Raw genomic sequence first — 72,089 nt, 5'->3', positions numbered from 1 at the left:
ATGAAAATATCCCTCAGGGTTATTATTTCAGTTTGGTCATTAAATGGAGAATTATTAAAGAGATCAGCACACTTTGATAATGTAAAGATACAGAATAAACAAAAGCTATAACCCTTTCTCCACGAAGTTTCCAACTCAGAGACTGAGGTAACATACCCATACATATTTTACAAATTGGAGTATGAGGCTCTCTCTATAAGAAGAGCTCATTGTGTGGTACAACCAATAAGTGCAAAAAGAGTTAGAAAGAGGAGAAATCTGCGTAGGGAGGGAAGAGATGGGTCTCGCCCTTGCCATAAGGAATTGTAGACTTCAGATGGCTGGAGGAATGGCACTGTCAAAGAGGTAAAGGGAAATGAGCCTGGCATATTGAGAGAAATAAAAACCAAAGAGGAGAATGAATTGGAGCTTATGAACTGAATTCACTAAAACTTACTGTAGTCTCATGAGAGGCCTTCAGCTTTTTGTGATTAAGTACAAAGTGAAAGAGTAGCCCAGGAACCATCAGAATACCTGAGATCTTCTGTATCATTGTTGACTTTCCAAGATTCCCGCACAACCAAATAACACATATGAAACTAAATGATGATTGTGGGAAGATGGCAGAGTAGTGAGCTCCAAGACTCAGTCCTCAGGCAGGAACGTCTGAAACAACTATTTTGAAACTCTGTGCGGGACACTGATTACGTGCTTCGACTTGGCGGGCCTGGGCCAGGGGATCGGCCACCCCTGGGGAGGGTAGTGGGTACGGGTGAACAGCGCCCTCCACAGCCCCCCAGGCCTGGGAAAGTGAGGCCGGAGGCAGGCCCCATTTCCTCACCCAAAATACCACTGTTAGGGGAGGCTTGCCGGAGGGAACCGCCTTTTCCCCACCCCCTTATCTTGCCCGGACACTCCCCGTTGCCAGTGCAACTCCCATCACCACCAGTGCGCATACATTGTTGCCAGACACCGTTGCCAGAGCAACTCCCGCCCCTTTTCAAACAACCTCCGTGCTCTCTTAGAACCAATCCTAACCTCCGCACCCTCTCAGAACCAATCCTAGCCTTTATCCCCTCAGTATTGACTTGTAACAACCCCCGCCCTCTATGCCAGCCTATATAACCTGTGCTCACCCCTAATAAACGCTCTTGGCTTCTTCACCCTCAAAGAACCGTGTCCTGCCTGTTCCTTCTCGCCGCCCTCCACACCTTGCACGCCTCCGCCGGGGACCGGGCCCAGTCCCCCGCCTCGCCCTCGCCTCCGGGAAAGAGCCCCCGCCGCCGGTACCCTCCGAGCAACGCCGAGAGCCGTGGGTTCAGCAACCGGCCGCCCCCCCCCCCCCCAGACAAATCAACTGCGACCGCAACTGGCGCCCAACGTGGGGCACCTGCACTTGGAAGTCCTCTCCACGCAGCGGTCCAGTGACGCCACTCGCTCGCCCGGACGCCTCTCCAGCTCTCCTTCTCCTCGCCTGCAAGGTAAGGGCCGCCTCTCCCTCGCCGCTCCCGGAGCCGCCTCTCCCTCGCCGCTCCGCGTCAGGAGCCGCCTCTCCCTCGCCACTCCGCATCAGGAGCCGCTTCTCCCTCGCCGCTCCGCGTCAGGGGCCGCCTCTCCCTCGCCGCTCCGGAGCCGCTCCTCCCTTCCCCAATTATCCCGGCTGCCTCTCGTCCTTTTCTTCTATAACCCCCATTCCTCCTAACGCTCTCCCTCTTTCCCTCCATTACTTTGCTGTAGTCCTTTGTGGGTTTCTTTCTTTGTTTGGCGCCGTGTACCTCTTTGCAACCGCCCCCCCAGACTGCTCCAAAATGGCGAACTTCCTCCTTCTTCTTCTACTGAGGGGAGGAAGTGCTCTAGTGATGACGTCAGCCCTAAGCCGGGCTGGAAACCTCATGCGCTTTACCCCGCCCTTCCGCAGGGCGGAGTTAGTCCGCCATCTTATGCCTTAGGCCCCGCCCTTTCACAGGGCGGAGCTAGTCAGCCATCTTATGCCTTAAGCCCTGCCCTTTCACAGGGCGGAGCTAGTCCGCCATCTTATGCCTTAGACCCCGCCCTTTCACAGGGCGGAGTTAGTCCGCCATCTTATGCCTTAGACCCCGCCCTTTCACAGGGCGGAGCTAGTCCGCCATCTTGTGTCTTAGCCACGCCTACCGCGCCGCCATCTTGCGACGCTTGGGGCCTCCCACTTCCGCTTCCCCCTTCGACAAGCTCCCCCTCGGAGCCGCTGCCGGCAGCTGCCGCCGCCCCTCCCACCCCGCCGACTAACAACCCCTGGCTGCCTTCTACGCCTCAAGGCAACCCTTAGGACAGCGCTGCCCCTACCCCCACTCCCGTGCCAGGCCCTCTACTTTGAGTGCACCCTGCTAAAAGCCGGCTTAGGAAAATTTGCCCCGCAGTGCGGCTCTGGATCAGCCTAGCTTCAGATCTAGTCACCCTGGCTGTTCATGTATTTGGAGCGCCGCCGGAAAAAATTGTTTGGCCCCTGGACGCAGGCCAAACCCGCCTGCTTATACGTGATAACCCGGACATGCAAATCCTCTTGGAAGGATTTCAGGGGGAATTCAGCTGCCATTATCCTAGCCATCGACTGTTACAGGGGCTCGCCAAGCTTCCCTTCCGCAGCCCCTTCCATCCTTTCCCTTCCTCTGTACCCATCCCGGGTGCCACTACCGTCTTCACTGACGCCTCCAAAACCCGTTTCGCCTTCCTCTCTTATTCCCAAGACCACCCGGAACCCCGCCTATTCAGTTATGTTAACCTTCATTCAGTCCAAGTGGGGGAAATTCTGGCGGTATCATATGCAATAAAAGCCCACTGCAACCACCCAGTAAACCTTTTCACAGATAGCCTCTACACGTATCAGGTCTGCCGAGTCCTCGCGTTTTCCACCTTTTTCCCGGGAGACTCGGCCATTGATAAAGCACTTTCTAACCTCAGAAGCATCCTGGAGCATCGACAGGATCCTTGGTTCATTAGCCACATTCGTAGTCATTCAGGCCTTCCGGGGCCCCTGGCTAATGGCAATAGTATAGTAGACCAAGCGGTCTCAGCTCAGACTACCCAAGCTATGCTAACCCACACGGCAGCCCCTCCGGGGGACGCTGTTAATCAGGCCAAGTTATTGCATTCCAGGTTTCACTTTTCGGCTACCTCGTTACATCATCTATGTGACCTCCCCCTAGATACCTGTAAACATCTTGTCCGCAATTGTGCAACTTGTGCGCCCTTTGCGCCGCTTGGCCCCCTGCAACCTCAGGGAGTCAACCCACGAGGCCTAAAACCCAATTCTAGATGGCAAATGGACGTAACTCACGTTCCGTCCTTTGGACGCCTCAAATATGTGCATGTAATAATTGACACCTTCTCGGCCATGTGTTATGCAGTCCCCCTTGCCGGGGAAGCGGCCAAACACTGTATCAAGGCCCTAAGACAAGGAATTCTCTTCATGGGAGTCCCCTGGGACCTAAAAACGGACAATGGGCCTGCTTATCGCAGTGCCTCCTTTGCGGCCTTTCTTCAGTTATATAACATCACCCATCATTTCGGCATCCCCTATAATCCACAGGGGCAAGCCATTGTGGAAGCAGTCCATCGCCGCTTAAAAACACAAATTGAAAAAGAAAGGGCAATGCTCCCCCAGGCAACTCCAGGGGACCTTATCATAGCAGCCCTTATTCACCTTAATCTACTCACATTCAATAAAGAAGGGCTTTCGCCCCTACATAAACATTGGGGGCCCTCGTATAGGCCCACCCAGGCCCCGATGGTTTACTGGAAGGACCCAGAGAATAATGCCTGGAAGGGTCCCTCCCCACTCCTCGCCCAGGGGCGCGGGTTTGCTTGTGTTTTCCCAGATGATGCAGCACAACCAATCTGGATCCCAGGAAGGGCAATCCGGCCCGCCACCAGCAACCACGCGTCTAACGAGACGAGAACGCCGTCGTCTCCGCAACCTGGTCTACCAGATGACAACAGTACACCTGGGCCTGGACTCCAGTCCGAGTGAATTCCTCCAACTCCAATCTTACCTCCTCTTGTTGGCTTTGCCTCTCCACTTCCTCCCCCCTGTATGAGCCAGTTGCCTCCAACCTCTCTTTTTCAGAAAACACAGAGGACAGCCCCTTGGAATGCAATTGGAATACCTCTGCCGTCCCCCTAACCTTTCATTCAGTCTCCTTTACAGGAAAGTGCATCCGTCCTCGCTCAAGCAACTCTCCCAGCCTCACAGCTTGTGCCAACTACTCATCTCCCAGCAGCTCTGCCAAATTTCTTATTCCTCACAACTCCTCCCAATGGCTGTGCTCCTCTACAGGACTTACCCCCTGCCTTAATGTGCAAACCCTCAATACCACTAATGAAACTTGCCTCCTAATTGTCCTTATCCCTAGGGTCTTATACCACAGCGAGGAAGACTTCTTCCTCAGCCTGGAAAGAACTGCAGATCCCGCCCTTCTGCAAAAGCGAGAGCCCATCACCGCCCTCACGATTGCCTCCCTCCTAGGTCTTGCAGGCGCTGGCACCGGAATCGCTGCATTAGCCAGTCAAGGCTCCGCCCTAACTCACCTCCGAGCGGCGGTTGACGAGGACATTCGTCACCTACAGAACGCTATTTCCCATCTTAAAAATTCTGTCAATTCCCTCTCTGAGGTAGTGCTCCAAAACCGCCGAGGTCTCGACCTTCTCCTCCTCAAAGAAGGAGGCCTCTGCGCCGCCCTAGGAGAAGAGTGCTGTGTATATGCCAATTCCACAGGTCTCGCCGAGGACAGCCTAAACAAGGTCCGAGAGGGACTAGAACGACGTAGAAGAGACCGTGAAGCCACCAGCTATTGGTCCCACATCTTTACCCCCCTCCTCCCTTACCTCCTCCCCCTCCTCGGCCCCCTACTAATGATCATTCTAGCTCTCACTCTAGGACCCTGCATTATCCGCAGAATCGTCCAACTTGTAAGAAAACAAACGGATGCTATTTTTTCCTCGTTCGTGCAAATCCAGTACCAGCGACTCGCCACCTCTGATGCTCCCTACTCCAAGATGACAACCAACCCTCCGCAACCTCACCGCCACCGGTCAACCCGCCGACCGCGAGGCCCTTCTCAATCGCCTGAACCTCATACCAACCTCGAGCTCCAGTTAAACCTCCCACCTTCGCCTATCCCGCTAGCAGCGAGGCCCTTGTCGAGCGCCCGGGCGCCACACCAACGCTGAGCTCCAGCCTTGCTGAGCCACCGTCAACCCTTTTTCCCCTCCCCAACCTTCCCCTTCCCTCATCCTTTAGCGGACCTCTCCGGTAAGCTTCTTCCTTTAATTAGAAAAAAGGGGGAAATGCGGGACACTGATTACGTGCTTCGACTTGGCGGGCCTGGGCCAGGGGATCGGCCACCCCTGGGGAGGGTAGTGGGTACGGGTGAACAGCGCCCTCCACAGCCCCCCAGGCCTGGGAAAGTGAGGCCGGAGGCAGGCCCCATTTCCTCACCCAAAATACCACTGTTAGGGGAGGCTTGCCGGAGGGAACCGCCTTTTCCCCACCCCCTTATCTTGCCCGGACACTCCCCGTTGCCAGTGCAACTCCCATCACCACCAGTGCGCATACATTGTTGCCAGACACCGTTGCCAGAGCAACTCCCGCCCCTTTTCAAACAACCTCCGTGCTCTCTTAGAACCAATCCTAACCTCCGCACCCTCTCAGAACCAATCCTAGCCTTTATCCCCTCAGTATTGACTTGTAACAACCCCCGCCCTCTATGCCAGCCTATATAACCTGTGCTCACCCCTAATAAACGCTCTTGGCTTCTTCACCCTCAAAGAACCGTGTCCTGCCTGTTCCTTCTCGCCGCCCTCCACACCTTGCACGCCTCCGCCGGGGACCGGGCCCAGTCCCCCGCCTCGCCCTCGCCTCCGGGAAAGAGCCCCCGCCGCCGGTACCCTCCGAGCAACGCCGAGAGCCGAGGGTTCAGCAACCGGCCGCCCCCCCCCCAGACAAATCAACTGCGACCGCAACTCTGGAGGTCCAACGAACACTGTATAGCACCTAGGAAAAAAGCAGGTGGAAGAGGCTGATAAGTTACCGTAAAGAACAATAAATTCCTGTCTTCATGCAACAGCTAGAGGTGCCTATCCCCCACTCTCAAGGCGGGCGGGCTGCTATGGGGTCCAGCCCCTGGCTAGCTTGCTGTTGACAGAAAGAGACATAAAAATCCTCTTCTCCAGGACCATGGAAAAGCATGGTCAATCACTGATTAGGGTTTTGATTAGTGACTTCAGATTGCTGGGAGCCTGGCTCTGAGGGTGGCCATTGTTTCAACCCACCCTAGAATAAGATAGTGTTTTTTGGAAGACAGTATGCTTCCTTGGGGCTATGGGGATAGTTGGTTGAAGGGCTGCATTTGCTGGGCAAACCAAGAAAGCTTTGTTTTGGGGAGATATGGAAGAAGCTCTGGGCACCCTTCCTGATCTCCTCCCCAGGGAACTTTGGAGCTGGTGTGCACCCCTTTTGTGGGTCCCTGGCGGTGTTTGGGCTGGGAAACACTGTTTTGGGAAAGTCCTCTTCAGTGTTCCCCTCCTGCCAGAATTTGCTCTCCAGGCAAAAGTAGCTTGTGACAATGAAAGGAGTACACAAAACTATAGAGGCAGATGGTCTGAGGCAAAGAATTTCCAGCGTCAAACACCCAAGAGAGGGAGGTCTGTCTCCTGGGAAGCAGAGGGGACAATCAAACTGTAAGCAGGGGATCTCCCAAGCAACTAACAAGCTTGGACAAGACAGAGGCCCAGAAGAACAAGGAAAACCCTGCACACTGCTTTCGCCTTGGGCAGACCTTCTTGATAGGAGGACGGAAGCTCAAGAAAATCTCTCTTTTATCACCAGCTGGCTACAAAATTAAGAAACAGACATCAGGAAATAAATCCCAGAGTTAACATTTAAAAATATTAAAATGTACAGTGTGCAAAAAAAGAGTACAAGACACATCCAAAGGAAGAAGATAAAAATCTAGAAAATACCAATAAAGAAGACCAGAATATGAACATACTGAACAAAACCTTTTAAAAAAATATTTTTAAAATGCTCAAGGGGATGAAGGAAAATCCAGAGAAAGAATTAAAGGATATCAAGAAAACTATGAATGAACAATATGAGAATCTTAGCAAAGAGATAGAAATTTTAATCAGAAACCAAACAGAAATACTGGAATAGAATACTACAATAACTGAAATGAAAAATTCCCAGGTGGTTTAAGATCAGATTGGAACTGGCAGAAGAAAGAATCAGTGAACTTGAAGACAAGACACTTGAAAGGAGTCAGGCTGAGGAGGAGAAAGAAAAAAAGAATTATAAAAAGCAAAAATAGCCTAAGACACCGCTCAGACACCATCAAGATGAATAGATATCTCTCCTAATAAGATACACAAATGGCCAGAAAAGCACATGAAAAGATGCTCAACATCATTAGTCATTAGGGAAAGGCAAATCAACACCACAATGAGATACCATTTCATACCCATTAGGATGACTGCTATTATGTGTGTATGTGTGTGTGTGTGTGTGTGTGTGTGTGTGTGTGTGTGTGTGTTGGAGAAGATGTGGAGAAATAGGAATGTAATTCATTCTTTGCTGGTAGTGATGTAAAATTGTGCAGCCACTGTGGAAGACACTTTGGTGGTTCCTCAGAAAGCCAAGTAGAGAACTACCAAATGACCCAGTAATCCCACTGCTAGATATATACCCAAAAGAATTGAAAGCAGGGACTTAAACAGATATTTGTACACCGATGTTCATAGCAGCATTATTCACACTTGCCAAAAGATGGGAGCAACCCAAGTGTGCTTGTTGAATTTATCATGTACCCCAGAAAAAGCTATGATCTTTAATGCAATCTTGTGGGGGTAGACCTATTGTGGGTGGGATCTTTTGATTAGGTTGTTTCCATGGAGATGTGACCCACCCAACTATGGGTGAGACCTTTTGATTAGATTGTTTCCATGGAGGTGTGACCCTGCCCATTCAGGGTATGACTTGATTAGTTTATTGGAGTCCTTAAAAGAGCTCATGGAGAGAAGGAACTCAGAGAAGCTTAGAGAGACCTTTTGGAGAGAAGCTAAGACATGTAATCCAGAGTTTGCCCCTGGGAGAAGCTAAGAACCAACACAGACCCAGACACTTGGAGATGCAGACAGAAAGATGTTTGGAGATGCTAAACTAATAGATGAAGCCCAGAGTTTGCCCCAGAGAACCTGAGAGGACCCCCAGATACTTAGAGAGAAATCTCTGGGAAAACAAGCAAGGATGCATAAGGCTGAGAGAAAGAAGACATTTTGGAGAAAGCCATTTTGAAACCAGGAACCAGGATCAAAGAACAAGCAGATGCCAGCCATATGCCTTCCCAGCTGACTGAGGTGTCTTGGATGCCATTGGCCTTTCTTCAGTAAAGATATCCTCTTGTTGATGCCTTAGTTTGGACACTTTAATGGCCTTAGAACTGTAAATTTGTAACCTAATAAATCTTCTTTATAAAAGCCAATCCATTTCTGGTATTTTGCATAATGACAGCTTTAGCAAACTGAAACACCAAGTGTCTGTCAACTGATGAATGGATAAATAAAATGTAGTATATACATACAATGGAATGTCATACAGCTGTAAAAAAGAATGAAGTCCTAATACATGCGACAACATGGATGAACCTTGAAGACATCACGTTGAGTGAATTAAGCCAGACACAAAAAGATAAATATTGTATCATCTCACTGTTTTGAAACAATTAGAATAAGCAAACTCCGAGAGTCAGGATCTAGAATATAGGTTGCCAGGGGATGGGTTGGGGCTAGAGAATGAGAAATTAAGACTTACAATATAGAGGTTTCCTATTTGGAATGATGGGAATGTTTTGGTAATGGATGGTAGTGATTGTAGCACAACATTGTGACCATATTTAACAGCACTGAGATACATATCTGAAAGTGATTAAAAGGGGAAAATTAGATTGTATTTACTGTAACAGAATAACATTTTTTTAAAAATCCATGGAGCTACATTACACAGTGAACCCTAAGGTAAACCATGGACTATAGTTAATAGCAGAATTATAAAAATATGCTATCATCAATTGTGACAAATGTTCCACACCAATGCAAGGTGTTAATAATAGGGTGGTATATGGGAATCCTTTATTTTATGCATGATTGTTCTGTAAATCCACAATTTCTCTAATAGAGAAAACAAAACTAAATGAAACAAAAGAGCTAAGCAAATTTTTTTCATACTTTTTACATAACTCTAATCAGTTGCATGTTGGGGCTTTATTTAGTCTCTTTCTCATTGGACTATGAACTCTTCAAGGGCTTGGACTGTGTGATATTTATTTTATAACCTCAGAGCAACATACTTGTTTTTAAAAGACTGAGCCCTTGCCTTCAGTTTGCTCTAGCATGGAAGCAGGAAAGCAAACAGATATTAGAGTACAGTTCGATGGAGGTATATACAAGCTGCATAGTAAGCATATTTGTTGTAACCGGACAAGCATCCGAAAAAAAATAAAATTGGTTTTCAACACTTTCATAGTATTTACCCAGTGTCAGACACCATACTAAACAATTACATGTATTATAACTCACTTAATCTACACAACCCTATGAGGTAAGTACTACAATTATTTTCTTAACAACTTTTAGCTTTCCAATCCGTGAACACAGAATATCTTTCCATTTATTTAGGTCTTCTTTGATTTCTTTTAGCAATATTTTGTAGTTTCTGTGTACAGGTCCTTTACATCCTTGGTTAAGTTTATTCCTAGGTATTTGATTCTTTTAGTTGCTATTGTGAATGGAATTTTTTTATTGAATACCTCCTTGAATAGCTCATTACTAGTGTTTAGAAACCCTACTAATTTTACCGTGTTGATCTTGTATCCTGCCACTTTGCTGAGCTCATTAGCTCTAGTATCTTTGTCGTAGTTTTTTCAGGGCTTTCTAAATATAGGACAGTGTGGACAATTATTTTCATTCTACAGAAGAATATGGAGATCCCAAGATGTCAAGTAACTTACTCTGGATCACGGAGATAATAAATTTTGAATGAATCGCAAAGAAACTATATGGTTGACTAATTAACTCCATGTCTCAGAAACAACATAAGCCCAAGGAATTGGGTTAATGTTCTTTGCTCTTTGAACACCAAGTGGATAGTTTCTGTCAAGCTGGAAATTCCTGCTCCAGATGCTTTCTGATGACTTGTGTTATGCGTGGCATCTTATTTCTAGGAATAGCCTCCTAGGAGAGTCTGCTGTTTTAATGACCAGGTAAGCCTGCTTTCCTCATTGAATTGCACCATTTACCACTTTGAAGTCTTCTAGAATTGTTAGTTCTACTTTACGAGGGCTCTGTAGGGGAAAGAACACACTCAAACAGCAAAATTGCTCCCCTGCCCCCAACTGAGTTTTGATTTTTTTTCCTTGTCAAGGTCAATAGGGCTATGGATTGTCTAGAGCTAGGATGATGGGATGGGGCCCTGGTCCCCTCTCTCTGCCATTACTTGTCTTTTCTCCAGCTGTGATCTCAGCTGTGGGATAACCTGTTTGAAACTCAGGTGTTATTCAATGGATTGTTTAAAGACATTTTGTATACAGTAGTTAATGATGCTGGTACTGGCTAAAAAAAAATATCCTCTGTAATATGAACCCTTTGATTCCATTCTATTTTCCTTTCTAGGAATGAGGACTTTGGAGCTTCCAAGCTTGTTCCTTTTAAAAACCACCCATCCTCTCCAGATAGCTTGTTTGTGCTTAGTTCAGTCTTCCCCCCAAAAAAGTTGGGTGCTTTTTGGTGCAGACTGGGTGTGGAGGGGCTAGAAATCCCCTGCTGAGGACAGTGATAGGCATTGAAAGCAGATATGTCCCCTTGCTCATGGGCCTTAGCTTGGCAATTCCCTTCAAAAGGAAATGTGCAGGACGAAGTGGTGAGGAGTGGGTGCCACCGGGGGCCAGAAGAGGGCAAGGCCAGTCTATTCTTTCATGCTGTTCAGCATTCGCATCCATGCATTCCACAAGTGCTGACTGGACCCATTATGTGTCAGGCCTTGGCGTTTACAATGGTGAATAAGACAGATATGATTCCTGCCTCCTAGAGCTGTGGAGAAGATAGAAAAACAAAGAACAGACACATAAAATAATTCCAAATTATGATAAACTCTGATAGGAAATAAAGAGTGGGCTATTACAGAGAATAACCAGAGTGGCAGGTGAGATAGGACATTTATTTTGAATGGAATGATGAGAGAAGGCTTCTCTAAGGAGGTAAAGGATTTGACCTGAAGAAAACAGAAGCGAAGGGAGAATTCCAGGCAGAGGAATAGCATATGCAAAAGCTCTAAAGCTGAGGTCAGCCCAGGCAAACTGAAATACACTGGCTTGCATTTAGAGGCCTCCAGCTTCCCTGCCTGGACTGATTTTCCTAGAAGCATCCTCCCTGCCCTAGACCCAGTGCCTTCCAGTGCTTCCCTTGGCTTCATCCAAACATGCACCTTGGCAAAAGCTTGAGAACCAATTCTGGGGCTAACTTTGCTGGGATTTATAATTCATCTGGCATTTCTGCCTTCAGCTACAGCTCCGAGACAGAGTAAGCAGGTCCTCATCAAGAAAGGATGACACTTTGGAACTTAAAGTCCCACCTCTCTTATTTTAGGGTGAGAAGGCCTCGATAAAGACCATGTTTACAAAGTAGATAGGTTCTCTGAGCCAAATTGCCTGGCTTCAAATCCTGGCTCGGCCATTCCCAAGCTGTGAGTTTGGGCAAGTTACTTAACCACTCTGAGCCTCAGTTTCCTCATCTGTAAAATGGAGCTAAAAAAAGCATCTATTTCATATGATTGTTTTGAGGATTTGATGAGCTAATATTGATTAAATGCTTAGAGCAATACCTGGCATGTAAACATTCAACCATTTCTGTTGTTGTTATTGTGATTATTAGGGAGATGTCGTACTTAAGCTCGCATAATGGTGGAAATGGTATTAGGCATTACCCAGGTAGTATGCTCCCTTGATTATTGGGTATAGTCAAAGTATACCCTTGATTATTGATTTCAGTTCAGAAACCAGTTTTATACCAGGTGCTGTCTTGGATACTTTGCATACAGCATTTCCTTTGATCCTCATAATTCTAAGAAGCAGGTATTATTATCCCCATTTTATAGATGCAGAAACTGAGGTTTAGAGATTAACTGACTTACCCAAGCTAATAAGATTCCTAGATCCACCCCTGAGATTCTGATTCACTCAGCCTGGGGTAAGGCCCAATAATCTGCATTACTGGTAACTTCTTCCCCCTCCCCTCAATGCACACACACCCTAATTCTAATGAGGGTGGACCCTTTTCGGCACTTTAGAAAAAACTCTGGCCCCGATGATCTCAAGGCTCAGTCTACTCCAAAGTCAGTGAAGATGAGAAACTTCATTCGCACCAACTACATAGTTTAGTGAGGAAGGCGCTTCGTTGCCGTTGTTAATGTTTTTTGTAAGTGCATTAATTCAGGCCACATCATTGGTGCCCTGATACAGTCATTCTCTAACACACACACACTGGGGCTGAAAAGTGTCCCCCAAGTGTTTAGTATTTTTCAATCCTGCTCTACAATTTATCTGCAATTCCAAAATAAAATAAAATGAAAATTCTCTGAAAGCACAAAGTCTTTTCTTAAGTTTGGGGCAATCCATTGGGCAGTCAAAACTGACCTGGACTGAAGTGAGGTTATTTACAGATGTTGTTTTAAGCCACTTGCTATGAATATGTATACACTTCACTGCAGAAATATCAATATGCTTGATTATGGGGTTGTATCAGTTATCTATTGGTAGGTAACAAACTACCCTAAAACTCAGTGGCTTAAAACTATAAATGTTTATTATCTCACCATTGCTGGGGGTCAGGAATTCAGAAGTGGCTTGACTGGGTAGTTTTGGCTCAGGGTCTCTCTGGAATCATCTGAAACTTTGATTGGGGCAGAGGCATCGGCTATCAAGACAGCTCAATCACGAGACTTGGCAGGATGAAGCAGGATGCCTCTGAAGTTTCACATGGTAATGTCTGCTCTAGTCTACTTGTTAGAAGCAAGTCACCAAGTTCAGCCCACACTCACCAGGGGTTAGGCTCTACCTCTTGAAGGGAGGAGTATCAAAAAATATGTGGACATATTCTAAAACCACCACAGGGATGCTGCCCACACCTCATTAGGGGTGCATTGTTGAATAGGAAGCAGTATTACCCTCCTAAATCTGAATATTCTGAATCCTGATGTACATTTGGCACCAAAAACTTGGGAAAAATGGTTGTGTTTCTGTACTGTCATGAAAAGCCAGTAGGTTTTTATTACTTTAAATAAGCTAGAGAGACATAGAACGATTTAGAATATTTTCAAGCTGGAAGGAATCTCATGGATTATTTAGTAACTAGATTCTAGCCCAATCTCCTTCACTCTACATATGAGTAACTTGAGACCCAGAAAGGAAAACAGAGATATTTACTAAGGGCATCCATACTATGTTTAAGGGGCTGTGCTAAGTGCTTGATATAATTATTTTATTAAATCTCTCAGCATTCCTATAACCATCCTTGATTTAATGATGAGGAAAATAAGGATCGGAGAAGTGAAGTAACGTATCCCAGATCACACAGCTTGTTTGTCTTGGAGACAAGAGTTAAAATCCCTATCTCTCAAGTTCCAGCCATTGCTCTATATAATACCCCTTCTCATGAAACATGGGATGCGACAGTAGAACTGCCCAGGGCCTAGGCACCATATCCCTGATGGATCAATGTGAAGGATCTTTTGTCTACACATTCAGGGTTCCTTTTAAACTGTAGATCTCACCTGAATCCCCAGGTAATCTCCAAACTGAGAGTCTCCAGTAACCAGGCAGGAACCCCAAAAGTTGTTGAAGGCAGTGACCTCACTGACCGTTGTCTTGCCCTCAATCTGAGTATCTGAACTTCAAGTTGTGCAGGTACTGCTGTGTTGTGACATGGTGGGTACCCCACCTTGGGATGCCTTCACAGGGCACCTTGGGCTTTTTGCAGATACATGTCATGTTTACTCTCTCACCTAAGAGGAGTTCAAGAATACGATCTCATTCCCAGGGACCAGGGCTGGAGATAGCTTTCCCAAGGCTGTCAGCTTTAAGCTCCATCAGGCCATGTCATCAATTAGGATCTAAGTTTTAAAAGTCATAATAACAGTGGTTGTAGTAATGATGTCAGTTAGGACTCTTTGGGTGACACATGTCAGAAAACCGAATCCAAACTGGCTTACCCTAAAGGGGAATTAACCAAAAAGTCCAGATGCAGCATTGACTTTAGGTAGGGCATGATGCAGAAAATCAAATATTGCAGAAGGACTTGATTTGTCTATCATCTCTCAACTCTACTTACTCAGGATTGACTCCATTCACCGATAGCCTGACTTGGTCCCTGAACCAATCATAATCACCAAAGGAATTCAGTGTCCTCATTGGCCGGGCCTGGGTCACATGATACTCCTGGATGGGCAAGGGGGATGGAGGAGGCTACAGACCACCAAATGAAAACAGGAGGCTGTTTCTGGAAATACAATGAAGGATGTTGCCAACAAATGTCAACAACATACATTTGAGTGCTAACTATGTGCCAAGCACTGTGCCAAGCACTTGTGATCTTATTTAATCTTTATAAACAATCCTACGAGATATGCATTTTTATTATCCCATATAACTGATGAAGAAACTGAGGCTCAGAGAGGTTAAGCAACATGCTCAAGGTCACACAGCTAGGAAGTGAAGTAGCTGAGTTTGAACCCAGTTCTGTCTAATTCAAGAACCACTCATGTTCCGTTTTATGAAGCTGCTGTGACATCAGTTTTTTCTGTTTCATTTAGGCTGGAAACATAAGGGTCCTTTTCAACATCTCCTCTTTCATCTTCTACATCCAATTAGTTATCAAATCCAGTTGATCCTACTTCCACCATGTCTGAGCTAGCTGTTCCCATCTTCAGGTCCTATTGCCATTGCCTAGGTAAGGACTTGATCCCTTCCTGGACTATTACAATAGCTTATTCTTAACTCAGAAACCATACTCCAGTACCTTGAGGGCTAGTTTAACTTAAAAATTCATATTTAAAAGTTAGAGTCACATGAAAGTATATATTATCTGGCATTCTTTGAAAAAATAGAAAAATCTGAGCCCACAGACAACATGCACAATGGCTCAAATTGAACAGCAGTTGCCTATGGTGCCAAGTTATCCACGGTGCAGTCAGCCAAGTCCCTGTGGTTTCTTTCAACCTGATCTCCTCACTCATTGAAGTTCCTTGCCTGCCCCCTGCAGGCATGTGGTTTGCAAGCCCAGTACCTAGTCTTTCCCTATTTCAACCCATCCATCCTGTGGCCACCAGAGTTATCTTCCTAAACCATGATATGATTATTCCACTTTCACATTTGAAAATATTTAATAGTTCCTCATTGTCTATAGATACACTACAAGTTTGGCCCCAATCTACTTTTCCAGGCTTATCTCTTGCTGAACAAGCCCCCACACCCTCTGCTCCAACCACACCCATCTGGAATGTTCCCATCACTCCCTCTCCAACAGGTGTTTGCTCACGCTGTGTTCTCTGGCCTCCAATGTCCATTCTTGGTCCACTCTCCATCTCCTCACATCTACTCTTTGAGGGACAACAAACTTTTCAATGACCGGGTCAATTCCTGTCTCTTTCAATGAGTTGCTACATCCCCTCCGTCAGTGTTACACCACCAGCACATTTTTTTGAACCTCTATTGTGAATGACGGTAATCATAATGATAAACAGTTATTTATCATAATAAAGAGACAATGAATAGTTAATATTTATGGAACACTATTATGTGTCAGGTACTACTCTGAGGGTCTTACCCTGACAACAGTATTTTGAGTAGATTTTATTATAACCATCATTCCATTGAGGAATCTGAGGCACAGAGAGGTGAAGAAACTTGCTCAGGTACGCACGGTGGAAGCAGTAGAATAGGACTGGAATCCAGGCAGTCAGGCTCCAGAGCCGTGTACATAACCACTACCTCGTATATGTATTCAGCACACATCTGTAAGAACCTGCTGTATTCTAGGCACCATAGGAGAGATTGCAAATGTAAAGAGGAATGTAAAGATGAACAAGCTCTCTTCCCTCAAGGGACTCACAAGCTAATGGGAGGAGAGAGATGTGGTATAAATAAAAGGAAAAAGTATTACAGGTGCCATGATAGAAGAGTAGGAGGTGAATGGAAACAATGATGTGTCCACAAGAATTTGGAACTGTGCATAAAGGAAGTCATGGCCATTTGGAAAAGCAAGGAAAAACTTTGTAGAGAATGTGAGGTTTGAACTGAGTCTTAAAAAGTGAGTTGATGTCTATTAGGCACATATAGTAGGGGAGGGGGAGGGTTTCATTGGGGGTGGGGAAGGCAATTCAGGCAAGGAAAGCAAGTTTGGGAAACGATAAGCTAGTTCAGATTGGCAGGCATTACATGATACTTGGGATCTATGGCGGTGGAGCCAAGGTCATGGAGCAAACCAAGGCTCCCAAGGCAGGCCAGGGAGGAGTAATGGCCCTGTAGACCATTCTGAGGAGCTCAGACTCGATCCTGCAGGAAATGGGCACCTGTGAAGAAGATTCTTGTAATAGTCCAGGTGAGAGTTAACCAGGAGCTCAGTATGTGACCCTCACCACATGCTCAGGAGCAGTATCTATGTTGTTTTGTCTGTGAATCTCATTCATTCATTTAAAGATTCCTTCAATGAATGCACTTGGGTTTCCATTTTTTTCCCCAGGCCATTATGTGCTGGTGCTGATGACACAGCAGTGAACCAGACAGGAATGGCTCTTGCCCTCCTGATATGTATGGTCTAGCCAGGGAGGCAGACAATTAACTAATAATGACAAGATTGATGAATTACAATTGTAAGAGGTGCTATAAAAGGACAAGGGCAGGGTGCCAACTCCTGCCATGGCAAACACGTTGCCCTGCATTCAGACAGTCCTGGATTCAAATCCTGATTCCTCCGCCATTCAAGTGAGAGGCCTTGAGTAAGTTTCTCGGGCTCTTCAAGCCCTCATTGCCTCACCTGAAAAATGCGGATAGCAGCAGTGCTCACCCACAGGATGGATAAGGAGGATTAAGTTAATGCTTTAGGTAAAAGTGCCTACTAGTGTCTCACAGGCAGCAGAAGCCCAAGAAGGGTCAGTTGACTCTTCCACGTGGTGGTGTGCACAATAAATTCTCACTGGATGGAATTTTGATGCTGACCTTGAACCCATCAGTGTCTTGACAACATGACCGAAGACATTGGGAGATTCCGATTTGTTATATATAAAGCGACCAATAGATCTGTGAAGAAGCCCTTTAGGAAATGTTCCTCTGCATTGAGGAAGGCACTGCCCTCACCAGCCCCACTAGGTTTCTGCCGGGCAGGTGGGAAACAGCCCAGGGTTTTGGAATTTCCTGGGAGTTCATCCTCCAAGGGAATAACGATACCTGGCATACTACAAAATATCCTTTTCTGACCCTCAGAGGTCAGTGTTCTTTGTCTTTATCTTACAAGGTTCAGGCCCAGTCACACACTCTCTTATAGATTAATGACTTCGTTCAGTGGGTCTTGGCTGCCTTGCCTGCCTAGCACGTGCCAAATCACTGTGCTGGGTATCGGTATTATATTATAGAAAAGAATCAGACCCAGCCTCTGACTCAAAGGTTTCCTGGACTCGTGAGGAGTTAGAGATAAATGAATCAGTACCATCTGTGTTTTAGGGGCTAGAATCAAAGTTGCACAGGCCATCGGGTCAATGCACAGAGGTAAACCAAGGCCCTTGCCTGGGAATGCATTCCCAGTCTGTGTGAGTCAAAGGTCAGACTTTGGTGTCCAGCCCTTGACCTACCGCTTGATGATAATAACTGTCACTTCCTGAACACTGCTTACGTTCCTGGCACGAAGTGCGAGATAATAAGGTTGCTTAATTTAATCTTCGTGACAATTAATTCTATGAGGGGTACATTAAATAAGTTGGTACGTGTATAGCATTTAGGAGATTACCTGACTCATGGTAAATGATTCATAAATGAGTCATCATTACCCCCATTCTACAGTGAATGAAATTGAAATTAGGTGATGCAAACTCAATAATTCGTAGTATTTCTCAGGCAAATAACATGCCTTAGGCAAATTCCTCCAGAGGCTCCAAAGCCAACTGTACAGCATGTTATTTCAGCATTTTGGGTTTCCATTGCTGGCAGAGTAGACAGATAAAAAGTGGTGGAAGCGCACAATAGAATGCTACGTAGCAGTTAGAAGCAACAGATCGGCAACATATGTAGTTCCAATTGACCCTTTCTGAAGCAAGGCTTCTCAGCTCCAGCAGATGGCTGCCCCATGGGAATGCAGACTGTGGCAGATAGAGTAGAAGGACTTGCTCAGCAACTGTCCTTCCTTCCTTCTGGCTCCTCCCTGAACTGCAGAGGCTGTAAAGGTTAAAATCTACCTTTCTTCACCTCCTGGCTGTGATTAGAGTCCGCCGATCAGACATACTCTGATTGCCCTGCCTGTTCTGTTCCCACCTCTGATGCTGGGAATCAGAATCAAGTTCAGGGGGAGGAAGGTGTAGTCTGACCAAGTCACCTGTGTTCTGGTGTAGGTCTGACTGCTGCAGAGCCAACACTCTGATCCTGATTGTGGCCTAGGCTGTAGGAGCTTGGAGTTGGCAGCTGAGAGACCAGCTTGGCCAGTTGATGTGGGTGTTGACCTGGTTGTCACTCCTGAAGGCCCAGCCTAGAGACTGCTCTTCTAGCCCTTCCATCAGTTTTGTGAGCTCCCAATTCCCTGTATAACTCCTTTCCTGCTTAACATATCTAGAGCAATTTTATTTATTTTGTGATTTTTTTTAGAGTAGCTGGAAGTACAAATTTCAGTGTTAAGTCTCCTGATTTATAAATATGGATTTGGACAAGGTACCTAACCTGTCTGAATCGTGGTTCTTCACTTATAAAATAGATTGTATGAAACCATTTCCTACAGTGCAGTGGGAAGGATTCCATGGAATATCATTTGCAAAGTGCCTGCCACATAGTAGCTGCTCAGTAACAGATAACTTCATGTATTATTTAAAAAAAAAAAAATGGATTCTGTAGAGATGGGGTCTAAATTGAGACAGTGTTGCTTACCAATTGTGTGACCACTTAAAACTTACTGAGTTCCTGGGAGATATAGATGAAAAATGTCTAGTATGTTAAGATCTTTGTTTGTTTGCTTTGGTGAGGATTAAATGAGCTACCATATGTAAAGACAACCAGCATAGTGCTTGCCTGACACACAGGGGGCTCTTCTCAAACGTTAACTTCATTCTTTATTGTCTATCCCCTCCAATTCATAGTTGGTATTTAATATGCTTGTTGATGGTGAGGGTGGTTGGAAAGAAACTAATTAGGTAAACAGTTGCAAAGTATGGAATTACACAAGCTACTTTCTCTCTAATAGAAGACTGATGCAATTGTTTTCCCTTCACAATTCAGGAAATGAAGCTGTATGTATCTTTTCAGTGGGTGTGTCTGGGTTTTCTGTAGATTGTCCCCACCTCTTTCCTGCCACCAACTGTCCTTTCTTCTGCTACTAGAGCCACAGCTTTGCTCTGCTTCAGAAGATAAGATGGTCTTTCTGGGTCTCTTGGGACAGCCAAGTGAAATAGGAGTGGATTGGGCAGGTGATGGCCTCTGCAATCCTTGGGTAAGTGTCAATAAGGTGGAAGGTAGAAGGGATGATGCTGGACACATAGTAACTCTATGGATTTGTTGGAAGATTTATAGGAGCCTAGTGTTATCCATGGAAGGGGGTGGCCAAGGCATGGAGTTGATGTGTTGAGGAGAACTACAGCTGAAGAAGAGCTGATAGAGAATAGGGGGGAATTGTGGCTATTTTAGGACTATTTTTGACCTTTTCTTTTTGCGAGATATACTTCTTGGCAAGAAACAAAACCATAAGAATTCATTGAAAAACATTTCTAGAATTCATCAGTAAGCATTTATGAAAGGTACTGCCTGCTGTGTGTTCCTATAAGCAAAAGGAGGGAAAAAGAGTGTGAGGTATTTTTTTGGAATATATTTTTAAATTTTAGTAGCATATATACAGATGAAAATTTCCCCTTTTAAACATACTCAGATATATAATTCTGTAGTGTTAATTACATCCACAATGTTGTGTTATCATCACCACCATCCACTACCAAAACTTTATCATCAAACCCAAACAGAAATTCCATATGAATTAAGCATTAACTCCCATTTCCTACTCCCCCTTCCCAGCCCCTGATAACCTGTATCCTAGTTTCTGATGTTATGAATTTGCTTACCCTAATTATTTCATATCAGTGAGATCATACAATTTTTATCCTTTTGTGTCTGGCTTATTTCATGCAACATGATTTCTTCAAGGTTCATCCATGATGTTGCATGTATCAGGACTCCATTCCTTTTTCATTGCTGCATAATATTCCATTGTGTGTGTATACCACATTTTGCTTATTGATTCTTCTGTTGATGGACCCTTAGGTTGCTTCCATCTTTTGGCAATTTTGTAAATAATGCTGCAATGAACATTAGTGTGCAAATACCTGTTCAAGTCCTTGCTTTCAATTCTTTGGAGTATATACCTAGAGTGGGATTGCCAAGACATATGGTAATTCTATACTTAACTTTCTGAGGAATCACCAAACTGTTTTCCACAGGGACTGCATCATTTTACAACCCCACCAACAATGAGTGTTCCTATTTCTCCATATCCTCTCTAACACTTGTTATTGTTTGCTTTTTTTTAATAGTAGACATTCTAGTGGGTGTGTATATCCCACTGTGGTTTTGATTTACATTTCCCTAATGGCTAATGATACTGAGCATCTTTTCATGTGTTTTTTGATCATTTGTATATCTTCTTTGGAGAAATGTTTATTCAAGTCTTTTGCCCATTTTTGATTGGATTATTTGTCTTTTTGTTGTTGAGTTGTAGGAATCCATTATAAATTCTAGATATGTACCTCTTATCAGATATGTAGTCTTCTATTCTCTAGGTTGTCTCTTTACTTTCATGATGTACAAAAATTTTTAATTTTGATGAACTCTTACTTATCTATTTTTTCTTCTGTTGCATGTGCTTTTGGTATAAAGTCTAAGAAACTATTGACTAACAGAAGGTTCTAGATGCTTTCTTACATTTTCTTCTAGGAGTATTATAGTCCTGGTTTTTATATTTAGGTCTTTGATCCATTTGAGTTAATTTTTGTATATCGTGTGAGATAAGGTATTCCTCTTCATTCATTTGCATATGGATGTTTAGGTTTTCCTAGCACCATTTGTTGAAGAGACTATTCTTTTCCAGTTGAATGGACTTGACAACTTTGTCAAAAATCAGTTGGCCATAGATTTGTAGGTCTATTTCTAAACTCTTAGTTAGATTCCATTGGTCTATATGTCTGTTCTTCTGCCAGTACCATGCTGTTTTGACCACTGTAGGTTTTTAAAATTGGGAGGTGTGAGTCCTCCAAATTTGTTTTTGTTTTTCAATTTGATTTTGCCTATTGCAGCCCCTTACCCTTCCATATAAATTTGATGATTGGTTTTTCCTCTTCTACAGAGAATGCTATTGGAATTTTGATTGGGCTTGTGAGGAATCCGTAAATTACTTTGGGCAGAATTGACATCTTTACAATATTTACCCTTCCAATCCATGAGCATGAAATGTCCTTCCATTAATTTAGATCTTCTTTGATTTTTCATTTTTTTAGCAATGTGTTTTAGATTTCCATGTACGAGTTCTTTACACCCTTGGTTAAATTTCCTGTTCAGATTGTTCATTACTAGTACATAGAAACACTATTTATTTTTGCATGTTGATCTTGTACCAGTTTGTTGCCACTACGCTGAATTCATTTATTAACTCTAGAAGCTTTGTTGCAGATCTTTGGGGACTTTCTGTATATAGAATCATGTCTGCAAATTGGGAAAGTTTTACTTCATCCTTTCCAATCTGGATGTCTTTTATTTCTTTTTCTTGCCTAATTGCTCTGGCTAGAATTTCCAGTAAATTGTTGAATAATAGTGGTAACAGTGGGCATCCTTGTCTTGTTCTTGAGCTTAGAGGGAAAACTTTCAGACTTTCATGTTAGCTGTAGGTTTCTCATATTTGCTTTTAATTATGTTGAAGAACCTTTCTTCTATTCCTAGTTTTCCAAGTGTTTTTATCAAGAAGGGGAGATGGATTTTGTCAAACCTTTTTTTCCTGTCAATTGAGATGATACATAGTTTTTTCCTTCATTCTATTAATTTGGTGTATTACATTAATTGATTTTTTATGTTGAATCATCCTTGCATGCCTGGGATACATTTAACTTGATCATGGTGTATTATTCTTTTAATGTAATGTTATATTTGGTTTGCTAGTATTTTTGTTGAGGTTTTCTTGCATCTATATGCTGTAATTTTCTTGTGGTAACATCTGGTTTGGTATTAGGGTGATATTGGCCTTATAGAATGAAATGAGAGTGTGTCCTCCTCTTTGATTTTTTGGAAAATTTTGAGCAAGGTTGGTGTTAATTCTCTTTGGAATGTTTGGCAAAACTCACCAGTGAAGCCATCTGATCCTGGGCTTTTCTTTGTTGGGAGGTATTGACTACTGATTCAACCTCTTGTAACTGGTCTGTTGAGATCTTCTATTTCTTCCAGTCAGTGTAGGTTGTTTGTGTGTTTCTAGGAACTTGTCTGTTTCATCTAGGTTTTCAACCACCACTGGGGTCCCCACCCTGAGTCTATGTGGCCTTGGGTCCTGTGCCTGAATGTGTGTGGAGTTGTAAGTTGCAGCCGTGAGTGGCTGGGTGTTTGTGAACACAGTCGGAGATGCCCAGGGCCAGAGTGCTGCCATGATGTGCTGTAGTGCCGCCGTAGTGTGACTCTTATGCCACACAGGACCAAGTCGGGGGGAGGAGTCTGGACTGGCAGGCTTGGAGTCACAGATCACCTTCCTTCTTTTTTGATGTTTTCTTTTCCATCAGTTCAGTCTCTATCATCCACCAGATTTCCAAGCAAGTAGATTTGCCCTTTTATTTAGTTGTCTCTGAGGGGAAACTTAAAAAGGATGTCTTACATTGCCATCTTGATAATGTTACTCTCTGCAACAATGTTTTTGTTGTTGTTGTTGTTGTGTGTGTGTGTGTGTGTGTGTTTATCCCTCTTAGAGCCTGGGAGTGGTGACTGGCACACAATGACTGACACACAACCTTAATTATATGGGTTAATATAGTTAATGTAGACAAGACATCTTGTGGAGCAAATAAGCCATTCAGCATTTATTGAGTGCTAGGCATTGTGCTAGAGTCTGAGGATATGAAGATAAATAAGGTAAATAAAATATTCCCTGCACCCAAGGAAGAGTCAAGCATTCAGCTAAAATTAACTGAGTATCTACTATGTTCATGCATCTACTAGGCTCTGGGGATATCGTAATGAGCAAGAGCAGGTCCCTGCAGGTCTGGAGTGGGGAGTGGGAGGTGTGGAGATTGACAAATGGACTGGTGATTACCATACGGTGTGCTTCATGCTAGGGCAGGTAGAAACTCAGGGTTCTGTGAAAGACCTGAGAAGCCCCCTGAGCCACAATCAGGGTGGGGAGGGGGTATCCAGGGTGGAGTGTCGGCTTAAGAAGGAGTGAGCAGGAATTATCTGGGTAAAAAGAAGGGGGTGGTGTGTGTGTGTTCCCATTGCTGGAGGTGGGGAGAGGCCATTCCAGGCAAAGAAAATTGCACTGGCAGGAAAAAAAGGGCCTGGAGGCTTGAGAGAATAGTGCTAGTTCAATATTGCTGGAGGGTAGAATATGGGGGAAGAGAGGGAGTGATGGGAAGTGAAATTTAAAGCAAGTCGGGACTGGATCTTGCTAAAACTTGTTATGCTAAGTAAAGAATTTGAATGTCATTCTGAAGTCAATTGGAAACAGAGGTATTTTAAAAGTTAAATTTAATTCATTAATTACATAAATATTTATTGAACGTTAAATATGTATGTATTGGCTAGATTCTGGGAATTTGATATTGTGTAAAACAGTTCTTTCCCACATGGAGTTCATAACTGAATGTAAGAATAAACAAACTAGTTTTTACAAGAAGAATATATTTGGGTAATATTTATGTAATTAAAAATCAATTTAAAATAATCATACACTAAATAGTCACTCAAAGTAAATAGTTATGAAGTATTGCATGTTGTGAAGGGGACTCTAAGCCAACTGGTGGTAAAATGTCAAAATTATGGCTAATGATGATAATCACAGACATTTGAAGAGTGTTCACTGAGAGCCAGCATCCTGCTTCATGCAGGTTATCTCATTTAAACTTCAAAACAATCATACGGATGAGTATTATCTCCTTGTGGCCACGTATTCTGATTCCAAATCCCATACATTCATGGAGGTTGTATGGGAGCATTTTGATTTTCATCTTGGGATATTAGTGTCTGTGGTAGTCTGAGTAGTGGCTCCCCTAAAGATGTCCATCTAAGCTCCAGAACCTGGGAATATTTTACCTTACAGGGCAACAGGGGCTTTGTAGATGTGATTAAATTAAGGACCTTGAGATAGGGAGATTATCCTGGATTATCCAATCGGACCCAATGTAATCACAAGGCACCTTATAAAAGGGAGGCAGGAGAGTCGGGGGCATTGGGCAGGGGGCGAGAGAGAGGGAAGGAATGTGACAATGGAAGCAGAGGTCAGAATGAGAACTTTGAAGATGGAGGAAGGGGACACAAACCAAGGAATGCAGCTTCTAGAAGCTGGTAAAGGCAAGGAAACCTTTCTTCCCCTAGAGCTTCTGGAAGGAACATACCTCTGCCAACATCTTGATTTTAGCCTGTAAGCCCCATTTTGGACTTCTGACCTCCAGAACTATAAGTTAATCAATTTGTGTTGCTTTAAACCACTACGTTCATAGAAATTTGTTACAGTGGCAATAGGAAATGAATACAGCTACTTTCTTTGTAGCTACCTCTTAACAGTTTGGATCAAAAAGCCCACACCAGAACATCCTGCTTTGCATAAAAGGAGGGCAATATGTTTTAGAGGCTTATAGATCTCCAGCTTGGAGAGTGAGTCTGAAAGCAAAAGGAGGATGAAAGGAAACAGGAGGGTTTTGTAAATGAAGAAACTAGCAGAAATAAAAGCTCAGGGGCAGGCTCCCCTCTACGTGGGATCAGACACCCAAGGGAGTGAATCCCCCTGGCAACGTGGAATATGACTCCCGGGGAGGAATGTAGACCCGGCATCGTGGGATGGAGAACATCTTCTTGACCAAAAGGGGGATGTGAAAGGAAATGAAATAAGCTTCAGTGGCAGAGAGATTCCAAAAGGAGCCTAGAGGTCACTCTGGGTGGGCACTCTTACGCACAATTTAGACAACCCTTTTTAGGTTCTAAAGAATTGGGGTAGCTGGTGGTAGATACCTGAAACTATCAAACTACAACCCAGAACTCATGAATCTCAAAGACAATTGTATAAAAATGTAGCTTATGAGGGGTGACAATGGGATTGGGAAAGCCATAAGGACCACACTCCCCTTTGTCTAGTTTATGGATGGATAAGTAGAAAAATAGGGGAAGGAAACAAACAAACAAACAGACAAAGGTACCCAGTGTTCTTTTTTACTTTAATTGCTCTTTTTTCACTTTAATTATTATTCTTGTTATTTTTGTGTGTGTGCTAATGAAGGTGTCAGGGATTGATTTAGGTGATGAATGTACAACTATGTAATGGTACTGTGAACAATTGAATGTACGATTTGTTTTGTATGACTGCGTGGTATGTGAATATATCTCAATAAAATGAAGATTAAATAAATAAATAAATAAATAAATAAATAAATAAATAAACAGAAGCAGCTCCAAAAAAAAAAAGCTCAGGGGCAGGACATGTAAGACATGTATGGGGGAGGGTTAGTAGTCTGGCATCACTAAACCATGAGGTACATTGACAGGGAATCGTGTGAGATGAGGCTGGAAATTTTGGCTGGAGTCTGACCCTTAGGCTTATGAGCCTCCTTGACCAGGCAGTGGAGAACCGTGGAAGGATTTTGAGGAGGGGAGTGACACAATTATGCATATTTTGTGAAGAATCCTCTCCATATTTGGGAGGTGGGGCAGGATAGAGGCAAAGAAACCAGTTTGGAGCTTTTGCTGTAACCTGCCCGGTATGCAAGTCTGAACCAGGCAGGTGGCAGCCAGAAGGGAGAGGAGTGTCTCCCTGCTCTAAATAACACTTTGATAAATGTTCTTGTACATCAGCAGTTCTCAAAGTGTGGTCCAGGGAGCTTGGGGGGGGGGGGGGGTGCCTCGAGGTGCTCCTCAGGTTAAAACTGTTTTTCACTCTCACGCACTCACAGTGGACGGTAGAGTTTTTCAGAGGATGTGTGATGTGGGAAATCACTATGGATTCAATTGCAAAAGGAGAATTCAACTCTCTTCTACTAAGGCAGAAATTAAAGAGATTAGAAGAAAATGTATTTTTTTGTTTTGGAAAATATTTTTCACAAAAATGCTATTTATGCTAATATATCATACTGGAATTTTAAAATGAGTAAATATTTTACACATTTTTCAGTATTTATTTCTAATATGGTAAATATTCATAGATGTAACTCACACAAACAATAGCTCTTTGGGGTCCTCAATAATTTTTAAGAGTATAAAAAGGTCCTGAGACCAAAAGTATGAGAACTGCTACTGCACACAAACCTTTAGGCATGTCTCTGTTTATTTACTTAGGATAAATTCCTAGACTTTAATTCAAGGGAGTAGGCAAAGCAGATGTGACTTTTTCCAACTGACAGAGGAGGCTCAGTGGGGATCAGGGATGGGTACAAGCGCACACACCTCGGAGGAGTGGAATGAGGGCTGAAAGCCTGTGTTCCCCCAGATTCTGGACTCTTCCCTTTGCTCTGCGTTCCCGAGTAAGCGTCCTCCTGGAAGGAGGCCTGAGGGGGACCCCTCCCCAGGCTGCGGAAAGCCGGGTTGATCTGGAAGCGTCAGTGCTCGCTGGGCTGGCGTGTGCTCAGAGCTCCCTCTACAGGCTGAGAAGAGAGCCTGCACCATTCCTGCTTTATCTTCCTCCCACTCCAGGGAAACTGTTAGCCAGAGGAGGAGGTGAAGCTCAGCGCCGCCTGCTGTGTTGGAACAGGGAATGGGCAACATGTAGAAGCTCCATTTCCACGTGAGGAAGGTGTGGAGTTGAGGAGCAGCATGTTGCTGTAAGGAAACCACGGAACTGACCTGAATCTTGGTTCAGATGCCGTCCTCAACCGGTGGGTGGGGTGTCCACTGGACCCCTCTGTGTTTCAACTACTCAGGAGGAAGCAGCCTAAACATCTAGCACCAAAGATCCATCCAGCTCTAGCAACCTATGATTCTAGGTGCTATTTGTCCCCCATGTCCCACGGTTGTGAGAGGAGATGTCAGTGAGAGGGCTTGGTTCCTTGTGATGCTGTAACTCAGGTTCTCCTTGCACTCTTGGGTGTAGCTCTGCTTGGATCTAACTTCAGGATGGGTCTTTACCGTTAGAGATCCCAGTGATTCCATCCTTTAGCAAGTTCATTTTAAAATAACTTCTCTACAATTCATTCATTCATATTGAACAAATAGTAAAAGTTAGCATTGGCTGAGGTATGTATCAGGCACTGGGCCAAGCACCATATTTGTCTTTTCTCATTTGAGCCACACCACCACCTTACAAGATAGGTACTAGCAATATTCCCACTTTACAGAGGAGAAAACTGAGACCCAAAGAGATTAGGTAACTTGCCACAGACATGGACTGGAACTCAAAATCGAGCAGTTTGTCTTGACACTGTACCCAGCCCTTGATACTATACCTAGCCCTGATAACAGGAATTTGCATTTTTTGAGGGTTTTCTGTTTTCATGGAGTTTTATATACATTATCTCACGTAATATTAACAGAAATTCTATGAAGTACGTCACCCCACTACCGACTGGCAGCGCTGAGATTTGAAGTGGGATCTCTGGGACTTCAAAACTTGTTCTCTTGATCATTGTTCAGAACCATCCATGTGCCAAGAAAAGATGAGACCAACTGAGTCTTCAAGGGCCCTGTAGTCTCTTTGTGGGATAATAATAGTGGCTGATATTTACTGAGCACTATTCTATCCTTTTATACATATGAACTCCTTTAAGCCTCACAACAACCCAATGAGTAGATCTGATTATTATTCCATTTTACAGGTGACAAAATCAAGGTACAGAGGGCCCAAATAAATTGCATGAAGTTCCACATTTGGTAAATGGTTGAGCTGGGTTTCCAATCCAGGCAATTTGGCTCTAATACCCATGTTGTTCACCACTACATTAACCAAAGAGCAAATAGTTCCTGCAGAGAAGCAGAGGCCGCTGGCCAGGGTTGAAGATAGCTGAGACAAGCAAGCCTGGCTTGTAGAGAGGTTCTAAGATGGGAAGAGAGGTTTCACCCTTGGGCCCTGTACCTCTCCAGTCCTGGCATTTCAACTGTCTATGAGATCACTGCATTTGGAAATTATGCCTTCTCCCCAAATCTTAGAACTAAAAGTAGAATTTTCAATACATTTCCCCAAATTGTCCTCTGAATATCTTTTCCTTGCAAATGTTATCATCATTCTCCCACACCACAAGCACCTAAACAAAAACTAAAGCTAAGATGACAATTAGGTATCTTCTCTTACGCCAACTTTGATTGATGATTTGTTGGTGCTGGAGGACTATGTTAAGAAAGATTCTGAAGTGGTGTCCAGCATCAGCAAGAAAGAGTAACATGATTCATTAAAACACTGCTGTCAAATGGTGTAGCCTTTCTGGAGGTCAGTGTGGTGGTTCCACGAGAAGCTAAGTATGTGGGAGCCATAAGGTCCTGCAACCTCATTATGGGGTACATACTTGGAAGATCTGAGAGCAGAGACATGAATGGACATTTGTGCACTGGTGTTTATGGAGGCAGTATTCATGATTTGCAATGGGTGGAGGTGGCCTAGGGGTGCATAGACTGAGGAACAGAATGGTGAACTGTGGTGTATACATACAATGGAATATTGAGCAACTGCAAGGAGTGAAGCTGTGAGACATGCAAGGAGGTGAATGGATCCTGTAGACAGCATTCTGAGTAAAGTAGGCGAGAAACCAAGGCAAACACTATAATGCCTCACCAATATGGACAAATTACAATGTGTAAACTCAGAATTGAATCTTAGAGCACAGCTTATTGGGGGAACACTTATTGTAATGGTTCCTAGATTGTAAGCTCTTACAGAAGTCACATCTATTCCTGAATTGTAATGGCTATCCCCAAACTCTGAGATGCTGATCCCTTTGTGTATAACCTGATCAGTCTCTGGAACGTTGGGTATCTGTGTGACACCTGAAACTCAGAACTAGAGCTCGGCAGATATGAATGTCAGTATTAGTGCATACAGTAACTGTTAAAAGAAAAGAAAAAGAAAAAGAAAAAGCTGGAAAAGAGCCCAGACTTCAATTAGAGATGAATGAAGCAGATCTGGTTAAGACTAGGGCAAACTGGGCCAAAGGGTAAAGGTTGAAACTGACTGTGTTAAAACTTCAAATTTCATGTGAGACCAAGGGACGAGATGTTTATTTGGTGCAGGATCTATATCTTCTGAACAATGTAACTTCTACAGTCAGTATGTTCAAACACCATAATTGCATGGAACTTTGAACAGGAAGTGAGATATGGTAGGTTTGTATAGGTTAGAGTGAAATAGTGACACATCCCAAAGTAATTTTGGCAGAGAATAAAAGTACATATGCAGGTTCCCCGAGGAGCTGGAGGAAAATGCGGAAGTGTTGGTCTTCCTCACCTGGATTGTTGCTGATGTTCTCACAAACATTGAGGCGGACGGTTTGGTATGCGGAGCCCTCTATCTTGGGGCTTGCCCTTATGAAGCTCGTTACTGCAAAGGAGAGACTAAACCTGCTTGTAATTGTGCCTTAGAGTCTCCTCCTGAATGCCTCTTTGTTGCTCAGATGTGGCCCTCCCTCTGTAACTAAGCCACCTTGGCAGGTGATCTCACTGTCCTCCTCCCTACACGGGACCTGACTCCCAGGGATGTAGATCTCTCTGGCAACGCAGGATATGACTCCCAGGGAAGAATCTGGACCTGGCATCATGGGATTGAGAACTTCTTCTTGACCAAAAGGGGGAAGCGAAATGAAACAAAACGAAGTTTCAGTGGCTGAGAGATTTCAAATGGAGTTGAGAGGTCACTCTGGTGGACATTTTACACACTATATAAATAACGCTTTTTAGGTTTTAATGTATTGGAATAGCTAGAAGTAAATACCTGAAACTATCAAAATCCAACCCAGTTGCCTTGACTCTTGAAAACAATTGTATAACAATGTAGCTTACAAGGGGTGACAGTGTGATTGAGAAAACCTTGTGGATCGCACTCCCTTTATCCTGTGTATGGTTGGATCAGTAGAAAAATGGTGACAAAAACGAAATAAAAAATAGGATGGGATTGGGGGGATGATTTGGGTGTTCTTTTTTACTTTTATTTTTTATTCTTATTCTTTCTGGTGTAAGAAAAATGTTCAAAAATAGATTGGGGTGATGAATGTACAACTATATGATGGTACCGTGAACAGTTGATTGTACACCATTGATGATTGTATGGTATGTGAATATATCGCAATGAAACGGAATTTAATTAACAACAACAACAAAAACACTGCTATCATGGGAAAAGAAGCAGGGAATGAAAGCATGTGTCATATATTTACTATCTCTGGAATGGGCTCTGTTGTAAAAAGGGTTTAAGGAACTGGGTCCTGAGAGCAGATACTGACAGGAACTAATATGAATACACAGGTCTATGGGGGACACAGCTGAGAACATAGTTGTTCATGGATGGAGAAGACAGGTGCTATGTCAGAATGGCCAGGCTTAGGGAAAAAGGAATTCTAGATAAGAGGCATCAATCAGTCTGGGGCACTAAAGTGAGCTTGTCAAACTGGGGAAGGATGGAAGATTCTAGAGGAAAGACAAGGAGCAGATGATTTCTTGGCCAGAAAAGCCTCAAGCCCTGGGATGGGATAAGTCAAGGACCAACCAGGTGTACCATTTAGGATTTTTTCTGCACTACTGAGTTCTCTTCTCAAGAAATAAAAAGCAATAGTGCCCTTTCAAGAGGTGGGCTAGGGTTCTGGGATAAGCTCTAGTGTGAATGAAATCCACTGGGGATAGTACGTAGAGGTTGGAACTTTGGGCTTCAAGTAGCAGAGACCAACTTGAGTGAGCATAGACACAACAGGGACCTTGACTGTCTTATGAACCCCAGGGGTGGGAATGTTAGAGTCCCAGAACAGTTCTGGAACCTGTGAACTGGAACACCATACCAGGAATTCTTACTGTGCCTTGTTTCTGCTTCTCTCTGCTTATGTGCTTCATCCTGTTTTCTCCCTGCCGATGAGCTATCTGCACTTCTTAGCCCACGTGTTAGAATGTGGCTCTCTCTGGCTCCTAAGTTCTCATGTCATAGTTCTGCAAAAGAAGAGTTCAATAAGACTCTGGGTCTTGTTCCTAATTCTTGGGAGTGAGAAAGTGATTGTCCCGTCTTGGGTCAGTTTTCCTTCCCAGAGTCAATCAGCTAAGGCCGGGAAGGCGTGTTCAAGCAGTACAAACAAACCAGTTAAAGACCCAGACCCATGGATGTGGGATGGGGTTGGGGGATGTTCCCAAGAAGAGGAATTAGAGTTGGCTTGTGGGCCAGAAAAATAGATGGGATGATATCTAGTAAAGAGTCTAAAGACAGAGCACTGGAAAATGCCAACATTTGTTGGATGTCTGAGAGAGGAGCCAGGGAAGGAGATGGATTAAAAGTGTCCAGAGAGCTAGGAGAAAAACCAAGACAAGCAGTCATGCATACTAAGAGAGAAAAGAGTTTACTTAAAGAAAAAGAGGGTTATAAAAAATCAAATGTTACGGAGCACTCGAGAGGGATGAGCTGATTGGAGACCATTTGATTATAAAAAGTCTCAAAAACCCATTTAGAGAGCACTTTAAGGAGTAAGTTAGTTGGGTAATGAGATTTCTAAAGGTTAAAAAATGGAATTGGTGTATGGACAGATGCGTAGAAAAATGGGGACAAAAATTAAATGAATTTTTAATTAGGGATGGATGGGGGATGGGATGTTTGGGTGCTCTTTTTCACTTGTTATTTTATTCTTATTTTTATTTTTTTGGAGTAATGAAAATGTTCAAAAATTGATTGTGGTGATGAATGCACAACTATATGATGGTACTGTGAACAATTGATTGTACAGTGTGGACGAGTGTATGATATGCGAATATATCTCAATAAAACTGAATTAAAAATGGAGTTGGTTATATTTTTATACGTAAAATAAAAATGTTTAATTTTATCTGTGTTTTCAAATTTGGTGCACTGATACTGTGTTGAGAGAAAGCCACAGGAAGCAAGAAGCCGGACATCAAGCGAACCTGGGAGAGAAGGGAAAGACCAGGAGACATCACCATGTGCCTTGCCATGTGACAAGCTAAGGACCAAAGATTTCCAGCAGCCAGCCCCAGAACACCATAGTCTTAGGGAGAAAGCATTGCCTTGACAGTGCTTTCATTTGTACTTTTTCCCAACCTCAAATCCTAAGCTAATAAATTCCCATTGTTGTTTAATCCAGCCCATTTCATAGCTTTTGCTTGAGCAGCCTAGGAAACTAAAACAGATACTAAAACAGATACATACACAGAAAATTTTTAAAATAAAACAAGACAATTATAAACATTTCCCCTGATGACATATTTGAACATGCGGTGGGCTGAGGGTAAAGAGCAAGTTGTGAGATAGAGGTTGAAAATGCAAGAGAGAGAGGCAATTATTGATAAAGGCAGGTGCCAAGGTTACAATGGGAGAGATTAGTTTGGGAAAAGTGAAGGGACATTACCCTCTAAGATAGTGTAGTGGATGCTGTGGTGTACCAGCCAGATCTGCCTTCTGTACTAAAGCACTAATTTTCCCGGTTGCCAGGAGTGTTGGCTGCTGAAAGCTCACAGCTGAGTACCTACCTGGGAATTGTCATTCCCTGAATTGCCCAAGGGCAGCCTCATCCAACGACAGGTTGATGCATGGGTACAAAGACTCAACCCGCTTGCCTTAACTCAGAAATCTTTGAAAGGCCATATCCAGCTCCAGAGCTCCCTAGGAAATCATCTGAGGTCTTTGGTGTGATTGTATCTGTTCCACTTCTCCCTCTGCCCAATCCTGTTTCCCTCACTGTTTCACAGGTATTGTTCCTGAGAACTCTCTCCAATAAACTTCCTGCATACGTATCTCTATCTCAGAATCTGATTTTCTGGGGACCTGACCTAAGACAGACAAGAGAAAAGAAGAGGGAGATAGAAGCAGATATAAAGAAGTTCAAGAGCAAGAGAGAAACCCTGGGGGAAGTGTAATGAATATATGTGTTTTGGCTGCCCAGCACCTAACTGTTTCTGTATTTGGGATATTCTCATATGAGTGTTTATGGGGGGCAGATCCATCTCCCTTTATAGATGCTGGAAAGGCATGTAGACACGTGACCTAGGCTCAGCCAGTTGGGCCCACCCACCTGGGACTTTACATTTGAAGCAAGTCATACAAAGAAGGAAGGACAGTGAATAGTTCATTCAGACACAGCTCTGACCTCTATATCCAATGTCCACTGAAGCTAGGGCCGGTGACAGCAAACAGCACTTAGGGCCAGCTGGAGGAGCTGTGCTGGCTGGGCGATCTAGAGTTCATCAGTGAGGGCAGCAGTGCCTCACCAGACCCTCCCTGTGGCATGAATTGGTTGTATCTTTGGCCTGCTCATTTTCCGAGCCTGCTTCTTTAAAATTCCTGCTACCCTATATTCTCTTAACAAATCCTTTTCTGTCTAAATTAAACAAAATCAGTTCCTGTTGTTTGCAACCAAGCACATGGATTGGAACAGGAGTTCATGACGATGATGACAGTAGTGTAGACAGCAGTGAGGAATCATTAAAAAGAGGCAGACCAGGGTGGGTAGAAGGAGCTGTGGCTTTGGAGTCAGTCTGGTGTTAGAGTCCCTGTACCAGCAGCAGCTGAGGGACTTCAAGCAACTGACTAGCTCAATTTCTCCAGTCCTTAGTTTTCTCCAGTAATGCGAAGAAAATAATAATAATAATAATGCCAGTTGTGCTGCGACCTCCTCCCTGCCTGGAGCCATGGTGAGATCACTTTAGACATTATATGTGAAAGTGCCGACCAGATATGTCATTCTCAGTGTTTCTTTTTCTTTTTGACTCTTTTGAAGAGGTATGTCTAATTGTCTCCTTTAAAAGTTACTGAGTCTTTACCATCATTGATCATCTTCATCAAAATTATCATGTATCATTCATTATTTTAAAATGTCAGAGCTATGTATAAGTCACACCTCCTCAAAATTAAGCATATTTCTACTGTTTTATAAAATTAAAGAGCAACTGAAAAACTTGGCATCAACACTAAAATGAATGCAAAACTCATTGCATGAATACTGAAAGAGTTGTTCATGTTTTTGTAAATAGCACATAGAGTAGACATTCTAGGACATGTCATAATTTAAAAGATTATTGCTGCCCTTTCTGCCTGCAGCCCTTGGCCAGGAGCCTGCAGGGAGGGCTTGAGACCTGGCCCCTCACCTCTAGCCGGGGGCCACCTGCTGCTTCATCCTTTCTGCCTCCCCCACCACACTTGAGTAACTTGGGGCCTGTGTTTGCATGTGATTTTTTGAACAATAAAGAGTTTGTGTTGTGAAAAAAAAGTTATTACTATACATCCTTTTATTAAGCAACAAGTCTCTTCCAATCATTTCCATCCTTTCCCATTTGTTCCAATTTGCAACTCCAAATATTCATATTTCAGATTTGCTTTATAAAAAGTATATTTATATGGAACCAAATAGATAGCTTTTCTCTTTTCTTAAAGACCTTTGTCCCCAGCTAGAGAAGCACTACCCAGTCTGTGTGATGATTGTCTACATAAACAGCTCTACCAGCAGACACCTCTACTGAGTTTCTTCATGGGCAAGACTTTTGTTTTTCTAACTCTAGGTGAATTATAGGAAATCACACACATCCCCTTTGGTAAAACAGAAAAGCACACATGTGAAGAAGAGCAGGTATAAAATACTGCAAACTGAGCCAGGAGACCTAGAACTAAACTACAGCAATAAAAGTTGTTGTCATCTCATCCTAAGGTTAAATCCTGGACCGATGGTGATTAAGTACTGGGAACTGGAGTGGTACATCTTGATTAGAATTCCATCTCCACCCAAAGTTAGCAGAATAAAGGAAATAATTAAGATTGGAGCAGAGATGCATGAAATAGAAAATAGGAAAACAACTGAGAATAAACAACAAAAAAAGTTGGTTGTTTGAAAAAATCAGTGATTGACTAACCTTGAGCTAGACTGACAAAGAAACAAAGATAAAGAACAAAAAACTAAAATCAGAAAGGAAAATGGTGACATCACTACTGATGTTATAGAAATAAAAAACATTATAAGAGCATTATGAACAATTGTACACTAACAAACTACACAATCTAGAAGAAATGGAAAAATTCCTAGAAATACATCAATCACCAAAATTCACTCCAGAAAAAAATTGAAAACATCAACAAACCTATAACAAATACAGAGATAGAATCAATAGTCAAAAACCTTACCACAAAGAAAAGTCCAGTTGACTTTGCCAGAGAATTCTACCAAACATTTAAAGAAGAATTAATTCCAGTCCTTCTCAAAGTCTTCCAAAGAATTCAAGAGGAGGGAACACTTCTTAATTCATTCTGTGAGGCCTGCATTACTCAGATACCAAAGCCTGGTAAAGACATCACAAGAAAGAAAAATCATGGACCAATTTCACTTATGAAATAGATGCAAAAATCCTTAACAAAATAACAGCAAACTGAGTCCAATAGCATATTGAAAATATTATGCACCATGGACAAGTGGGATTCATCCCAGGAATGCAAGAGTGGTTCAACATATGAAAATCAATCAATATAATATATTACACAAATAGAATGAAGGGGAAAAAAAACATTATTATTTCAATGATCCAGAAAAGGCATTCAACAAAATTCAGCACGCTTTCTTGATAAAAACACTCAGTAAAGCAGGAATAGAAGGGAAATTTTTCAACACGATAAAGGCGATTTATGAAAAGCCTACAGCTAACATCATTCTCAGTAATGAAAGACTTAAAGCTTTCCCTCTAAAATCAGGAATGAGACCAGGATGCCTGCTTTCACCACTGCTATTTGATTTTGTACTAGAAGTTCTTGCCAGAGAAATTAGGCAAGAAAGAGAAATAAAACCTTTTAAAATCAGAAAGGTAGAAGTAAAACTCTCTCTATTTGTAGACAACATAATCTTACATATAGAAAACCCAAAGGAATCCATAAGAAAACTATTAGAGCTAATAAATGAATTCAGCAAAGTGGCAGGGTACAGGGTTAACAGACAAAATAACAATTGTGTTCCTCTGCACTAGTAATGGACAAACCAAAAAGGAAATTAAGAAAATAATTCCATTTACAATAGTATCTAAAAAATAAAATATCTAGGAATGGGAGATGCAAATCAAGACCACAATGAAATATGAAATCACACCAATAAGAATGGCTGTCATTGAACAAACAGGAAACTACAAATGTTGGAGAGGATATGGAGAAATTGGAACTCTTATTCATTGCTGGTGGGACTGTAAATGGCACAGCCACTGTGGAAGATAGTTTGGCAGTTCCTCAGAAAACTGGATATTGAGTTACCCTACAATCCAACAATCTCACTTCTTGGTATATACCTAGAAGATCTGAAAGCAGTGACATGAACAGATATTTGCACACTGATGTTCATAGTGGCATTGTTCACAATTTCCAAGAGATGGAAACAATACAAATGTCCTTCAACAGATGAGTGAATAAACAAACTGTGGTATATACATATGATGGAATACTACACAGTAGTAAGAAGGAATGAGGTCATGAAACATATGACAATATGGATGAACCTTGAAGACATAATGTTGAGTGAAATAAGCCAGATACAAAAGGACAGATATTGTATGTTACCACTAATATGAACTCCATGAAGAATGTAAAATTAAGTGTCTTATAATGCAGAATATAGGGGACCTAGAGACAGACAGAAGTTAGTGAACGGGGGATGATAATCTAACATGTACAGATGTGATAATGGTATGGGAACTTGAAGGTCTGGGAATGGTCAGGTGTGACTATGGTTTGTTAATGGGATTATAAGCATCAAGGATGCACTGAATGCAAAAAAATATGTCTAGGAATAAATGTAACTAAGGATACAAAAAGATGTATACTGAAAACTACACAAAACATTGATGAAAGAAATAAAAGAAGACCTAATTAAATGGCAAGACATCCATGTTCATGGAAGGAAGTGTTAACATGTCAATATTACCCAAAGCAATGTACAAATTTAATGCAATCCCATGGGAAATGTATATGTGAATTACGTTGTTTGTTCAAGGATGTGTGCAGCTTGCTCTCATATGTTCAGAAGACAGAGCAATAGATGATGGATGATAGGGAGAGAGGGAGGGAGGGAAAGAAAGAAATGGTGGTGTGACTGGATGTTAAAGTTGGTGGATCAGAGTATCAGGGGAGGGGGGTCAGGGTATGCTGGAGTTCTGTGTATGGGGTTTGTATTGTTTTTCAACTATACCTGTAAGTTTGAATTTATTTCAAAATAAAATAAATAAAAATTTAATGCAATCCCTATTAAAATTCTAGCAGACTTTTTTTCAGGAGTGGAAAAACCAATCCTCAAATTTATATGAACTGCAAGAGGCCCTAAATAGCCAGAACAATCATGACAAACAACAGGATTGGAGGTCTCACATTTCTTGATTTCAAATTGTATTACAAAGCAACAGTAATCAAAACAGTGTGGTAATGGCACAAAGATAGACAAATAGATCAGTGGAACACAACTGAAAGACCAGAAACAGATCTTCACATCTCTGGCCAATTGATTTTCAACAAGGGTGGTAAGTTCACGCAGTGGGGAAAAGAATGGTCTTTTCAACAAATTATGCTGGGAAAACAATATCCACGTGCAGAAGAATGAAGTTAGACTCTATGTCACATCATATGCAAAAATCAACTCAAAATGGATCAAGAACCTATATATAAGAGCTAAAACTAGAACATGCTTGGAAGATAACACAGAGAAAATCTTCATGACCTGTGTTCTGGTTTCCTAATGCTGCTATTATGCAAAATATCAGAAATGGATTGGCTTTTATAAAGGAGGTTTATTTGGTTACAAATTTACAGTCTGAAGGCCATGAAAATATCCAAATTAAGGCATCAACGCAAGTATACCTTCACTAGAGAGAGGCCATTGGCATTCGGAAAAACTCTGTTAGCCCAGAAGGCACATGGCTGGTGTCTGCTGCTCCCAGGTTGCGTTTCAAAATGGCGTTCTCCAAAATGTCAGCATCAGCTTTCAACAGCTCTCTTCAAAATGACTCTCTTGGCTGCAGCTAGCGTCTGGGCCTGTGTGGCTCTTTTTAAAGTATTGCAGTGATTTAATTAAGACCCACCCTGAATGGACAGGGCCACACCTCCATGGAAATAATCTAATCAAAGGTATTGCCCACAGTTGGGTAGGACACATCTCCATGGAAACAACCTCCTCCAAAGATTCCAACCTATTCAACACTAATACCTCTGCCCCCACAAGACTGCATCAAAGAATATGCCATTTTGGGGACATAATACATCCAAACTGGCACAACCTGGGATTCACCAATGGATTCTTAGATATGACAACAAATGCATAAGCAATAAAAGAAACAACAGATAAATTTTATTTCACCAAAATTAAAACCTTTTGCACATCACTGATATTTATAATCTGTTAATGAACCATAGTCACACCTGACCATTCCCATATGATTAAGTTCCCATATCATTATCATATCTGTACATATTAGATTATCATTCTCCCTTCACTAACTTCTGTCTCTAGGTCCCCTATATTCTACATTTTAAGACAGTTATTTTACTCTTTTCACAGAGCCCACATTAGTGGTAACACACAATATCTCTCCTTTTGTGTCTAGCTTATTTCACTCAACATCATGTCTTCAAGTTTCATCCATATTATCACGTTTCATGACTTCGTTCCTTCCCACTGCTGTGTAATATTCCATCGTGTGTATATACCACATTTTGTTTATCCACTTATCTGTTGAAGTGAAAAGTCAACCTACAGAATGGGAGAAAATAGTTTCAAACCTTATATTGGATAAGGGTTTCATATCCAGAATATAAAGAACTCTTAAAACTCAACAACCAAAAACAAACAACCCAATTTAAAAATAGGCAAAGAGTTTGAATAAACATTTTTCCAAAGAAGATATACAGATGGCCAACAGCACATGAAAAGCTGCTTAACATCATTTTCTATTAGGAAAATGCAAATTAAAACCACAATGAAATAACACTTCATACCCACAAGCATGGCTGTTATTTTTAAAATGGAAAATAAAAAGTGTTGGTAAGGATGCAAAGAAATTTGAACTCTAGTGTATTGTTTGTAGGAATGAAAAATGGTGCAGTCATTGTGAAAAGCAATATGCAGTTTCCTCAAAAACTTAAATATAGAATTACCGTTTGACCCAGCAACCCCACTTCTACATATATATCAGAAGAAAGTGAAAACAAAGTCTCAAACATACTTGTACACTGATATGTATAGCAGCATTATTCACAATAGCTGAAAGCTAAAAACAACCCAAATGTCCACCAACAAATGAATGGATAAAAAAAAATGTGGTATATACACACAATGGAATATTATTCAGCCATAAGAAAAAAATAAAGTTATGAGACATGCTGCAACATGAAAGAGACTTGAAAGCACTTAGTAAAATAAGCAAAACACATAAGAACAAAATTTTATGGTATCACTTATAAAAGATGACTAGAAATAGCAAATTCACAGAGATAGAAAGCAGATTAGAGGTTACTGTGGGAGGAAGGTAGGGGAGTGTTTGTAAAACCTTAATAATAAAAAATCAATTGCATATCTATGTAACAGCAATGAACAACCGGAAATTGAAATTTTTAAAAAGTGAGGTTTACAATAGCACCTAAAAACTAAGTAGTTATAAACAGTTAAGTAGGTACAACAACCACAACAAAAAAGGAAACCCATCCCTATCACTTATTAGCTGTGTGATGTCAGGCAACTTCTTTCCCTTCCCTGAGCTCATCTTCCCTGCCTTGTTGTTTAGTTCTAAGGACTAAATGAGATAATATGCGTAAAGGATTTGGTATAGTGACAGGCAATAGCAAGCATTAGTTAAATATCAGCCTGGGTCTCCAAGGGTGTGGGCTCAACCTCTTGGAACTCCTCGTTGAGGAAGGAAGTCTTCGGTCCTTGAAGTTTGACTTCCACTTATCTGAAGGCAGGAGACTAAGTAGCAGATTTACTTCAGGTCCTTTGTAGCTTTACAAAATTTGTAAAGCAAACATGGAATTGGAGCAAAATAGAATTATAGGGAAATATCTGCAGGGAGCAGAATTAAAATTGAGAAATGACTCTATCATTAGATCACGTTAGCTATTGTCACTAAAACAACTCTTCAGTTAAAAAAAATCTTGCACGCTGTGACCAAACAGTTCATAGAACCCATCGCTAACCAGACAGATCGGATCATTCACTGCTGTGGGTACACACCTTTTGTCTCCTGTTCAGGAAGCCCGGCTTGGGGCCGGGCCAGGCTGAGCTGCTGGCGTGCAAAGCAAACCAGAAAGGGCAGGGAAAGCAGTCTGAGGTCTGTCCTGTGAGCTGTGTGTGTTTGAAAGGTGCTGTCTCTGCAAAAATCCTCCAGTCACAGAACATTCTGGTGCTCTTTGCAAAAAACTATTGAGGATGAAACGCCACTCTAGAGCTGTCAACAAAGGAACTTGGCAGGGCATCTGGATGAGACATCTTCCAGCCCCCTCCACCCCCACGTGTCAGCTACACTCATCACCTGCCTCCCAAACCTATCCCTCTTCCTACATTCTCTAGATCAGTGAGTTATGTCATCATTATTTAGTCTCCACAGAAGAATCCAGGTGTCCTCTACCCTCTTTCCTCTCTCTCCCCCCATCCCCTTATCCCCAAGTTATTCATAAGATCTGGTGGACTCTACCTCAGAACAGCCCTGGTGCCCGCCAATCCACCAGTCCTCTCCACTTCCAACAGCGTTCAGCATTCCTCTTCCCTTGACCTTGGCAATGGCCTCCCTAAGCGGACACCTTCCTCTAGCCACATGAACCCCACCATTTCTCCACAATACTCCAAAGCAATCTTTGTAAAACTTAAGGCTGATCATGTAATCTTTAGCTGGGTGGCCACACACCCAACAAAAGCTTTGGGGACATTTTTACTAAGGAAAGAAGGGGAGAAGAGGTATTGGGAAATATAGTAGCCTTTGTCACATGCGCTACAACCCAGGCACTGTGCTAAACAATTTACATCATCTCCAACATAATCGTCACAGTTGTGGTTGTTATGGAAACATCCATGGTTATGGAAGACATTGTTATTACCTCCTATTTAATAAATAAGGAGACAGAGATTAAGTAACTTGCCAAATGTCACACAGTAAGTGACAAAGCCTTACTGTTATCTCAGATAATCTGACTTCCCAAGTCTCTTATTTAACTGCTTACACCATACTTGGATGATTGACAAGGTCCCTGCCCTTCAGGAACACTTGAGCTAGTAGGAAAGACAGATGTGAACAAATAATGCCTATAAAATATGAAACCTTTATTCATCAGGTAGGATGGATTTTCTAGGGTCCTGAGAGAGAAGCCAGTCAGTTGTTTTCCTTAGCTTCTCTATACACCTCCCAGTCTGCCTTTTATGCTGCATCATCCGAGTTTTCACAACCTTCAGGTTTAAATGTTTCCTTAAAAATATTGGAAAATACTGCACAATTGTAGAATGGACCCAGTGGAATGATTGTTGCTTCCCTCATATGCCTCTGTGACCCCAAATCACACCCCCAGTCAGTGCAGGACTGTTTAATACAGCTACTGGATTCACAAGCTGTTCTGAAAGCCTCTGATTTAGGACCATTGGTGATGCTGTAATCAGGGAAAGTTCTCCCTTTACAGGGTTACAGCACAAAGTCTGACAGCTCACGAAAGCAAACCCCATAGATCCACCCGTCAGCCCTTCTCTCTCAGAAAAGATGAGGCTGGTTACTAAATGGACCCTGACCTGCATTTCCATGGGGAGCCCTGTCCCTGCAGCTGGTGCCTCCCCTCACTGCCCTCACCCCTCTCTCCATTCTCCCTTCCTTCCCTACTCAAACATTTTAAGGTTCACTGTGAAGATCTGGGATGCAGGAATGGATAAGACATAGAGCCTATCCCTAGAGAGGCAGCATTCCCTCTACAGCAGTGAAGAGCCAGGCTTTAGGGCCTGATCATAGTCCCAGCTCCAACACTTGCTAGCTGTGTGACCTTGAAAATTCCTTAACTTCCCTGGGTTTCAATTTCCCCATGGATTGCATTATACAGGTATTTACTTCAGGCTTTCTGAGCAGTTACATGTGCATTACACTTAAAACATTGCCTGGCACGTGAACGTACTGTTATTTTTTTTGCATACACAGCACAGCCCTGAAAGCTGTATTCTGTTCAATAATATTCTCCCCAGGATAAATCGCAAGCATGTTAAGAGTTGTCTGGCACATATGCACATAGACCCTCTGCATAAAAGCTAGCAATCATAATTGCTGCTGTTGCAACTTGAATGGAAAACTTTGGATTGTTTTAGGCAAGATGTTATTTCTTTCCTCATTGCTGAAGTGTGAGGGGCCAGAAACCCCTTAGTTAAGGAAATTTTCTGAATGTAGATCTTTTGTGTCAAGGGATAAAACAATGATGAAAACCTAGTAGTGGGTAGAAGATGATAAGCTTACTATGGAAGGAAAATTGCTATATCTGTTGGTCTGGAGTGAATTTTTTCCCCAGGGAGCCAAAATGGGTGCTAAGTCATGTAGTTAAACCTGGCAAGGCCAAATCCTTAGTATGCTGACTCAGTAACTGGAGGTTAGTAATGTGTAGCAGAGTTCAGCTCCCAGCAAATGTGAAATAGAGAAAAAAATTCAATCAAGCTTCACTGTCCATGGGATCCATATTGTGTGTGAATCTGTGTGCATGTGTGTGTTGGGGGAAGGTTGGAGGCAGGGAACCTAATTCTGCATTATAGATGAGGAAGCAAACATTTTAAATTAATTTTGGGTAGGATGTTTTCATTTCTGTTAGTCTGTTAGGAATAGTTATTATTCCTTTGGGGACTTTATTACCTTTTTATAAAGTTAAATAAATATATGTATGTTTGAAGTAGGTCAACAAAGAGGAACTGTCTAGTTTTGCTGTCTAAGCTACTCTGCATATATTGTCATCTGCATGACTTTTTAATTAAAAGTCCCTTTCAAGTTCACAAGTAAGAACTGTACTCCCCTGCCTGAAAGCACTGAATTATTCACACTACCAGATGTCTCAAGAATGGCATATCACAAACATGGGTAGACAAAAGAATTAGGCTTGTTCATATGACTTAAAGCTTTGGTCCAGGAGTTCCTACAAAGGCAGGTGGAACTGGAATGGCCAATATTATTTCAGAAGCCCTGATATTGCTCAGGGTTTGGTGCGGCTCAGGTAACTATCTAAACCAAAAGTTGAAACAAGAATGATGCAGTGGGTGAACCAGGCAGACACATTCCAATTCCAGCTGCACCACTTACTGTGTGTCTTGGGCAGGTTTCTCAAGTTTTCTGAGCTTGTTTGTTTGTTTGCAAAGTGGAGTGAATAATACAGGTTTATAATCTCTTACTTACAATCCCCAAATCCAAAAGCTCTGAAAACTGACATCTTTTTCTTAGCTTGTTTGGCAGTGAAATCTAAATTGATCTGAATGGATTTGGCAGGAGAAACTGCCCTGAACTAACATGAGGCTTTTTATAGTCTATCTTATTTAGTTTGAGTAAATATGTAAATATGTTTGCTGCAGAATTATTAATGTATTAGTTATGGGGTGCTGCCCTGGACCCTGTTGGGGGTGGTACATAATTTATGGTACCTGCAACATATTTTTTCTTTAAAATCCAGAAATTTCCAAATCCAGAACATATCTGTCCCCAGGGATTTCCAATAACAGACTGTGGACCTCTACCTTCCTCATATGGTTGTGAAGACTGCATGAAATAATGTTTGCAGAGCACTCGAAACACCCTATGTTGATGCCATTTCCTTTTCCTTTTTTCCCAATAAGCCTCTTCTCAGACACAACTTCCACCCTCCGGCAGAAGCCGGAGATCTCTGCTCAGCAGCTGGTGAAGATTCTTTGCATGTTCAGTGCCTTTGGCTGTTTGCCCAGCTTACCTGCTAGACTATCAACTCCTTATGGGTAGGGATCGTGTCCCAGTGATTAGCGGCCCGAAGTCCATGTTCAACAAATATTTCTTAAATGAATTCAACAATCATTTATTAGGCATCTGCTGGGCCTCTTGGTCTTCTGATCAAGGGCAGGGGTGCATCGTGGGTGGGTGGGATTTACTTCACCTGCGTCTCTGAGAAGAGAAAGTACGGAGCCTTGGGAAAGCCACTGGAAATGGCCCCCTCAGTGAGGCAGAGATAGGGACTCCCTACATCTCGATTTGCCTGGCACGGTCCTGGTTCATGCCCTTTGTCACAGTATAATTGTTAATTTTCACTTCTACTCGTTTATTCTCAAATGTGTCTTAATTTGAATGAAAAATCATGTGGCCCCCTACGCAGTGAATATTAGGGGGAAGTCAGGGTGCCAGGATTTTTTCTTGGTGGATGTGTGGGGGTGCAGTTCACTGAAAAGAGACAAGAGGGGTAGGATTGAGGGGTGTAGGAAACACAGAGCTAAGGGGTGCTAACAACAAAACTGACCCACCTAAAAATGATTAAGAGTATAGGCTTTGTAGGTAGAGAGACACAGGTTCAAATGCCAACGCTGTCAATTATCAGAGTGGTAGGCTGAACAGTGGCCCCAAAAAGATATGTCCACGTTCTAACCCCAGGAATCCATGAATGTGACCTTATTTGGACAATGGGTCTTTGCAGCGGTAATTAAGTTAAGGATCTTGAGATGACATCACCCTGGATTATCCATGTGGGCCCTAAATCCATAGCAAGTGCCCTTAGAAGAGACACATGGAGGACAGACAGGGAGAAGAAGGACGCCGTGTGAAGCCAGAGGCAGAGATTGGAGTTTTGCAACCACAATCCAAGGAGCACCTGCAGCCACCAGAGTTGGAAGAGGCAAGGAAGGATTCTCTCCTATAATCTTTGCAGGGAGCACGGTCCTGCTGACACCTTGATTTCAGATTTCTGGCCTCCATAACCAGGAGAGAAAAACTTCTGTTGTTTAAGCCACCAAGTTTGCAGTAACTTGTTACAGCAGCCCTAGGAATTTCACCTGATAGGCTGAGTGACTTAAACACCATGGGGATAAGATTAGCATCTACCTCGTAGGGATGCTCTGAGGAGTAATAGAAATTATACCTGTAAATAGAAATTATACATGCAAATTATAAATGTGAATTGAACCTAAGTAGGTTCTTAGATGGAAGCGGTTTTCTGATGGCTGAGCAGCAGTAATGAAATGTTGCATTCATCCAGCAGGTGGCAGAAGATGGATTTGCCAAAAGAGGACTTCATTAGGTTTACTGCCCAGCAACGCAGCTCCCGACCCAGTAGCCTTCCCAGCTTGCAAGCTCTCACGGGCGGTGGTATTAAACTGATCCTCTTTTCCTTTGATCATTGTACAAAATTGAGATGATTGTAAACAGTGTGGTGCAATGGAAAATATCTAGGTTCTAGGCCCAGCTCTGCAACCTCACTAGGACTCAGTTTCCCCATCTGTGAAATAAAGGTAAAATGAAATGCCAAGTGCAACATGAATCAGAGGACTGTTGTGAGACTAAAATGACTGAAGGTGTGAATGTGCTGGGAAAGCAATGATGTCATAAAGCCCAGAAGGGGGCTCAGTCAGGATGAATTTGGGGATTATATGTACAGGGAGCACAGGGTCATGGTTGATTTGTTCATTCGTATATTCATTCATCAAACGCGTATTGAGCTTCCACTTTATGGCAGGCATTGTGCTAGGTCCTGGGGATACTACTTCAAGATGTTCTTATGCTAGTTTGAGAGGACAAGCAATGTGGAAGAACAGTGATAAAGACGTGTACAGGACATAAAGATTCTCTGTCAAATGCTAGGATCACATTCCAACTCTGTATTTTGGCTTAAGAAACTCGTTGGAATGAACAGTTCCCTTAGTAAAGCATTTATATATCCTTCTTAATTTTTTCGAAAAATGTCCACAGTTAAAAAAAAAAGTAACTACTGTTTATGTTTCATTGAAAAAAGAAAACTGCAGAATAGTATGCCCAGAATGATCTATCCATCTAACTTTCTATCTAAAATCTGGAAGGATACACCCACAAACTTGTGAGAATGGCTACCCCTGGCATAGGGGTAGAGGTAATATTTGGAAAAACGGGGCTTTTGTCTTTTATTTTCTACACTCCTATGTCATTTACATTCTTCTTAAGCACACATTGCTTTTCCCATTAAAACAACAACAATAATAATATATTTAATAATCCTGTCCCTAGAAAACTCTTCTGCACTCACAGCTAATTCAAACATATCATTAGTGGTGTGCACTAATAATAGAGCTAGCTGTTTCTCTTTTTGAAGGAAAATTAAAAGGAAAAGTCCATAGTGGCTCTTCTTTGTATTCTTGCAAGAAGAGGTCATCTCATAGAAAGAGACCCAAGCTGGTTTAAAGACCTTCTCCTTTTGAAAGTGGTTTACAAATATTAACTCAGAAACCCTCAGGGCTTCCTAGTGAGGTGGGCACATATAAGAGGTCTGTGAGTCACAGGGAAGTGACAGGCTGTGGATGTCCTGTGTCAGCTGGGCATAACACTCCTAACATTTATGCAAAGCTTTACAGTGTTCAAAGGGCTTTCTCCTGCATTATCTAGTATAATCCTTCTATGAATCTTGGAGGTCAGTTTCCTATGATATAGGAATAGTACTGCTATTCCTATATCATAGATGGGGGAATTAAGGTTCTAAAACTGACTCAACAGGCCCCAAATGGGGAAGCTATTCAACAGCAGGAATTAGCATCATTTATATGTCACTTACCGCAGAGCCCAGAGAAGATAGTGGCTAATGTCAAATCCTCATATGGCACACGTTCTGCATTGGGGGCTGGAGGAGGAAACAGTTTCTGTCTACTCTTACCACCTGCTTCTTCCTTTTTCCTTCCCTCTCTCTCTCTACTCCACTGGAAGCAGAGAAGAGATGGGAAGAGGACCCTGTCAGAGAAGTAAACAGATCATCACAATTCAGCAGTCGTTTTATGCAAATTTAAATTACTTGGCATATTTGAAGCATGTGGAAGAAATATATCAGTCAAGTCTCATTTATCTGCAAATATTGAAGAAATTAGAAGATCCTCAAATTATACACGGTCAAGAATTGCTTAACTTCAGTGCTGGCAGGAGTGACTTGCAGACAGTGTTCAAACTTTTGCCACACGGGGGCGCCACCCTTATTGGTTGATGGAAGTACCTGCCATTTCGTCAGGGTGCTTTGTATTACACAAGGTTTTCTGGGACCCACTCCCTGACCCCCAAGAATAATCACTCAATTCAGTATAATAAGGGCTGACTTAAAGGACTCTTGAGGAAGGCACCTAACTCAGTCTGGGAGGGAGAAGGATGAAGAGGTGGCTCCTGGAGGAATGGATATGCAACCCGAGTCCTGAATCCTACAATGATGCACTTCTCTGCACAGCCTTCTTCTCACGTGCATTTGCGCATGACAGCAATGCCGTCTAGGACAGGAGCAGAAGCTGTGAAGTCATCCTCCCTTCTTCCCCCAGGCTGGGTAAGGGACCTTGCTAGCCACCCCCTGCCCCCCACCCCCAGCCACTGCACTCACCTTTATCAATATTTATCACTCAGCTTGAAATGACCATCAATATACCAGTCTCTCCCACCAAACTGTAAATTCCTCAAGGGCACGGTCTGGCCTTATTCTTTTAAACCCTAGCTTCTAGACCGCTGTCTGGCACATAGTAGCCTTTCAGGAAGATTTTTTTCTTTTACAATTAATTTTAATTACATGTACAGGGAGCACAGGGTCATGGTTAATTTTAATATGGAAAATTTCAAACATGTACAAAAGGACAGAAAACAGTATAAGGAACTCCCTCGTGCCCATCACAGCGTCAACACCTGTCAATCATCTTGCCTCTACAATCCCCATTTCCCCTCTACCCCATCCTATTACTTTAAAACAAATCTTAGAAGTAAATATGTAAATGTGACTATTTGGGCATGGTTAAGACATTTGCAAAAAATGAAATTTAACTGCTAGGCCTCTCTCGCTGCCTTTGAAATGCCTGAGCAGGGGCAGGTGGTGGAATAGGTGGAGCATTTTTATGGGGGTCTAAGGCTTTTACAGAACAATTCCCTATAATGAAAAAAATTGAGAAGAGAACGAGGAAGGAATACTGATTATACGTGCCAAGCACAGTGCCCTAATATTGTATTTAATCCTTCCAAGAGAAACAGGTATTATTATCCCATTTCAAAGACAAGGTACAGAGAAGTTGAGTGCTGTATCCACATCAAAGCTGGGATGGGATCCCAGCTCTGTGTAGCTTCAAAGTTTGCATTTGTCCTCTTCTGATAGGATGCACCCTGAAAGGCAGACCCAACAAAATTCATCCATGGTCTGAGGTCACTAATGCGAACTTCTGTGTGCCTAGATCCAACTTACTTCACAGGGCCCTGGGGACAAGCCCTGCAGGTTACTCCAACCGTGGGAAGAGGAAGAGTTTTCATGCCCAGGATGTCCCCGGGGACCAGCAACAGGAGGAAACAGTTCTTTATTAGAAAGAGAACTGTTTCCTCCTGTTGCTGGTCCCCGGGGACTAAATGAATTTGTAAAGGGTTAATACACGTACAGTGGTCGGGATTAGCCATTTGTGGGGAAAAAAATCCAAGAGATTGTGTTTAAATGTGTTCTTGAGTAGTTGAGACTGGATTTGATTGTGACTATGAGAGAGTAAACAAAGGCCCAATTAAGTGTGCCTTGCAAATTTGGGAGTGCAGGAGACTACATCGTAAAAGAAGGGAATTGGCCAGCCACGGAGGCTTAGAAAATGACAAGTCTCGGAGGCAAATGCTGTCAGTGTCCATTCTATCAGTGCCCAGATGAGAAGGAAGCTTGGCAAGTAGACATGAGCAGTGAGGTTGGCCTGGCAAAGCAACCCCTATCGTGGGTGAGAGCTCAACCATCACCTTTGCCCTGATTCCTTGCTCACTAAGTCTTTGGGATAATTTGGCTTCTTGGGTATTCATTTCTCAACAAGGAAGGAAAGGGCTTCTCTGGCCAGTGTGACCTTCTACTAGTCTTGAAAGTTGATTTTCTGATTGTATATGAACAGATTGGCTTTCTTGTTATAACTTGACTTCTCAGTAATTTGCCTTTGGGAAAGGAATGGTCTGATCTCCCCACTGAAGTGTGCTGCCTGCCAGCTTTATTTCTCTTTGTAAATCAATGAAGGAGCATCTTGTGGTTTATAAACCAGCCTCTGTGTGCTTATTTAATACCCAACATCCTGTGAGAGATGGATCCAGGTGGAAAGAGCCAACAAAGTCTGATCTCTGGGCCTACACACCTGGAGACCAGGCCCTGTGGGTGGAGATTTCATCAAGGCAATGAGTATTACCTTCTGGGATCACTTGGGAGAGAGCCAATCAACCTTCTCTGGGGGTACCCTCTGAATCACGGTGACACATGGGCCTTAACACAGGGCATTGAAACCCTTTACTCCCTAAAGAATTCAAGTCTGCGTCCTCTCCCCCTAAGCAGGCCTGGTTATTCCAGTTCAGCCAACGGGTATCTCTGCCTTACTCTCATTGGATGAGACAAAGAGGTTCTGGGATACAAAACTTCACCATGCCACTCCTCTGCTCAAAACCCTTTGATGGCTCCCTACTACCTGGAGTATAAGGTCCAGACGCCTTGGCAAGAGTCACCCTTGTGGCAGGAGGAAGAAAAAGACTATTGCTATACCATTTCATTGAATTGGGTACCCTTATAATTATAAGATGTATTATCATTTTGTGTACCAAAACACACTGTCATATAAACTATGCCAGCCCCTTTGATGATAAGACATACCTAACTTCAGATATATTACCATGTGGAAAACAATTTGAACCTGAATATTTTTGAAATATGGTATTTAAAACAAAAATTGAGGGTTGTAGTTTCCCCCACTTATGAGAGAGACACCATTCATTTTAGGGGAAAAGAACTTAGGAAAACACCATGATTGACTTTGTTTATTTATTTATTTATTTATTTATTTATTTATTTATTTAGGAAGCCTGGCTTATTGTGCCTAGGCCTGTGTATGTGAGAGACAGTGAGGGAGAGAGAAATTGGTCTGCCTGATAAAGTAAGAGGAACTGGAGCTCTCCTTAGCTGCAGAGACAGCAGGGTAGGGGTGGATATGAGAAAGATCTAGGCTCAGAAGCAATGCTCTCCACTTGGGCAGTGCTCTAGAACCACTTGGAAGCTTCCAAAAGGCCCCATTTTGTGATTCTGATTTAATGGTTTCTGATTTAAATGGTTCGAGGAGGGTCCTAGGCATTTATTTGCCTTTTATAAAAGTTTCCTAAGTGATTATAACTGGTGAGGCAGAGAAAGTGCCCCTTGTAGGTGGTGGTCACAGAAACCTAAGAAGATACACTTGACTGATGAGAAATTTCCTTTAGCAGAGGTGGCCAAGGCAAGTTGGGACCCACCATGGCTAATGTTTGATATAAGCTGTTTCCTGTTCTGTGCTGTGTCCTTTTCTCTCCCAAGCTGGCAGTAAGCTTGCCTGCCAGTAGTTTTGCATTAGTGGCATTTTGGGGAATGGAGGAAAATGAGTTGATGTCCAGAATGGAATGAGGGGATGCAGCAGAAACTGCCGATGCAGAGGCTGAGAACAGCGGTGAGTCCCCCAGGGGACAGAGAAGCAGCTGGCTGAGGTAACAACTGGCATTGCCTACTCCCAGAACCAGGTCAAACCCTCAGAGATATTGGGCTTCCCACATTCAAGGTATGGCAGCTGTGACTTTTTTCATTTGAACATTGAAGCAGAGGGTAATCCCAGAAAGCTGGAGGACTCGGGAGACATACAGGGCCTACATGTTTGTTACACCAAAGTGCTGTGATCTGGTTCCTGCCCTCTTTATCCTATCCCCTCTGCACCCTATAGTGTAACCCCACCTCCATCTACTTTGGGCTGCTTGGAAAATACCTATTTATTCAAGCCTCAGTCCAAGATTTACCTGCTCTAAGAAGACTTTTCTACAAACTTCCCACATCCCCACCCCCATTAGAGTGGATGATTTCTTCCTGTTGTCCCCCACTGAATTATGTGTAGATTTCTCACAGAGTGCCTTCCACACTTCACTGTCTTCATCTTTCCAGGTCTGTTGCCCACACTACACTATAAGCCCGTGTGCCAGTTTGAATGTATTATGTCCCCCCAAACACCATTATCTTTGATATAATCTTGTGTGGGCAGACGTTATCAGTGTTGATTAGATTGTAATTCTTTGAGTGTGTCTTTGGAATGCGCCCCACCCAGCTGTGGGTGATGACTCTGATTGGATGATTTCCATGGAGGTGTTGCTCCACCCATTGGGGTGGGTCTAAGTTGAGTCACTGGAGCCATATAAATGAGCTGAGGGACAGAAGGAATTCAGTGCAGCTGTGAGTGACATTTTGAAGAGGAGCTATAGCCAAGAGGGACACTTTGAAGAACGCACAGGAGCTGCAGATGAGAGACATTTTGAAGACAGCCGTTGGAAGCAGACTCTTGCTCCAGAGAAGCCAAGAGAGGACAAATACCCCAAGTGCAACTGAGAGCGACATTTTTGACGAACTGCAGCTTAGAGGGGAACATCCTGGGAGAAAGCCATATTGAAACCAGAACTTTGGAGCAGATGCCAGCCACGTGCCTTCCCAGCTAACAGAGGTTTTCCGGACACCATTGGCCATCCTCCAGTGAAGGTACCTGATTGCTGATGTGTTACCTTGGACACTTCATGGCCTTAAGACTGTAACTGTGTAACCAAGTAAACCCCCTTTTATAAAAGCCAATCTGTCTCTGGTGTTTTGCATTCTGGCAGCATTAGCAAACTGGAACAGCCACTCAAAAGCAGAGGCTGCCTTAGGGATCTTTGTGCCTCATCTAATGACACCTGAGTGTTTGGTGAATGAATCGGTGATTGCTGTGTCAATCCCAACTTCCTGAATCCACTTTCCAAAAGAGCACGGGGCGTAAAAATGCCCTGGCCAGGGACGTAAACTAGTTCCGTTGTCTGCTCTACCATCAGCTGTAACAGCAGCAGTAACAATTACCCCTTTTCAGCCAGGATTCAGTGGACATCAAGGAGTATCAGAATGCAGTTTTTCCGTCAATCGGTCATTCAGCAACTCTCCTGGGGGATGCTGGGAACTGGGGATACAGTGGTGAACAAGGCCAGCCCAGTCTTGGCCTTCATGGGGTGTATACACTAACAGGAGAGACATTAAACCAAGTGACTATATAATTACAATGGTATCAGGCTAAAAGGAGAAGTTCAGGATACTAAGAGAAAAACTAGTGGGGTAACCTGACTAATCTCAGAAAACTTCTCAGAGAAAATGGTGTTTCAGCTAGGCAAAGACATAATCACAGAAGTAAGCTAGGCACAAAGGTAGAGGAAGCATATTCCCTGTAGAAGGTACAGCACTTATGTAGGCCATTCATTCAACAAGCACTGGCTGAGAACTTACGTGGACCAGGCAACTGCTCTGAGCCCTGGAGGTACAGCAGAGAAAACAATCAATAAAAATCCTGGCCATCAGGAAGGTTAATTCCAGAAACCAGAAAGAGCCAAGCAAGAAGAATTGCAAAATGAAAAAGCATGGTGGTGTCTAGAGGGAAATGAAATTTAAAAGGTCTGACCTGCTGAATGTGTTTTGATTATTGCTCCAACATCTAAAACACATTGTAAGAGCCTGATCAACTATTTGCTCTGAGTGAATTAGAGTCACCGAGTGGGGTGCAAGTGGGGGTTGTCTGGCGAATCTGATGACAGCCTGGCTGAAGAACCTGACCACTAAGCTAAAAAGTGCTATCAAGTCATTTGACTTGCACAACCCTGTTGTTCACTGCTGCCAAATGGTAGCATTGGTCTCAAAATTCTTAAGACCTCTCTGGAAATAAAATGACCTCTCGGGTACTAACACACTGTCAGCCTGTGAGTGGCACACTGACCTGCCCAGTCGTAAGCCCAGCTTTGTGGCTTCTGGCATTCTTCACCTGAGCCAGATTGTATAGCTCCAGTGTCAGGACTGACTGTGCTTAGAAACCTCACAAGGAAAAGATTGCATATGCTACCCTTGCTCAGGTCACCACGACCTCTAGTCTGGTCTATTAAATGAGGAGAGAGGCACAATCCAACTCCAAGGTAGCTGATTCTATTGTTTAGGAAAATACTTCGATGGACTTCTTTTGGTTGATAGAAGCAGATTCCATCTCCTTCCTCTTGATTTTTTACACAAGAAAAATTTTATTGCATGAAATAATATAAAAAACACAAAACTGAATGAAAAATAAAAGTCATCCATAATCCCACCAATCAGAAATAACCCATATCATATTTGGGGGTATATTCTTATAGTCCTTTTCATATTCCAGATATACCTGGAATATGCATGTATATTAATGAGTACAAAAATGAGATTATATAATTTCAATTTGCAACTGATTTATAAGCTTAGAAATTTATTGTACACATCTTTCCATGAACTCTAGATATTCATCAACATCACTATTCAAAATTCTGGTCTGGCATTACAACTTTCCATATTACCTTGTTCCAATGTCTCCCCACCCTGCACCAGGATTAGTCCTCCCGAAACATAACCCTGATCATGTCATTCTCCTGTTGAAAACTTTCAAATGGTCCCCACTCCCCATCTTCTACAGAAGACAGTACAAATCATTTGACCTGAAATCAGGACTTCCCATGACGTGAGTCCAAACCTGCTTGTCCATTTTTATCTTCTAATATTTTCTCAGATGCACCTGATGTTTCTCAAGGTCCTTACTACTTTTTCCCCCACCTGCTCCAGCTATTCCTTTCCATCTAGAATACCACCCCCACTGCACCCCCAGCTACCTGAACCACAGGCTGCTTTCCAGGCCTAGCTCAGATGCCACCTTCTTCAGAAAGCCTTGTTCTTCTCTAGTCAGTGTACTAGGAACTGAGCCCAGTGCTATGACGCCTACAGGAAAAAGATAATTTACCACACCTTTTAAATTTCTTAAAACATACTTTGCTTCTTTAGATGTACATGAGCACATACACACATTATGGTCAAATGTGCAGAGGAGATTAGTAACAGGGAAGACATAAGACTTGAGAACTTCACTCCCATTAATGCTTTCTTATTTCCAGAAACTATTCATATATATCTACCTATCCACATAGGTATACACACAGATACAGGCATACGTCTATATGTAAGTATAAGTATGTATATATGCATTTGTGTATGTATGTATATATGTGCATATATTCTTGCTATTTATTTTCTGGAGGCTGCCACTTCTAAGGTACAAGCTAATCTTCCTACAATCTTTGTAGGTTTCAGTCAACCGTGGCATTTTATTAGGAAGCTTGCAGGGAAAAGGCACCTGAGTCATATCCTCAGTTGACAATCTGGCTCCTCCTTGGTTTTATGCTATTAAACTGACAAATAGCTCTTAATAAATCCACTGAGCTTACATAATTCAGTTTTGGGACTGTGAGTCTTGACAACTGGGTGGGATGTTAGATGGTGTGCTGATTATGGATGAGTTCATATTTAAACAACTTGATTTCCTGGGTCAGCTCTTCTATGCAAGCCTAGGCATTCAAGGTCCAGACTGCCTTTAATATCTGAGCAATTAGATTTCCTCGGCTTTTGGAGCCAATCTACAGGAGTACAGCATTTAAAAGCTGCAGAAATGGCAAGGAGGAGGACACAGGGGAGACTTACATGGGGCCTTTTACCCTAGAGAGGCTTGGAGTTTCAGTAGTGTTCCTTTTGGGTATTGATTTATTTAAGGCTTATTTAAGCCCCTCCCTGGGGCTGCTTTGCCAGATTACTTGGCTGACCTTCCTCTGTTGCTGATTCCTGAAGCCCCAAGCTTCAACATGGAAGAACCAGTGTCAGGCACACATGATCATCTCGGGGATCTCTCCAAGCCTTAGCTATTGATAATGATGATGTCATGAAGACTTTATTCTAGACCTGGCTCTCATCAATGTTAACTTTCTCTTTTTACTCCAGTCTCTCCCTAGGTGATAGCCACTCCCACAGCCTTTAATGCCAGCTATATGTGATGACCACTCCCACATTTAGATCTCCACTTCAGATCTGTCTTCTGAGTCCAGTTCCACATATCCAACCACCTCCTTGTTTTCACCATCTGGAAATCTGACTGGAATCACAAACTCAGTATGTTTAAAATGAATTCATCAGCTGCCTCCTCAAGCTTGCTTCTCCTCTAGGGGCTCCTATCCAGAGGATGACAGCACAGGCGACCCACATACTCAAGGAAGAAATCTGGGAGGTGTTACCACGGACGCCCGTCTCTTCTCCCTTTCCCCTCCCCTGCACCCTATTCCACTGAATGATTGGATAATCATCAAATCCTGCCAATTCAATGAACTCCTAGAGAATTCTCACGTCTTCCACTGCTCTCCATTTTTGCCGCCACCACCCTACTCCAAGACACCAGAGAATCTTGCCCAGACTACTACAAGCACCTCCTAACCAGTTCCCCCACATCCATTCTTGCTGTTCTCCAATCTATTTTTCACATAGCAGACAGATTTTTTTAAAAACACAAATCTCACCATTTTACTCCCCAGCTTAAACAGTGATTTCTCACTCCTTTTATTAAAAAATCCCCATCCTTTGCCCAGCTCACGTGCTCGGCAGGACCTGGCCCACCCTCCTCACCAGCATCACCCACCAACACCCATGCTCCTGCCTCTGCCCTTTCAGTGCTCTTGTCACACAAGCCTTCTCCAGTTCCTTGGATTCACAGAGAGACGTAGCTTCTTCCTTTTGTCACAATGGTTGTTTCCTCTTTGTCTGGCTAACTCCCATTCTTTTAGGTTCCAGCTTAAATGTTCCTTCCTTCAGAAAACTTCCTGCATTCCCCGAGATCAGATTAGTACCTGATTATGCGTTTTCATCACGCCATACTTCTCCTCTGTCCTGCGTATCACCATGGCAGTCATTTGATCAGCGATTTGTTTAATATTGGTTTCCTCCACTAGTCTGTGAGTTCTGTGAAGTTAGGAACTATATCTTCTTGTTCAGTGAAGTCTTTCCAACACCTAGCACAATGCCTGGTACTTAGCAAGTGTTCAGTGAGTGTTGGTTATGTGAACAAAAGATGTTCTGAATCTAGATCTTTCAGATATGGTTGAACAAATTAGTAATTTTCATTGGTGTCCTTCTAGTTTTTAATGATTGTAGCTTTACTTTTTGCTAGTGCATTGATTCCTTTTACTTATCCATTGAATGCACCATGAGCATTTGCTCTAGTCAGGCAATACACTGGGTATCAGGAGTCAAAGTTGAATTGGACTTTGTTCCTGCTGGAAGGAGTTTCCAATCAACAGGATATAGCTCAAGTTTATATCTTCATGTGAGGACACAGACAGTGGAAGATTAGGCAATTTTCAGAGGAGCAAGAACACCTATACCTGTAATACTCAATGGAGTCATTCATCTAAGAATAGGTAAGGCGCCAGAGAAAGGGTTATGGGTCGCCTCTGCTGAGCCACACTGGCTGTGGCCAGGTTAATTAGAGTCAAAGTACAGCCCAGGGTCAGGAGGGCTGAGCTGACTCACCCAGTAAAGAAAGCAATCAAGAGTCAGGCCAGGTTAGGTCAGCGGGTTGGGGTTCACCCAAAAGGGAAGTAGACACAGAGGACCATGGGTGCTCAGAATCAGCTTGTCAAATATCTGGCTGCCCCCGAAAGTTTCTCCCTGGCACCACCAGACCCACTTGCATTGGAAGCCTTGTGTCTAGGCCTAGAGCTTTGCACAAAAGGCAGAGCTGAAGTCCTCAGGCACACAGATTGAGCAATAAGCCCCATATTCAGGCAGAGCAGGGTTTGCATCTGCTCCACTTGGAGCTATATGATTCTAAGCAAGTTACATCAACTTTCTGAGGCTCAGTTTCCTAATTAGTAAATGAGGCAGTAATATTTGTTGATGGGGAGATGAAATAATGAAAAAACGTACGGCGAGTGTCTCTCTATAGTTGGCATTCACTAGTAGTTTGTTCCTAGTGGGTTTTACTTTGGTGACACTTTTATTTTCTTTCCTTGCTCTCTGTCACCTCACCTTCACGTACAGCCACCATTTTTAACACCTAATTTTCTTTCCCTAATTTTCTTTCTGTCTTCTTGCTGTAGTTACCACCACCTCCAGTAGCTCTTCATGTACTATGGATGAGTTGAGCCAGAAATTGAAAGGCTTTCTATGATGATTTCTTTGGTGGTCGTGGCTACTGAGGGTTTGCTCATTCATCCCTCCATCCATCTGACCATTTATTGCAGATATTTACTGAGTGTCTACTAGCTGCCATGCACTGTGGGGTAGAAAGTTAAGCCAGATATGATCCCTTTCTTCACAGACTTTATAATCTAGCAGGGAAGAGAGACACTAAACAAATAATGGTAGGCTCAATATACAGTAATCATGGTTTGATAGGGGATACTAAGGAAAATAACGGGTGGGATGAGACTTTACAGCAGGGGCCTTTACCTAGCCTCAGGTTCCAAGAAGGTGTCTCCAAGCAGGGGACCTGTAAATCTGAGTTTATAGAATGAGTAGGGATGTCCCAGGGTGGGCAAGAGCTGGCCCAGGCAGAGGGAACCATCTAAGATACAAAGAGTTCATTGAGTTGGAGGAGCCAAAAGGCCAGGGTGGCTGGAGCCTGATGCAGCCAAATTTTGACGCAGGAAAGAGCTTTGTTTTGTGAGCTCCTTCCTTTCTTTGCTTCAACCCCTCACTCTAAATCCTCCATCTGTTCAGATCTCCTACCTTCCTCAACTCCACCCTGGCCCTCTTTTCCCTTCCAAAATGAGCCTCTTCCATGCCCCTTTGGGTCCTCTTGGACTTGTCGTCTGGTTTCTAAGGACCTTTAAGGCAATAACTTGCTTGCAGGTGTGCGGAAGGATTATGCAGCAAGGAACCAGAGGAGGCAGAGGCTCGAGCCAAGTGGAGAAAGAAAAGCCTTTGCTGAAATGCCACACCAAAGGGGGTGAGGCACGGGAGCCAAGTCCTGGCATGAGGGAGATGGACCAGCACCAGGAAACAGGTCACATCACAGGCCCAATTATTGTAGTGCCGGAAAGTGGAGTCTGAAGCCGAGTCAGCTGGAAGACGGCTGATCTGTGGTTGTGGAGTTTTTAATAGTCGTGCCCTGTTCTCCTCTTGGGAGCCCAACGCACAGGGCTTTGTCTGCAGGTGTGAGTAATGCTGAGAATCGTGGCACACGGGAGGGGGTGGTTGGAGGATGGGAGGGACTTTCACGTTGGAGAAGGAGTGCTTTCTGGAGCCAGGAAACCACACCTGTCTGTATCTTTCAAAGATTTATCACCTTTGCAAATTAAGGAGTTTCATTTCCACAGAGATTAGGAGTGTGAGTAATTAGATACATTATGCCCAATTTAGTGCTCCTTCAGGAAGTGTGAGAGATTATCTTGAACGTCATCCCACCCATCAAACATCTTGGTCATAATTGCTCTCTTTGTATCTTTCTTAAGAGTTTTGGAATATATGTTTTCTGTGTGTGTATGTGTGTGTGTTATATATTTAAAGTTTTTAAAAAGATGTTTTTATCTGCAATCATTCAATTCAATGGTCTTTTCTCACTATATTTTAGGTAGGAAACATTGTTTTCTCCTTCCCTAATGCTCCAATGGCAAGAGGCAAGGAGTTTGTATTCTCTCTGTATCCTTCTGCCAGTAATTCTCCTGGCCTGTCTAGGTTTCCTGCACCCTCAGTCTTTGCAACTAATATTCATACTTCAACTTTCAGCTTAAATGCTACTTTCTCTAGGACACCTTCTGACCCCCTGGGTCTCAGTTGGGAACCAACCTTGGGTTTCTGTAACACAGGTTGTGGCTTTCTCAGTACAGCATTTGCCACTCTGTGTTGTAACCGTCATTTACTCGACTGTCTCTTCCACCAGCAGGTGTTTCTGAGACTGAATTGCAACCGGTCTATGAAATCATTGTAGTATGTCATGACCTGTATTCTTGGTTTTTGTATTGTTGACTTGGGGATTTTTTTTCTATGTTGTATCTGAATATTAATAAAATCATATTTACTATTTTTGTTTTTAGTTAATCTTATTTAATAAGAGTATTATATCATGATACTTTTGTTTCACTTGTGTGTGTATGTGTGTATAAGAGAGAGTATGTATACAATGGTGAATAGGACAGACATACCCTGACATTTTGGAGGGTATGGTGTAAGGCAGTGGTTATCTTCATTTTTTTTAACTGTGAACTACAGTAAGAAAAACGTTTTATACTGTAGAGAAGCATTTTATATTGTAATGCAGTATATATATGGATGTACATATATAACATATATGAAGTTATATATTACATATGTTTATGTTTCTGTATATACAGAGGATATATAGAGGAGGGGGACCTTCAGTGAGCATACATAGTTTACAAAGCATTTTCATATATGGTATCTTATTTTGATGTTTACAACTCACGTGAGGTAGATATTAGCTCCATTTAAGTGTGATGAAAAAGACACCGAGCAATTAAATGACCTGCCAAAGGTCATACAGCTCATAAGTGTTGAACTCAGGACCTGAATCCAGCTATTCCAACCTAGTACTCTTTCTCACTCATATAATTGTATGCATGAACATGAGCTCTCATATCTAATTATTATATATAGAATTGTGATTTATATATACAATATACAATATTGTCCAAACCATCTACCTGCATAGCTGTGGAGTGAAGAGAAATATGACAGCACTAGAACATGGGAAGGCAATTTAAGGAGTTTAGCAAATAACAAGCCTAACATAAGTTAATTTTTGTGTCTACCTCCTGCCTTCTGCCCAAAGCTCATTATTTTGATTTTGCACTCCATTAATAGAGGTAGAATGTTTAGAAAGAGGGAAGCGATAATTGTATACTGTTCTCAGAGCATTGTATTTCATTTGGAGCAGCACCCTTTGCAACCAAAGACAAATGATTGTGTTTAGGAAGAAAATACCCTGAGCGGTGACAGGGTGCTAGGTCAAGCCATATAAGAAAAGATGAAGGGACTGGAACCAGAGAGGAGTGGGTTGGAGGTGGGGGTAGAAGTGGGGTCTCACATATGTGGAGTGCTTGCCAGGAGAAGGGTCTTAGACTCGTTTTGTGTAGCCCAAGGGTGAGAACAACCAGGAGGTAGATTTCCATATGGCACAATTGCGGAGACCTTTGTGGGTATCACCTGCCTGCTATCTGCTTTCCTTTCTTCCAGTAGCTGAACCCATATCTTGCTCAGGAAATGCTCCCTCTCGTATTTGTGACCCACATGGCCTGTTTTGGTGGGCTGTCCCCCTCTCTTATTCCAGGATGACTCTGGCCCAAGCCCCTCAGCATATCCCATCCTCTCTAGCCATGATGACTGATCCAAGAACCTGCTTGTGACCCAAATCAGCTCAATGAGAGGTTAAATTTTGAAGTTTTGTGGAACTGTTGGTAAAAAGAGATTTTTCTTCCCATTGGATTTAGGACTGGCTGCGTGCATGCTTGTGTACCCTGGAGGAAAGCTACCTGGGAGTAAAGTCAACACAAAAGAGAGCAGAGCCAAGAGGAGGAGTGATACTATGCCCTGATCCTCTGATCCTGAGCCCCTAGAACCAGCTGTGCCTGATATCCTCTCAACGTTTTAGTTTGTGAGCCAATAGGTTGAAGTTGGGTTCTCTACAAAGTGGACTCAGAGACAGAGAGTTAGGGTACAGGATATTTATGAGGGAGGGCCCTTGGGATCAACACTTGAACAAGGGAGGGGAAAGAAGCAGAAGAGGACATAAGGAAAGCTCAAGCCAAATGCCAATCTAATGACCTCAGAAAGAGGGGTAGATCTAGAATGGCCTTACAGAGTAATCCAATTTGGACAGTTATAACAAGGTCTTTATACTCCACATTGTTCATTTATTGATTCACTCCAGGAAGGGGTGTGACCATGGGTAAGGTGACTGCAGTGAAGCAATTTTCCTGAAGAGTCTGACAGTTAAAGGTTGTCTGCTGGCAGCACTCTCAGCAGTTGGGGCTAAAAGTCCTTCATTGGGATCTGGGTAGCACATCAAGGGTTCACTACACAATACATTCCTTATTTATTTGTTCATTTATGTTTTTGCTGAACACAATTTCAATTGGACTTTTCTGACACTTGCAACTGCAGGAATCCTGGCAAATACAGTAAGAAGCATTTTCCAAAATTCGGAGTTGTCCATGTATGTAAAAGGCTATCTTTATAGGTAGTGAACTCCCTGTCCTCAGAGGTGTTCAAGCAGAACTTGGCAGACACTTGGAAGGGAAGCTTCATGTACTGTTGGGAAATTTGGGCTGAATGCCTTTTCAGTCTAAGATTCCATGACCCCAGTTCCTCTGGAAAACAAAACTTAAAGAGATTCTGGTCACTTCTATCAGGCTGACACATGATCATCACATGGACACATCACATGGGCATCCAGAGCATCCTGGATCAAATCATATTTCTCTCAGCTAATTTCACTTGATTCTGAGCTTTGGGGAAGATGAGGGGAATGTTGCTTGGTTTGCAAAGAAAAGAAAGGAAAGACACTTTTTTTTTTTTTGGTCATTAGCCTCATAAAGGAGTCTCTTACCTAACTCTACCACAGGCAAGGGAGTTTTCACCTGCTGTGCCCCCAAAAGACAGGTGCCGTGTTCAGTTAATGCCATCTCTGAGCCTCCTTGGTGGAGTTTTGCTCCCTCTTTTCTGTCTGCATGTCTTCCTAGGTCTCTTTGTTTCAGAATCTCTGGCCTCGGGTGTCTCATCAGTCAGTCTTCATCAGCTGCTCATTAAGTCTTTAGTCCTTTAATGCCAAGAGCCTGGGCCTCACGTACCACTGCCCTCCCTGCCAGGGATGCAGAGTTGACTCTCCAGCACATCTGTGTCTGGGTCTTCACACCCCGAGCTCTGGGCATCCACTGCCTGGTGGAGCTTCCAGTCTCTGCTTTGGCTTCCACTGACCGTGGATGTTTCTCCAGCCACATGACCTCAGCCTCAGTTGGGTTGCCACCACCTTGGGGCAGGGAGAAAAGCAGGGCCTCACCAAGTTGTATGAGGGAAGAGGGAAGGCCTGTGGACTCAGGGCCTAGAAAACCCCAGTTTGAGCCCCAAAGGATTCTGCCACTCATCTGCATCAGTCACACATCTCTGAGCTCCAATTTCTTCATCTGTAAAGCGAGAGAACACCTGCCCTGCCTCACAACGTTGTGAGAATAATCACAGTCCTAGCTGCCGATGACTGTGCTCTTACCATGGGGCCAGGCATTGTGTTAAGCACTTATATCCTCTTTAATCCTTGCACAACACTCTAGGATGGCAATTTTCCCCCCTACTTTACAGGTGAGGAAATGGAGACTCAGGGAGGTTAAGTAACTTATCCAAGGTCACACAGCACGGCTAAAATTTGAACTCTTACCATTACTTGCTTCACTATAAGATGAGGAACACAGAAATGTTTTATAACAGTGAAAAGTCTTTTCTGCACATCAGAATTTATTATTATTATTAAACCATCCATGAATCTCTCACAGGCACAAGAATTGTCTGATAAGGATAGTGCTGGACATTTGTGGGCAAGTGCAGCGAGGAGCATCTCGAGTTACAAGTCCGCATCACACCACTAATTCGGTCAGCCTCAGGAAATACACATCCAGAAAATGTGAAGGAAACAAGACTTCCTGTTCCTTAAAATGGACTGGAACACTTGAACCAGGAACGTGATCCAGAGATCAACTTCGAGGTAACAAAGCCTGGCTTGGGTCAAAATGATGAGCATCTGGTTTGGAAACTAAGAAGAAGATACCAGACGGTGGCGCCAGAGAGGCAGGCAGCGGGAGGGATTTGCCGAGTGGGAGCTTCCTGGAGAGCAACCCTGAATCTTGGCTTTCCGAGGACTCATTTGCCAGGCATTCTGCATTCCAGCATGTCCTTGTTCCTCACAGTGTACCGAGGTGCCCTGGGGCTTGTCCATAGCCGGTCACAGGGTCAGGAAGTGAGAGTAGCTCCCTCCTACAGAGACAGAACCCACCTTCAGTGTGGTTTAGCAGGCAGGGTCTGGAATTAGATTGGTCTACATTCACATTGCAGTTCCTCCATTTAGTGGCTGCATGGTCCTGCAAAGTTTTTTTAACCATGTTAGAAACTATAGGGGCTATGAAAATGAAGCAGAAACTGGCACTGCTGCCGTATGAATTAGAAACCAGAAAGAAGAAAGTGGTGACATGGAGTCCCCTGGGAAGTTTTACTTCATTGGTTTGTCTCCACAAGACGTGACTTATTCCCTGCCGTCAAGGCTCCACCTGGGCCCTAGTTGGAAATCACCTGCAGAAAGGACGGGAACCTATGCTGCCCTGACGTGAGCAGCTGGGATCCTGGCTGGCTCATGTGTTCAGTGAAGAGGAAAAAGGAGAAACTGGGTCTGGGGTAATGAGGAAGTGGGCTCCTCCTGGACCTGCTGGGTTCTGCTGGGGCTAGAGGTCCGTTCATGCCAGGCCTGCAAAATGATCACTGGCAATGCTTACAGGGCTCCCTCTGCACCAGGAACTTCCTAAGTGCTTTATTTACTGAAGCTCTTTTAATGTTCACAACATCCACATGAAGTTTTTATTCTCTTTTTTGTCATTTCCATTTTATTGATGATAAAACTGACGTCTAAAGTCAGGTAATTCATCCACACAGCTAGTATGTGGCACTCTGGGCAGGCTGGCTCACGGTGTGTGCCTAAACACCACCCTGCGCTGCCTGGCAAGGGGCCCGCAGCCTGGTTTTGTAGGAAAGGCACCAATTTCAAAATCAGGCCAAGAGAGGATCTCATCTAGCTCTGCTTCCTTGGAAGTGGCACATAACTTTCCAGGCCTTGCTTTCCTCAACTGTAAAGTGGAAATCATAACAGTGCTCATCTGAGGATTAAATGAGATAATGTGTTTAGCCATTCCCTTCCCTTTCTCTGTTCTCAGGCATTCCTCCCTCCCTTTCCCTCCACCCCCAAGAGGGATTGTTCCCTCCTCTAGCCTGCTTTAATTTTTATATCCTTTTTCCTTTGTTTTTTCAAAGCTAATAAAGAAAAGCAAAGGTCTACCAGGTCTTGATCTACTCTTCTAAAGGAGCAAAAACCAGGGATGGATTACTTTTAAACATACATGCATGCACATACACATATGTACATATATACACACATATTCGATATGTGTGTATGTATAGGTAATATATAATCATATAATATATTAACATATCATATATATATGATATTTGAAAGCCTGAGCTAAAGATAGCTTTATCTGTTATGAGAGATCACCGGCTTTGGTGTGGCACAGTGGGTTCTGGAAAGGAAGGGCAGTAGCCCGGTTAGTGACATGGGTGTCTAAAGTACAAGGAAGTATGGCAAGGACCATGCGTTCAATAGGGACTCGAAAGCAGTTGTGCTCGGTTTGACTGAAGGAGTCAGGGCAGCCTTCTCAGAGGAGGTGACACTGCACCTGCATTGGAGGGCAGTGTTTGGTCAGGAGAGGACTACAGCCTATGGCATGGGGAGAACCTTGTAGGAGGGAGCAGATGAGTCCTGCCAGGAAGTTATCAGTCAAGTGCATTTGTGAGAGGGCCTGGTGAGCTGCAACGTGGAAATGAACATGGGCCAGATATGCTACCCATAGAATCTTCTTTGATCATCTCAACAACCTACATTATCATGGCCATTTTACAGAGGAGGGAACAAGAGGTTCAGAGAGGGTAAATAATTTGCCCTGAAGCACACAAGAAAGAAATAGAAGCCCGGGATATGGCACCAAAACCTACGTGTATACTCCCGTGCCACAAAGTCTGCCTCCCTGAGCATGTACAAGTGAGGGGCATGCTGTGTGGAAAGAGGGGCTAAGAAGACAGGAGGGCTGAGTTCTAGCCCTAAATGTCCTTTTCAGCCCCCCAGGTTGTTATGAGTTCAACCCTGACTAGGGTTAAAAGTGTGGAAACTCTAGATAAGGCATTTAAAAACCCTTTAACTATGAAGTGCTGGGCAAATAGAAGATGGTATTGGAACGTGGGGAATAAGATTGTATCTACCTAAGAGCATCTAGTGAAATAATGCAAACCAGAGAGGTTTAGAGGCGCCTGCAAATTGGAGGGTTGTGGAAAGTGCATGAAGTTTGGCATCAGACAGACCTGGGTTCTAGTTCTTGTTTACCATTCCACGGAAGTGCAGGCCTGAGTGCCTCCCTTCTCTGGGCCTCAGTTTCCTTATCTCTGAAATGGAGAGGTTGTATTTTGAATGCCCCAAGGTCTCATCCAGTCTCACATGGTGAGATTCGGGTCTGTCCTTGCCAGACAACACAGCTGGACTCACAATCAACCTGCAAGTTGGCCGGCAGTGACCCCAAAGATAGCCAGACACTCAGGGAGGAAACATTAGTGTAACTGAAAGCAAAACAAAACAACCTTGATTTTTCTGTTTCACTATAACAACAATATATACAAAAATTCAGATGATATTAAAAAATATAAAGATGCATAAAAAGTGTGTGAATAAAATTTGGAGGATGCAGAAAAATATAAAGATGAATATAAGGTCCCTCCAGCCCTAGACACTTGAACTTTTTGGTATGTATCACTGCAAATATTTTTATTTTAAAAAAAGCAATATATGTAAGTCAATATATAAAATCCCGATCTCTTTCTTTTGCATCATCCTCTCTCATTAGCTAAATATAAGGAATACTCTCAACACATAGAATCCAACTGGTTGGATTCAGGTAACCAATCAAATAATTTTTTTAGTTTGGAAAATTAGTTGAACACTTTTGACATCAATATCAATTGTTTAGTCAATATATCTGTCAAATAGGAAGCAATAAACCCATTAGTTTATGTAACTAATTATTCTTAAGACTCGACATTTTTTTTTTTAATTGGTCAAATGCAAATGTGGTTCATTAAACTTGACTTTACATCTTTAGTTTTAGGAGCTACTGATGCTAATCTTAATGCTTACAGATTGCTTTTTGAAAAGCTGACTCTCTACACAATATTCTTTTCACCAAGAAAAATCAACGCAAGATAGCAATTTAGGGAGAAGGTGTTTGGGGCATCAAAGCAGCAGAGCCAAGCTGTCAGTGTCTGTCTCAAGCCTTCTGTCAGGAGCTGGAATTCTACAGCTGTCTTCCCTTCATGCCACAGATGACCCAGCTCATTCAGAGATTAGTCCAGCTGGGGGAAAAGTCATTGGGAGGTAAAAGCTCCAGAGTATGAAGTGTTGACTGGTGTTAGGTATGTAACAGAAATTTCATGAGGCATTTGATTACCCAAGTTCTTGTTTTTAGCCCCTCCTGTATCAGTTAGGAGAAACTAGGTTCTGCTGTGTTAATAAGCAAACCCCCAAATCTTAGTGACTTAACATAATGAAAATATATTTCTCATTTAATGCTGCCATGAATAGGCAAGAGGACTCTGCTCATTTTAGTCACTCGTTGATTCAGGTAGACAGAGGCTTCTAAGATCACACAGCTGTGAGGAGGACATGTGGCAAATTCTTAGTGCTTAATGCCACTTCCATTCACAATTTATTGGACAAAGCAAGTCACATGGTTACACCTACCTTCAAAAGGGTTAAGGAAGTAAAATCCTGCCATGTGGTGACTATTTTACCACTAACTAATCCACCTTTGACCTTGGGCAAGTTATCCTCTCTCAGCCTCAGCTTTAGTACCTGTAACAAAAGGAGTTACCTGGCCTCTGTGTTCATTCATTCAGGCAGGGGAAACAGTGTTCTGGTTAGGAGTCCAAACTCTGGAGACAGACTCCCTGGTTTCATTCTCGGCTAAGCCACCTACTACCTGTATAACCTTAGGCAAGTTATTTAGTATCTCTGGACCTCAGTTTCTGTATCTGTAAAATGGGATGATAACAGTACTCAGTTTATAGGGTTGTTGTGTAATGCATGTATATGTTACATAGAACAGGTAAGGTGGCACACGGCAAGTGCTCTGTACTTGTTTGTCTTATTATTATTCATGTACCTATTTAGTAACTTATTTGGCAAACATCCATAATCTTCCCTGGTTACCTTTGAAGGCTTTCATGAGGACTGAAGGAAAAAATAGATGTAAAGTCACTTTGCAAAGGACAGGGCACCCACAGGGAAGCATAATAGGAAGGATTTGCTGTTTTGTAGGACTCAGATTTTTGCTGTTATTTATTGAGCATCTAGTATGTGCTAGGTTCTGTAATAAATGCTTTCATAGCAACCTTAAGAGGTAGTCCTTTTATAGATGAGGAACTTGGGGTTTCAAGAGGTTAAATCACTTGTCCCAGGTCCCTCAGATGGAGAGTGGTGGGAGCCTGGATGTGGACCCAGCTCTGTCTCACATGAAATGCTTTGCTCTTTGCCCTGTGCCCTGTTATTGAGGACCACACACTCATCATTTAACCTGTTGGTTTTGTCTCCTAGATTGCAAGCTCCTCAAAGGCAGTAAGTGTTCCTCTTTATTCTCGGTGTTTTTAGGTTGCCCCATACCATGTCAGCGTCACCATGGAGTGGCCATTAAAAGGAACAAGAGGAGGAGAAAGAATTAAGCCAAGATCAGAGTCTTGGACTTAAATCCTGCCTCTCCCCGGGCTGACTGATAGCCTGAGGAATGTCACTTCTCCTCCTGAGGCTTTAACTTCTTAACTATTAAATCCGTTCCACAGGCCTTTCTGTCCATAAAGGATTCATGACTCCTGGTCTTCAAACGCTTACAGCTTAGTAGATACGTGTTGACTTGACAAGAGAGCATGACCACACTTACAAAGCTATTTGTCATCAATTTAGGCCACTTGCATTTCTTTGGCACACGTCAAAGTCAGAGAAGAGAAGATATTATCTGAGTCATTATGCTTCTTTCCTCACCTGAACACAAATTATCCATTTTGCTTCAGGCCCTGAAAAAAAACAGGGGTGGGGTGGGGGGTGGAGGGAGAAAAACACAGCAACAACCATGGAGCTCATGAGTCCTCCATGCAATGTGTCCAGAGGAAATTTCCCAGAGCCAAGGCCCTCAATGGGTAAGAAAGCAGACCCTGCCTGACCTCTGGAGTAAAAGTAGCCTTGAGACAATGTCATGGGGTCATGCACTTCCAGTTTGCCAAGGCAAAACACATATGCTGCAAACACAATGGGTTTCGGGTAAACCAGTCCTTCCTGTAGATACCAGCCTGCAGAAAACACACTTTGGGAGCCCGTGAGTCAGGGGAGCGCAGTACGTGCTACTTGGCCCGGGAGCAGCCGACGATGCCACAGCCTGTGGGCAGTGAAGAAATGCCTAGACTCACCGCCACCCCAGATCTGGGAGCTCTGCTCATTGCTTTATCCTTCCCTCACTCACACAATGGCTACCATTTTCAAGGACCTCCTAAGTATTGTGACTGAGCCCAGCACTTTGTAGACATTAATTCTTTTACTCTCCCATCATCCTTCTGAAGTAAGAACTGTTATGCACCCCCATTCTGCAGACAGACCCTGAGGCTCAGGAAGCTTGCATCCCTTGCTAAGGTCACACAGCTAGTAAGTGGTATGGTCAGGACTCTAACCCAAGTCTGGCTGAGGCAAGACTCTCAGTTTACCCATATCCCGGAAGCCAAGTACATTCCCGAGATTCATTATGGCTCAGCCTTTGTGGTGAAGGAGAAAATGGCACTCCCGGGCCTAGCCTCCCTCACCCCGATGACAATGCTCATTCTTCAGACCCTTCTGCCTGTCCCCTCCTCAGGGAGGCTCTGCCTGTGACTTCCTGCCTGGGCTGGAAGAAAAATTGTGTGCAGTATCTTGACTTCCTGGGAACCTTCAGCGATGCTGGTTTTCCACAGGCTGAGTCATTGTAGCTCAGCCCAAAGTTCTTAGCTGGAACAAGTTATAGGAAAGTGTGTTCTGGAAACTCCCCCAAGTCATATCAGTTAAGAATTTCTTGCAGACAATTCAGCTGCATTCCTCAGCTTTCTCAGACCTCACCTTGCCCTGGGAGGATGAGAAAGGCTGGGAAGGCCTGAGGGTGAAAAAGAGCCCTGAAATTAGTAAGGGTTTTTGGTGCCAGCCCAGGGAGCTGGCAGTCCCTGAAAAATTACTACAGACAACCATTGGCCTGTGAGAGCCCAATGACAATTACCCTGCCCAGAGCTATATAATGACCCATGGAGAGCTTGCCAACACCCCACACTATCCATCCAACCTGACGGCTAGTACCAGTTGCCTAATATGGGCAAAGAACTGAGTTGGCACCAGTGGTTAAGAGCACGGGCTCTTGAGTTATGCACATCTGGACTCAAAGTTCAGATCTGCGCTTACTGGCTGTGTGACCTCAGGCAGGTTGTTTGACCTCTCTGAGACTTATTTTCCTTAGCCTTCATTTACCAAAGCTCATGAGTTTGTTGTGAGGGTTAAATGAGATAGTATGTCTATATGCAAGTGTCTGATACCATTGTAAGGGCCAAATAATACTAGCTATTATTTTTATTACTTGCAAAACAATCATGTCACACCTTAACGAATTCAATTCAGTTCCACAGCTGAACAGCTCACAGAGCACCTGTAGGACAGGAACTATGTTTTGCTTGGAAGGGGAGGGGTAGGTAGAAAGAGAAACACAATTCCTGCCTTCAAGGAGTTCACAGGAGTCACTCAATTAGAAAACAATTACAATACTGTGAGGTAAATATAACAACATATATATGTATATATAAAAGGTGTTAAGACAGCAGAGACACCTACCTGAGCTAAGAAGGATCAGGATAGTTTCCTGGAGAAGGCGATGCCTGAGCTGGGTACACAGGGGAATAGGAACTTGCCGGGTGAAAGAGGAGGGTTAGGAGGCCAGGGGTGTAAGGGGGGGGGGGGTCGTTCCAGAAGAGGGAACAGCCTGAGCAAAGAAGTCACGTGCATGACTCAATATATGATATGAATTGCCTAAAGGGAGGCAGACTGGCTCTCAGAGAGAAGGCCTCAGGGCTTGATATAGAAGAGCTGGGTTCAAGATCTCCATCCTTCCTTTCCAGCTATTAGCCGTTGGCAAGTCTTACTATTCCTTGGAGACTTAATTTCCTCAGCAGTAAAATACAGATGGCATTAACTACTTTATAAGGTTCACTCCATTCTTAAATGCTCCCGTATTTGAACGGCTAGCTACAGGTATGTTTGTGGTTGTGTCTCTTGCACTCTGTGGCCGGGTATCCCATGCAGCCAAGACTTCTGGATACTCAAAAGGGCCCTCTCATGGCTTGCTGGGTGGAGCATTCTCTAGATGCCAGGCACTGGGAGTAAACACTGTGTGAGTCTTGTTCAGCTGGACTCCATGGTAGAGGAGCTGAGCTGCTGGGGTGGCCCGCCCTCCCGATGGGCCCAGGACCACGGTGGTTCCCAGCACTCGGAAAGTCCTGGCAAACATTGGCAAGTCATTCGCCCTACAATGACCACACATGGGAATTTACCCGAGTTCCTGCTGTGGTCAGTGACCAGGCTGGAATTTGAACCCAGGCCTGTTTGGTCTCAGCACCACTGCCCTATGATTTTAAACCAATCGGGCATGTTCTTTTACAACAGAAGGAATTGCAGAACACTGATTCTTTCCCAAACAGACCAATTAGTCTTCCCTGTCTGTAAATTTACTAATTCTCCTTCCGCACAATGGGCCTGGCATTCAGTCCTGGGCTATGACGCCCGTATTTAGAATACTTCAAATAGAGCTCTGCGAAAAGTCTGTAAACAGAGAAGTGAGCAGGGTGGGAGGAGAGGAAGCCGTGGAGGGTGGGGGTGGCTGCTGCCAGCACCTGTCCTCCTGGGACCACAGCCGAGTGCAGCCCCAGGCTGTCTGCCCCCGTCACCCCGCTTCTCCCAGGAGCCGGAGGCACCAGATCCGAATACTTGGCAGGCCCACTCGGGAGCCCTGCAGTTGGGCAGCAGCTGTGTAATGGGAGTTTGGGAGGAACACTGAGCTGAGCAGGGAGCAGAATGCCGTCAGGACCTTTGATTTCTTTTCCAGAGCACATGAAAGCAGCAGCATGCTGCTGCTAGGCTGGCAGCCCTCAGTGAAGGATGAACTGGACGCCTGCTCGGCGACAGGCAGGCGTTATTACACAAGGGCAAAGTATTATTTACTCCCCGGGAACAGGTGCTGCCCGGGACTCGCAGTCCTCTCCTGCCTGACTTCTCCTTTGCCCACGTGCCCCAACCCTGCTCGGAGGCAGCTCCTTCCAGCACCCCCGCAGCCCCAGTTCTCGGCACTGCCTTGTTCTTGACCCCTTGGCAGTGCACAGCTCCCAGGCGCCCGGCAAATGCCAAAGCTGGGCTGGCACCAGCCCGGGACATGTGCTTGCTGGAATCAGCTCGTTTTACATAAGATGTTGGCACAAATGTCAGGTGATAACTTTTCAGCCCCAGTTTACCTGCAACCGGCCTGTCTGTGCACAGGCAGCTGCCACCAAAAGCAGCAAAGGGAAAGTCA

This window comes from Choloepus didactylus, chromosome 2 (assembly GCF_015220235.1).
Source record: "Choloepus didactylus isolate mChoDid1 chromosome 2, mChoDid1.pri, whole genome shotgun sequence".
In the NCBI taxonomy this organism is placed as follows: Eukaryota; Metazoa; Chordata; class Mammalia; order Pilosa; family Megalonychidae; genus Choloepus; species Choloepus didactylus.
This window is presented reverse-complemented; position numbering follows the sequence as displayed.